A 72089-nucleotide genomic window follows, 5' to 3' on the forward strand; every position below is an offset into this window, starting at 1 on the left:
CCATAGCAGCTATACCATTTTATGCTATGAACAGTGCACAGGGTTCCATTTTCTCCACATCCTTGCCAACACTTGCTATTTTCTGTTTTTGTTTTTTGTTTTTGATAGTAGCCATCCTAATGGGTATGAGGTGACATCTCATTGCGGGTTTGGTTTGCATTTCCCTAGTGAGTGGTGATGTCGAGCATCTGTTCATGTGCTTATTGGTCATCTGTATACCTTCTTGGAGAAATGTCCAGTCAAGTCCTTTGTCTAGTTTTTAAATTGGGTTCTTTGCTTTTTTGTTTTTGAGTTGTGTTGAGTTTTGTTTTGCTTGGAGCATATAGGAGTTCTCTATATCCATATCCCTATTAATCCTTTATCAGATATATTATTTGCAAATATTTTCTCCCATTCTGTGGTTTCAATCTGTCAGCAGTGTCTTTTGATGCACAAAGAGTTTAATTTTCATTAAATCTAATTTGTCAGTTTTTCTTGTGTTGCCCGTGCCTTTGGTGTCATATCCAAGAAATTGTTGCCAAATCCTATGTTTCCTTCTGAGAGTTTTATAGTTTTAGATTGCACATTTGGGGTCATAGATCAATTTTGAGTTAATTTTTGTATATCGTATTAAGTAAGAGTTCAACTTTATTCTTTTGTATGTGAAGAGCCAGTTTTCCCAGCACCATTTGTTGAAAAGATGGTCTTTTCCCCATAGAATAGTCTTAGCATTCTTGTTGAAAATCATTTGACCATAGATTTGAAGGTTTATTTCTGGATTTTTTCTTCTCTTCCATTGATCTATCTGTCTGTCTTTGTGTAAGTACCACACCATTTTAATGATTGTAGCTTTATAGTTAGTTTTAAAATCAGGAAGTGAGTCCTCTAGCTTTGTTATTTTTGGGAATTATTTGGGGTTCCTTGAAATTCATATGTATTTTAGGACAGGTTTTTCTCTATTTCTGCAAAAAGACCCCCTCATTGGGATTTTGATTGGGATTACATTAAATCTCTAGATCACTTTGGGTAGTACTGACATCTTAACAATGTTGTCTTCTACTCCACAAACATGGGAAATATTTTCATTCATGTCTTCTTTATTTTTCTCTCAAAAACATTTTTTTTTCAGTCTTCATTGTACAACTCTTTCACCTGCTTGGTTAAGTCAATTCCTAAGTGTTTTATTCTTTTTTTTATGCTATTTTAAATGGAATTATGTTCTTAATTTCCTTTTCAGATTGCTCTTTGTTAGTGTATAGAAATGCAGCTATGTTTTGTGTGTTGACTTGGTATGCTGCCATGTTGCTGAATGTGCTTATTAGTTCCAAGAGATTTTTATGGAATCTTTAGGATTTTTTACATACGAGATAATATCATCTGTGAATGGAGATAATTTTACTTCTTCCTTTATGACTTGCATGCTTTTTGTTTCTTTTTTGTTTCCTATTTGCCCTGGCTAGGACTTCTAGTACTATGTTGAAGAGAAGTGGTGAAAGTGGGCATCCTTGTCTTGTTCTTGATCTTAGGTGAAAAGCTTACAGTCCCTCACCATTGAGTGTGATGTTCACTATGGGTTTTCCAAATACGGATTTTATTATGTTGAGGTAATTTTCTTCTATTCCTAGGTTACTGAGTATTTTTATCATAAAAGGGGTCAGTTTTATCAAATGCTTTTTCTGCATTGATTGAGAGGGTAATGTTTTTTCCCCTTCATTCTTTTGATGCGGGATATTACATCGATCAATTTACATATGTTGAAGCATCCTTGTGGTCCAGGAATAAATCCTACTTGGTCATGGTGTGTAATCTTAATATGCTGCTGAATTTGGTTTCCTGGTATTTTATGGAGGATCAATGTACTTAAGGGATATTGACCTGTAGTTATTGTTACCATATTTTTAATGTGTCATTATTTTCTGACTTCTTTCACAATTGTCTCTATACCTTTGATTTTAGCAGTTTAACTATGATGTGTCTTGACCCTATTTTATTCATATTTGTGTGCTTGGGGTTTTCTGAGCGTTTGATTTGTAAACTTATGTATTCCACCAAATTTAGTAAGTTTTCAGTCATGATATCCTAAACTATTTTTTCTGCCCATTCTCTCTCTCATCTCCTTCCATGACTGAAGTTATACATATGCTAGAGTGCTTGAGATGACTCCATATGTCCTTGAGGGCCTTTCATCCTTTTTTTTCAATTTTTCCTCTTCTTTTTTCAGATTGAATAATTTCTATTGACATATCTTCAAGCCCACTGATTTTTTCCCTCCATTTTCTCTATTCTAATATTAAACAAATCCAATTATTTTGAAATTTTCTGTATTGTATATTTCAGTACTAAATGTTTTGTTAAGTCCTGTTTTATAGTTCTCATTTCTGCTGATATTCAGTCATTATCAGATGCTTATTTTCCTTTTCCCCTATAAGCATTGCTATAATAGCAGTTTTAAGGCATTTTCTGTTGATTCCAAATTGTATCTTGTATTGGTGAGGTTCCTTGTTCATTTATTTATTCATTTGATAATAGGTTAGTCGCACCATACAGATTCTTTGTATTTTGGTTAATTTGGGGTTGTGTTCTAGACATTGTGAACAGTATATTGTGGAGCCTCTGGATTCTGTTATGTTGCTCTGAAGGGTGTTGATGTTGTGTTTAGCTTAGACTCAAACTGCAGTCTCTGTCTTGATTGTGGTGGGTGGCAGCTCGGGTCTCGGTTTGCTTTCAGCATGTCCTGAACATACGTAATTCAGGGGCTAGGCAGAAATTTGAGCAGTCTGTACACAGAATTTGGGGTACCACTTTGCTTGTCTTCTTTTTCAGCAATTCCTCCCTCACTCTGATGGCTATGAGCTCCTTCTCCCGTCCCCTAATTCCAGAAATACGTTAAGCTTTTTATCAGAATTTTTGTCATACTCCACACTGCCACAGCTACAACTGCCTTCAGAGCAAAACCACAAAAATGGGAAACTCACCCTATGCCAGCTACTTTCTCTGAGTTTCCACTTTCCCTCAGAATCTGCCTGCTTTTGTTCATTTTCTTGTTACTTATAACATTGTTTTTGTATTTCTTTCAGAGGGCATTGATGTGTTGTGGGATGATCTACTTCTTAGTTGCATCCAAATAATAACATTTTAAATTGAGAAGTTATTACTTTCTGGAAGTTTGCTACATAGTGAAGGAAAATATAGAGTAAGTTTCGTGTGTGTGTGTGTGTGTGTGTGTGTGTGTAATGAAGTGTGATAAAGGTGGGAGGAGAGAATTAAGTTCGAGGTGTAAATTGCTTGCTCACACATGGATGTTGTTACTTTTATTTTAATGTTTCTTTAATTTAGAGAGAGAGAGAGAGAGAGAGAGAGAGAGCAAGCAGGGGAGGGACAGAGAGAGACAGAGAGGAAGACACAGAATCCAAAGCAGGCTTCAGGCTCTGAGCTGTCATGTTAGCACAGAGCCTGACATGGGGCCTGAACCCATGAACTGTGAGATTACCTGAGCTGAAGTTGGATGTTTAGCTGACTGAGTCACTCAGGCACCCCGGTAGTTTTATTTTATCATGGAACTCTCTGCTGTAGAAGTAGAAGCAAGTCTAATAAGGAAAACATTTACTTACTACATGGGAGTCAGTGCATTTAAACAAAACTAAAAACAGATGAATAAACAAAAGACTACACTTCTTAAAAAGTCCTAAAAATGGGTGCCTGCATGGCTCAGTGGGCTAAGCGTCTGACTTAGGCTTGGGTCACTATCTCACGGTTGGTGGGTTCGAGCCCCGCGTCAGGCTCTGTGCTGACAGCGTGGAGCCTGAAGCCTGCTTCCGATTCTGTGTCTCCTCTCTCTGCCCCTCCCCTGCTCGCACTCTCTCTCTCTCTCAAATAAATAAACATTAAAAACATTTTTTTAAGTTCTTTTTTTTTTTTTTTAATTTTTTTTTCAACGTTTTTTATTTATTTTTGGGACAGAGAGAGACAGAGCATGAACAGGGGAGGTGCAGAGAGAGGGACAGAATCGGAAACAGGCTCCAGGCTCCGAGCCATCAGCCCAGAGCCTGACGCAGGGCTCAAACTCACGGACCGCGAGATCGTGACCTGGCTGAAGTCGGACGCTTAACTGACTGCGCCACCCAGGCGCCCCAAATTTTTTTAAGTTCTAAAAAAGACTACACTTCCTAATACATTTTTCAATACACTATGAGAGCTTATTTGAATTCAGAAGAAAACTAGATCTTATAGCTCCCTTTTCCCGAATGTTTATAATATTATCACAATCTGCTCTTCTCTCTGATTGAAACCAATGAATGTGATGTCATAATAAAGTTCTTTGATTTTGTTCACTTAACTATGTGTTTTAGAGAATTTTCCATCTTAGTATGTTTAGATCGGCTATATAAGGCAGCATAGCATTCCATAATCTATGCGCACTCTAACTGATCTGAGTATTATCCTTTTGATAGATATTCGAGTTGTTTCCAAAATTTTACAGTTAAACTATCTTTGTGCATAATTCTGTACATTTATGTGTTTATTTTGGATACATAAATTGCTTCTGAGAGTATGTGTATTTAAGTTTTTGATAGATGCTCTTAAATCTCCTGCTTCTAATAGGTTGTCAAATTTATGGTTTTGCCAACAGTCAATGGGAGTGTCCATTTCTCTTTATTCACCATACCAGTGGATATTGTTAATTTTTTAAGGTTTCCAATATGATAGATAATGGAGATTTATCTGTATTTTTGTATTTACTGGACGGGCTGCCCATCTTTTTACATTTTATAGGTCACTTTTTTTTTTCCTGTGTGAAGAGTCTATTCATGGCCCATAATAACTTTTCTAGTAGGTTATTTGTATTTTTCTAATCGATTTTTGGAAATTGTTATACATTATAACCCTTTATGTTATATAGGTTGCGGATATTTTCTCCTGGTCTATGACATGTCTTTAAATATTTTAACAGGTTTTTTACACAGAATTTAAAAATATTTATGTAGGCAAAACTCTCAGTTTTAAGATGGATTATGTTGTTGCTTAAATACATATTACTTGCATGTATAACATAAAATTATTATATTGAAGACTCAGTTCCGTCTTGAATTTACTTTTGAGGATGGTAAAAGTAAGGAATTTAGTTTTTTGTTAAAACAGGTCTATTGAGGCATAACTGGTGCATAAATAATTGCACATATTTAATGTGTACAATTTGATGAGTTTGGAAGTATGACTTCCCCGTGACACCGTTTCTGGTACCGCGGACATGGTGCTACAGAGATCGCAAAGGTTTCTTGTATTCTCCCAAGTTTTTTGTGTCTGATAAAAACCCTTAGCATGAGATCCTCCTTCTTAACAAATTTTAAGTGACAACACCATATTGTTAACTCTGGGTGCTATGTTGTAGAGCAGATCTCTAGAATTTACTAATCTAGCATAACTGAATCTATACTCATTGATCAACTCCCCAACTCCCCCGTCCCCCAGCCTTTGGCAACTACTATTGTATTCTCGATTGCTATGAGTTTGACTATCTTGGATGCCTTAAAAGAGTGGCATCATGCAGTATTTGTCCTTCTGTAACTGGCTTATTTCACTTTGCATAATGTGTTCCAAGCATACGCATTTTGTTCCAAATGGCAGGGTTTCCTTCTCTTTAAAGGCTGAATAATAATCCAGTGACTGCGTATGCCACATTTTCTCTATTCACGCGTCTGTTGATGGACACTTGGGTCGCTTCCACATGTTGGCTATTGTGAATAATAATGCAATGAACATGGGAGTGCAAATATCAGGGATTTAGTTTTATTTTTTCCCAGATAGATAATGGTCCCAATTCTATCCCATGTCTTCCCCCCTGACTTGAACAGACACTTTTATCATATTCTAAATTCTGACATATAGATATGCCTCTCTTAGAATTCCCTTTTTTATTCCATGGATCTACATGTCTTTCTAAAGGCAAACACAAACATTCAGTTATCATGAGTTTATATCATGTTTCAGTTCTAGTAGGTATCTTCATTGCTTTTTCAATTTTTAAAAATTTACATGCATGTTTTTCTCTTCCAGTTGATGTTTAGAACTAATTTATCAAGTTCCATAAAAATGAATTGCTTTGGGAATTTCATCAAATTTGGGATAAATTATTTTGATAGGAAGAACATTTTTTATAAGATTGAATCTTTCTAAGAACATGATACATTTCTCCACTTATTCAGGTTGCCTAAAAGAACTTTAAGAAATTTTAGTTTCCTTCATGTAATTTTGTATGTTTCTTATTTAGTCTCTTAGATATTTTGAAAGTTTTTTGATGCTGTTGAATATGGCTATTTTGATCCATTACAATTATTGCTTAGTTCTTCTCGGTATATAGGAAAACTATCACCTTTTATATTTTTATCTTATTATCTAGTAATGATTCTAAACGATCTTACTAGCCCCAAGAGCTTTTCAGTTGATTATCTTGGATTTTCTATGTGGACAGTCACATAGATTAAAAATAATGAGTTTCTCATTAACTTTCTAGCTTCTTATTTTCCTGTTTTATTTAACTGGCTAGGTCCACCAGTAAAATGTTGATTGGGTAACAAAGAAAGCAGTTACCCTTGTCTTCCTCCAGATTTTAAAGGAATGCTCTTGCTATTTCAACATTGAGGATTTTGGTGTCCTCTCTTTATCAGGATAACAAAGTTTCTCTGCAATTTTAGCTTTCCGAGAGCTTATTTTTTATATCATGAATGTTTTTAAACTTCATTATTTCCCTCAAATCTGTTGAGACAACCAGATGGTTTTCTCTTTAACAAACCATTAATATGGTGAATTACCTTAACAGATACTCCAATGGTGAAATAGCTTGAGCTCATATATTAGCCCTTTTAATTCAAACGATGGTTTTTATTTTGTTTAGGGTTGTTGCATCGACATTCAAGAGTGAAATTGGCCTCGGGCACCTAGGTGGCTCTGTAGTTTGAGTGTTAGACTCTTGATTTGGCTCAGGTGGTGATCTAGTGGTTTGTGGGATCGAGCCCCCATGTCCAGCTCTGCACTGACAGTGCAGAGCCTGCTTGGGATTCTCTCTCTCTCACACTCTCAAAATAAAAAATTAAACATTAAAAAAAAAAAAAGTGAAACTGGCCTGTGGTTTGTCTGTCTCCTTGTCCTGCCTGTATCTGGTGTGTTTATTTTAGTCTCAGAAGCTAGTTAGGGAATTTTTTTTTTTTCTATTACCTGAAAGGTTTTCTTTATGTGGCTAATCATTTGTTTCTTACCTGTTTGGTAGATCTCCTCTCTTTGACCCCAGGGTTTTCTTTGTGAGCAGATTTTTAATCACTCAATTTGGAAACAATGAGTTACATAGTATTTCTTATTTGAAAGGAAAATGCCTGATGAGCTTTCCTTCAAGTTGAAATTTAAAAGGAATTCCCCTCTTGGGATTTACAGGGGACACTGAGAACACATATCCAGCAAGCTATAACCTTAACATTTTTACAACAATGCAGCTCTGAATTTCATGTGCTTTTTTCCCCCTTGAAATGATCTTCTATAAATGTCAAGGGCATGGTATAAAAATGCACCTCTTGAAGGTATTGCTAAGGGAACCCATGTTAAAAAAGATTTGTGGGTGTATTTAGACTTACCAGAGTCTAACAACTCAAACTGTGGAATGTATGGGATTTTTAAGGAAGTGGATAGATTCTATATCCTTCAAATAATCTTCTGTAAATTAGTTTTCTCTAATTTAAGCTTTTGACAGGAGTTAGATAAGGAGAAGTTTGAGATTCTGTTTTATGGTGGGATCCCAGAAAGCTAGTATTCTGAAATAAATGTTAGGAAGACTTCCAGGGGATGGAAATTTTGCAACTAGCCTCAGTAAATCCAAGTAGAGAAAAAAAAAAGAAAGTGGAACATATTTATAATAAGAGTGATGGGGTTTCTAATTCATGACTGACCAATACTTGGCCTCCCAGGAATGTTACTGTGGTTTTATTTTTTTTAGTCTAAATAGTCATCACTTGGAAACATTATCATTAAACTGACCTTCCTCCCCGTCCCTCAACCATGGCCTTTCAGAATAACTGAACTCTTGCAAGAGATTAAGAAATGATTAGTCTACTTTTAACTCTTGCGTTTTAAATCTGAGCTATGATCTAAGTTAAACCATAAGCATGACTGTACCAATTTAGGAGATTATTCATTGCTGGTATTTATCTTGTTTCATTCATGAGCTACATTATTAAACAGTAACAGTTGAGTAACTACAGAGGGATGGAAGGATTCGCAATCTCATGGACAGAAGCAAGAAATATAAAGAGAATACAATATTGAAGGGGAAAGTATTACATTCATTCTCCAAGTAAGTGATTCTGTGCTTCTGGGGGTCATTGATAGGTCATAGGCTAGGGAAGATGTTTGAAGTAAGGCAAGAAGCAGCATGCCTTGAATTTAGGGGACAGCAGAGACAAAGTGTTAGCCATGGCAGGCTATGGGGGGAAATCACTCAGACTCCATTGCTGATGGATCACTGGGATGATAAAGAGAGCTAAGACAAGCCTTTGTGTAAAGGGTAGGAGCTCTAGGGAATCAAGAAAATTCCTGCCCTCAGGACACTCAAAGTCTAGAGTGGTGCTGTCCAATAGACGTATAATGTGAGCCTCCTATGTAATTTTAATGCTTTAGTAATGACATTAAAATATGCAAAGAAATGGGTGAAATATATTTTAGTGATATATTCTATTTAACCTAAGCAGATATTCCAATTATCATGTAAATATGTAGTCAGTGTAAAAATCAGTCATGAAATATTTTATATTAAAAAACACTGTCTTTGAAATTCAGCATGTAACTTACATTAATAGCGCATCTCCATTCATATTAGCTACAGCGTAATGCTCAAGAGCCACAGGTGGTCAGTGGCTGCTGCATTAGCCCGCCTAGCTCTGGAATCAGAGAAGGATTTGGAAACACAGGAATCCGGTACGATGGGAGACGACAGAAGAACAGAGACAAGGTGGGAACACAGCGCTCACTGCAAGACCCAGGGGAGTGCACCCATCCACTGCGGGTGGATCGCAAGGTGACTTGGGGGCAGCGCCTATTAAATTCCATTGTGAACAATGAACAGTGCTGGCCAGGCCAGGGTTTTGCAGCCTGCTTCACCAAGGCTCCATTAGTTAAACCATTCGTGACCCCCGTCCTCAGCAAATGTTTCCGGAACCCTGAAGAGCTGGGACAGGTCCAGCGCTGCATGAGAGGCGCGTGCCCATCGCAGCCCAGGCTCCCCCTGAGCCCAGCCCGACGCTCCTGTCCTGCTCTTGAGCCCTCCCCGCGACCTTCGGCAGCTGCCCCCAGGGGCTGATTCTTGCAGGTGCGCAGAAGAGCAGGGGCAGTGCCATTCAGTCCCACAGGAGCCCTGAAGAGGTGCTCCTTTCTGAACTTTACAAAGGCAGAGAGCAAGCTGGGAGAAGGTGACGTCCCCCAGGTCACACGAGTCCACGGAGGAGGATTCGACAAGGCGCCTCCGTTGTCATTCGCTGCTGTTCTGGGGATGCAGCACAATCTTTTCAGCAGGTTACAGAAAAGCTGTAAAATCACTGATTTATGACGCCTTCTTAAATAACTTCTCACAACACTTCCCCGCTTAGAGTAGTCAGTGGTCTCCCATTTTCTGTTAAACTGCCAGGATTTCAAGATGCTCCATGATTTACCCCCACGCCGTTCCCTAGATCACCTGCTAATGCCCACATCTGCTGTCGGTTCCCATCAGGGGCCTCTTCCCAGTGGGGCTTTCTTTCTTCTGTGTCCTGCCTCCTGTCCCGTCGCCTATAAAAGGTTAAGGCAGTAACGAAGTAGAAAATCCAAGTATGTTAACAACAAAAATATTATTCCTTCTTGTAGCATAAGAGGGCGCTGTTGTCTAAACCAGGATGTTTAATCGGAGCTTTTCACACAGGGAGGCTGAGAGGATATTATCATGAGCGCATCTGTTTTTTGTGGCGTTCCGGATGTCCTTACTATGCATCATTTTGTAACTCAAACTTGGCAGCTTAGACATCTGTAAGTTATTTGTTGAGAACTGTTTTGTTCTCTGCACTCTCTGAATAAATACAAAGTAACAGTTAAATTCTTCGAAAACAAAGAATTATACAGGTGTTTCAGCACATTTTGTTTAACATCTTATATACATGTAAGGATATTTTATACATGATTTGGGTTGTCTACCTAGAAATGCGTCTAATTAAATGACAGTCCTGTTTTTCACTTGGTATTTTATAGGACCATTAAAAAGTGACCATAAGTGTTGCCTGGGTGGGTTAGTTGGTTGAGTGTCAGACTTTGGCTCAGGTCATAATCTCAGGCCTCTTGTGAGTTCGAGCCCAGTGCTTGCTGCTGTCAGGGCAGAGCCCCCTTGGGATCTCCTGTCCCCCTGCCCTCTCTGCCCCTCCCCCACTCTCTCTTTCTCTCTCTCTCTAAAAAATAAACATTAAAAAAAAGTAACCAATTGTGGGAAAGCTGTTTTTATGTGATATTGGCCCCAGGGACTTTTTTCTGCAGAGAGTGGAGACTCTGTTGCCAGGCTGAGATTTGCCCTTCCAGGGTGGTCATTGTACTCAGATTGGGGGGGTGGGGGGAGGGAAGCGCCAAGGACAGCCTGGGGACACAAGGCAGAAATTACAACTAGTTTATACTAAGGTGTCCAAGGATGCAACACGGAGTCGGTCCCTGCGGTTGAATAGGGATGGAACACGCAGCAGGGGGTCCCGGGGAAACAAGAAGCATCATGAGGGACCCATCACACCACCCAGGAGGGGAGCGGAGGTAGCGGATGTGGTGGGGATCTGTGGGCACAGTTGGGCCTCGGGGTCCACCCTCCTGACGCTCCAGCACAGCCTGGGCCCTTTCTCTGCCCACCAGCCCCATCATGGGGGCATGACGGCCACAGGCGCGACCCTTTGCGGAAGCACCTCCAGGAGGATGGTTGGCTGGCTTCCCCGCCCTCCCGGTCCTGTCCCCGCGTCTCACTTTGTTCTGCTTCCCCACACCTTCATGTCTGTCTTCTCCTTGGATTTGGCGTTTCTCCCTGAGGGCATTCTTCCATTTGTCCTCTCCCCTTTCTCCTGATCCGGTCCCGGTCTCTCTGAGTGGAGTGAGGGCTTGTGGTCAGGGAGTGTGTGCTATGGTAGCCAGTAAGCCTGTGATACGGGAGTTGAGTGTGTGTTCCAGGAACGCTCCTTCTCCTCTGGCTTCTTTTCAATCCATGGCAGGAGCGTTGGACTATCTATGGTTATTGTGGCCCATGGTCATGGGCACCTTTCACCAGCCTAGGAGAGAGTTGTCTTTTTATAATTTTTTTTAATGTTTATTTATTTATTTTTGAGAGAGAGAGAGAGAGAGAGAGAGAGAGAGAGAGAGAGAACAAGCAGGGGAGGGGCAGAGAGAGTGAGGGAGAGAAAATCCCAAGCAGGCTCCGCGCTGTCAGTGCAGAGACCAATGTGGGGCTCGATCTCCCGACTGTGAGATCAAGACTTGAGCCAATATCAAGAATCGGATGCTTAAGCGACTGAGCCACTCAGGCGCCCTGAGAGAGCTGTGTTTGGTTCTACTCCACCCTCCCTTGGAGCCCCCCGGCTGTCTGTCTGCTCTGCTCCATCCAGGGTAAGGGTCCACAGCAGCCTTGTGCCCAGAGAGGGTCCGGGGGCCTCAGTGTTCCTACAACCTTTCCTAACTCTTTGTCTTTGTCTCTTCCACACTCTGATCTCTGGTAGGAGCCAGAAGGTAGACGAGACTCACTAACTAAATGAGTGGGTTCTTGCTAATATGTTAGCCGGTTAGTCTGCTCTTTCTCCCATAATGCCAGGACTTGGCCAGAGGCATATCTTCTAACTCAAGTCCGGGGTAAGTACTCCAGCCTCTAGGTGGCTAGATGGTGAGACATTGTGGGCACGTTGGCCTTTCTGAACCCTTCAGATGATAACCACGAGGGTCGTCACCTAGTCTATATTCGCATGCATCAATCAAGCCTTGTCCATTCATAAGCTTTTTTTTTTTTTTTTGTTCCTTTGAACTGTGAGTCGTGAATTAAGACCCATGTTGTTGTTCTGTACCCTGGTTTTGGAACTTTCTTTTCTGGTACTTCTCACAAACATTAGCTGTCAGCAGGGGTAAGATAGGAAGGAGTGAGCCACCAGGGTTTCTCTGAGTAATTAGGCAATGGAGTCATTCTCCAAGGTTTTCAAAAAGATATATTATTTTAAAATCCAGGCCCCCATTTATTAACTTTGTAACACTAAATTCTGTAGTAAAGCATTAAATCCAGGGTTCTTGGAGACCATGAATGGACTAGACCCTACAGCAGGTATGCCCTGGCCCCTTGCTTATTACCCCATGATGATACACTTGAAGGTGGTCTTAGAAAAACTGAGTTTTTGGTTAGGCTTTTTAGCTCTGTCAGGTGAATTTTATTTGTTTTTGGTTTGTTTCTTTAATATGTTCACATTCCTTTTTTTTAAAAATTTTTAACGTTTTTTTAAATATATTTTTGACACAGAGACAGAGCATGAATGGGGGAGGGGCAGAGAGAGAGGAAGACACAGAATCGGAAGCAGGCTTCAGGCTCTGAGCCATCAGCCCAGAGCCCGACATGGGGCTCGAACTCATGGACTGCGAGATTGTGACCTGAGCTGAAGTTGGACGCTTAACCGACTGAGCCACCCAGGCACCCCTCCCTTTTTTTTAAGAGAAAAAGTGGGGCTCGAACTCACCAACCACGAGATCATGACCTGAGCCTAGGTTGGACGCTCAACCAATCGAGCCACCCAGGTGACCCTTTTACAGTTAATTTAATAAGGTGACAGATCCTATTCCCCCTTGAACTTTGGGTTCTGAGGGATTTCAGCCAACCTTGCCATACTTTGTGAGAAAGTAAACATTGGTGGACTTATAGAAGGAAGTGTGTGCTGTGACTTCTGCCGGGGCCTGTATTCAGTTAAAACCTATCGTTATAAGACGTGGACTGATTTTTCAAACACTACCAAAAATGCAGCCCTCCGGGCAAACAAAAGAGTGCCATGAAGGTGTTTAAGGATCAATAGATGTGCACATGAAACGTGTCTCAGTGCACATTCCCGAAGCATGTGCATGTTGGTTTCCAAATGATGAATCGGCTCAGAGTTGCATTTGGCTGCCAGTACCAAGCAATCCAAGAGCACAGAGTCTGAAACCAAATCGGGGATTTAATTTTTCTCATGTAATGCCCCTCTGAAGGAGGCTTGTCTAGACTGATGTGAAGATTCATAGTATCTTTAAGGATCCAAGGTTTTGTAGCTTTCCCTTCTGCTGACCTTTGTCCTCATGTCTTCAAGATGGCTCCTGAAGCACCAGCCGTCTTATTTTCTTTTCAGCAGGAAAGAAATAGAAGGTCAAAGGGCAAAAGTGATATGAATCATCTAAGTCATCTTATGAGTGATCTCCCTGTATATCTCCTTGGCCAGAGCCGTGTCAAATTTCCATCCCTAGCTGCAAAGGAGGCTGGCAGTGTGCCTTTTAGTTGGTTGCATGGCATCCCGTCCAAATATTGGGTCCCTGTTGGCATAGAAGGAGAGGAGAAGGGTTTTGGGTCGGCAAATATCTGCCACCAAGACCTCTCAGAATTTTGGATATGCTAACGTGCATTGTTACTTATCTATGCAGGGAGCTCAGTATGCAGCGTGTCTCCAGCTGTCTGAACTCTGCTGGGGCGTTGCACAGGAAAGGTCTTCTCTGGAATATATGTTAAAAAATTCTGCTTCAGTCAGTTCATTATAGAGAACCTCATAGAGAACTTCAGTCAGTTCATATGGGAACCTCTGTGTTCCCCACAGGGCATAGGTAAGCTACTCACAGTTCAACTCATATTTAAAATTTTTTTTTAAGTTTATTTATTTTTGAAAGAGAGAGACAGAGAGAGTGGGCAGGGGAGGGGCAGAGAGAGAGAGGGAGACGGAGAATCCCAAGCAGGCTGTGTGCCATCAGCACGGAGCCCTCCATGGATCTTGAACTCGCTAACCCCGAGATCATGACCTGAGCTAAAACCAGTACTCAGAAGCTTAACCGATTGTGCCCCTCAACTCATATTTAAATTTTATAGCAGAAGAACCGAAGCACCAAAAGTTGAAAGGTAACCTGGCAACCTAGTTTCTGAGACAAGACCCACAGTTTTGGGCTTAGACGATTACCCTAATATTCAGCTCACGTGAACTTTGATCAACCCAAATCTTATACTCTCCTTCTAGACCGTGCTGAATAAGTGCTGGTCCAGGTCTGGCTTTGTTCCCAGTGTCCAATCTGACCCCTCTCAGTCGCAGATGCAGATCATTCATGTGGGAGCAGGGGGACCTGCCACAGGAGGGCTCGTTGCTGATTCAGTGCCCCACAGGAGCTCAGTATCCTCCCGTGACCTTATTCCTGAAGGGCTTAACCCAGCCCGGCAATAAATCTTTACTCACACTTCATCACAAAATGGGCTGCTTTTAAATTACATTTGCTCATGCAGAGGAAGAGTGCCTTGTTTATTGTGAAATGTCACTCTAGGGTTGGCAGATGCCGGCCACGTAAACTACGGGAGTTCTCCATGAATGTTGACATTTGAGAGCCCAGGTTTTATCAGCCCTGTGTCTGGATGAATGGGAAACTCTCCATCACACTATGGTCCACGCATTGATGGTACCACCACAACAGGAGAGTAGGGAGACCATTCGGCTACTGAAAACAATTGGCAGAAACTGTGGTCGTGTGGCCAGGAGGGAGCGGCACCAGTCAGAGTTAATGGGTACAGCTGAAGTGTCTAAAATGGGGATTTTATGTGAATGAACCGTATTATACAGTAGTCTCAATTTAGCACGATGACAAATATTATAATCCTGAGAAAAGTGTTTGGCACTACATTTGTTAGAAAGTACATGTATCTCGAAGGTGTAAAGGTTTGAAATGGTAAGGGGGGAAAAGAGCCACTTCTAAAGGGGTTGTTTTTACTAAAGCTTCTGAAATTGATCACATTTTAGAGAACATGTTTATCTGTCCTGAAAACTCCCCTCTAAACCTGTTTTTGGAATTTGGTCTGGACAAAAAATAAATAGTATAACTGTGCAGTAGGTTAGAAATGGAATTTAATTTATTAACTGGTTTTGGCCAGTTAGGGTGGGAATGCTAATTTTATTTGCATATAAAGTAGCTCTAGTCGCTGAAATCAGAATCTAAAATTGCATTTTCCTATATTTAACAAGCTGAATTGCTTCTTAACGTCAGCAGAAATGGATGTTTCTCTCAAGCAGAACTATTTTGAGAGCAGTCCTTGGCACAATAAGCATAGTTACTGTCTGTAGAAGATCTCTTAGGGGTGTTTAGTACCAAAGTTTGTTTCTGAGGTCACGGTCAGTGCAAAACAATGGAAAGTCCACTTGGAAATTGTATTAAGTTCCTGTGGCTATTGTAGTACATTACCACAAACTTGGTGGCCTAAAACAACAGTTTTCACAATTCTGGAGGCTGGAAATCCAAAATCAATATTACTGGGCAAGGCCACACTTTGTCTGGAGGTTCTAGGCGGGGAATCCTTCCTGATGTCTTCCAGCTTCTGGTGGCCACCGGTGTTCCCTGGCTTGTGGCCACATCCCTCCAATCTCTGTTTCCATCTTCACATGGCCTCCTCTTCTGTCCGTATCAAAACTCCCTCTGCTTCTCTATCAGGACACTTGTGATGGTGCCGAGAGCCCACCCAAGTCATCAAAGATAATCTCCCCATTGGAAGATCCTTAACTTAATCATATCTGCAAAGTTCTTTTCTTAACCACTTAAGGTTCTAGAGATCATGGTGTGGATATCTTCTTGGGGGGCAATTTTCAGCCTTTTACAAAAATCAGAGCTGACTGTCTGGTAAAGTTTAACTGAAGCACATGGGAAGATGAAGAAGATCTGAAGCCTTGATATAGGAATCCCTGGAGAATGCAAACTCAGATTAGAGCAGACCCTCAGATAACCCACTGATACTCAGACTGGGATCCTTGTCCCGTGTTGGGAGTGAACGCATCATTGGAAAGGTTAGTTCTACTGTGAGGTATTTAATCAGTGTCACTGAAGTGTCTTGGGGAGTTCTTTTTTTTTTTTTTTTAAGGTTTTATTTATTTTTGAGACAGAGAGAGACAGAGCATGAACGAACGGGGGAGGGGCAGAGAGAGAGGGAGACACAGAATCGGAAGCAGGCTCCAGGCTCCAAGCCATCAGCCCAGAGCCCGATGCGGGGCTCGAACTCACGGACCGTGAGATCGTGACCGGAGCTGAAGTCGGACGCTTAACCGACTGAGCCACCCCGTGGCTCAGGGCGCCCCGTGTCTTGGGGAGTTCTGATACACCTTTTCTGGCAGCCCAAAGAGTCTAACCTTGGGTGAAGTTTCCTTGGGTGGTTTTATGTTAGATCAGATATTTTTAATGCAGAAATTGCTTGTAAGTTTTGGAGTCCTTGAGAGTCCCTGAGGCCATTTGGTAGGTCATCTGTAGGGTCTTGGGTGCCTCCCTGTGTTATGATGAGTCATTTGTCCAAAGATGAACATTAATATTGAACGAAAAGAAATAAAATGACTTTTAAGGAATTTAGAAAAAACAATAAGTTGAACATTTACAATTTGAGTTCAAAATGGAAAAAAAGAAAGTCTATCTCACTGATAAGAAAATGCTAATTCATTTTCAGTGGTATGAATACTTTTGGTTACGACAGATAATTTGTGTTCTTTAAAATATTATCACTGTCTTTTATAATTGCTATATAATCATTAAATGTGGTTTAAATTATTATTTTTCTCCATTTACTTTATTTGTTCTCTCTTTATTTGCCTCACCAGATAGTATCATTTGTTAAATATTTTATGGCATTATGGATATGTATTTAAGGATAAATTTTCTCTACATTTGATAAAAGTGTTACTTTATATCTGTAGGAAGGATGAAGAGTATAGGAAAGGGAAGTTTATATGCACACAAATCATTATTATATGATGATGCATTTATAACCAAAAATGTATTATTTGGCCTTTTCCCAATTTTTCTGGATGTCAAGAAATTGATATTATGGCAGATACCCAATCTTCAACTCTGCAGATGGCATAGCCTTTTCTATACCCATGGCTTAAGCAAATTTCAAAGGCAGAATTGGGCGTTCAGTAGGTAGCAGAAAAAAAAGTTATCCGACATATTATAAAATTGCTTTCCTTTCCAGAACTATTTGTCTACAGGGTGTGAGGGTACGTCATCCAGGGGACCCCTGTGAGACTTGTTTGAGAACCATGGAGCTTTAGAGCAGAAGACTCCTATGACTGCATATCTTTCAACTACTTCACTGATAGTGAGAAAATGAGGACTGACTTTCCAAAGTCATGCAGCTAATTAGTGGAAGAACTCGATTCTAGAAATCAGATTTCTTAGTAACCCATTCAGGACTCCCTGTTCTCACCTTACCTTTTTATTAGGGGTGGAATGGTGTTTCTCAACCGCTGTATCATGGCCCTGTGGTGGATCCAGACCCTTCATAAGATTATTGCCCAGTCTAGATAAGACATCAGTGGATTTCATGGCTCCAGTCAGAAAGATACTCTTGAGTAGTATCTGTCAGGTAGCCTGTGAACTGAGCCCATCGCCGTGAGTGGGGACAACTTTCGATGGGCAAGTGGTATTTCCAGCTGACACCAACGAAAACTTATGTGTTAGTTGGGATAAGCCGGGATGAAACAGAGCTGAATTCAACTCAAATTGAGGTGCAGTGCTGAAGGGCGACATCACCAAAATTGTTGCTAATTTGTTTGGTGGTGTTGTGAGTCGTTTGAGCCTTCTGAGGATGCCATCAAAAATTCTGGTGTTTAAGAATGTGAGGAGAAGGCAAGAACGCAGAGAGCTGCTGAGTCAATTGTACTGAGATGACCACTCAGGTACCTTCCAACTTTGAAGTCCGTGAGTCTATGATACTTAGGCATGGTGGTAATGAAATGCAAGTGAAAAGCACTTAATTCAGAGCCTGATTATTTAACTGGCTCTTTAATCTCTCAATACACTGAAGAGCAAAGTCTTACTTACTGTGCATATAATTTCAGTGGACAGAGAGAGAGGGAGAGAGAGAGAGCAAGCAGGGAAGGGGCATGACACAGAATCCAAAGCAGGCTCCAGGCTCTGCACTGTTAGCACAGAACCTGATGCACAGCTTGAACTCACAAGCCACGAGATCGGATGCTTAACCAACTGAGCCACCCAGGCGCCCCTAGATTACTGTTTCTTTTCTAAATGAATAAGTCGAAACCCAGATCGGTTAATGACTTGCAAAATGGTAAAATTGCATTGTAGATCCTCCAGACAGGCGTTGGCCCTTACCCACTGTTGTCTTGTATTTGATAAAGTGTCAGAACAGAACATTTGAAACAGTTTTTCCTGTTCACTTGGAATGTGACACTCCCTGATTTCAAATACCCTTAGGTACAAGCTACACATTGAAATCTATGTTAAATTGGCAAGAAAGCCGATTAACACAGTGTGTGTGTGTGTGTGTGTGTGTGTGTGTGTGTGTGTGTTATGTTTATTTTGGGAGAGAGAGAGAGAGAGAGAGAGCACAAGCAGGGGAAGGGCGGAGAGAGAGAGGGAGACACAGAATCTGAAGCAGGCTCCAGGCTCCCAGCTGTCAGCACAGAGCCTGACACGTGGCTCAAACCCTTGAATTGGCAGATCATGACCTGAGCTGAAGTCAGACGCCTAACCAACTAAGCCACCCAGGTGCCCCGTGTGTGTTTTTAATTTGTCCCCAAACAAAGCTTCATTCTGTGTAGAAGCTACTCCTTTCCTCTTTCCTAAACTAAAAGACTCACAGGTACTGTTTTACTTTCTTTATAGTAACAGCAATGAAATCAAATGTTGATAAAGGGCTCAACTACCCTGGTGGGGCTACTGTGAAGGGGGCTTCAAAACCTGAAAAACTCAAACGAAAGAGATGATCTCAGCCTCCAAATGCTGCTGTCGGGATACTCAGAGCTGCCTGGGAGGTCAGCTCGAGGAAACTGATGTCACTGAGGGAGAGTTCCCAGGCGGTCTGATAAGAAAGGGCAGGGGAGAGGAGCCCCAGTGGAGACAAACTTGAAAGGTATTTGGGTGTGAGAGCAACTGTGGCTGGCAGCGGCAGCCGGATGGAACAGTTATTTCTGTGGCATGGTTCTAAAGTTTCCAGAGTCCCTCTCTACCTCCAAAACCCTGTTTCTTTCTTCCTTCCTTCCTTCCTTCCTTCCTTCCTTCCTTCCTTCCTTTTTTCTTCCTTTCTTTCTTTAATGAATTTTTAATCAATTTTTAATGAATTTTATTTTATTTTTAAAGTTCATTTACTTTGAGAGAGAGAGAGAGAGAGAGAGAGAACAGGTTCTGCACTGTCAGCACAGAGCCTGATGTGGGGCTCGAACTCATGAACGGTGAGATCATGACCTGAGCAGAAACCAAGATTCAGACGCTTAACCGACTGAGCCACCCAGGCACCCCCGCCCTGTCTTGCTTTCTTGAAATGCCCACGCATGATCAGAGCTGTTCCTTTTTGGGCTGAGGCTTGGAAGGTCACCAGCATGGAGGGAGACAGTGCAGAAGGGAGGGGACACTGGCTTTCCAAAGGTCTTTTGGCGACAAGTGGCATGTTCACCATGTTCACGTGTTTCCTTGTAGTGGATGTCATTTAGGACACGTGTGCATGGGGGGGAGGCAGGGAGGGGTCTGGCCAGGAGTGCTGCGCCTGTCTGGTGACAGGAATGGGGGAAGGCAAGGACTCCAAGCAAGGTTGGTGGAAGCCACCGCTGTCGATTTCATGGATGGGTCCAGGCTGTGGGGAACAACAAAGGCCATGTGGTTGGGAAAATGTCACATTTGCATTTATGTGGAAGAAAATGAGGGAGTTTATGGAACACATATCATGTTTGGGGAGAAGATAAAGATGAAGAGTTATAGGGGAGGAAACGGAAGAAAAAAAAAACTTTAAAAAGCGTCCTCTGCCTAAGTAATCATTTTCTCTTTCTCATTCTGAACGTTGCACGTTAATATTTTCTCTCATTTCTCATAGGCCCACCTTTGACCACATTAGACCCTCCACTTTGACTTGATGGATTGATTTCTTTGAGTGAAAGATGTTCAAGCTTGGGGTTTCCTTCTTTTTGTCTTTGGAAGCCCCCGCTCATGAGAGTAACCCAAAACGTTTGACTTGAGTATTTATTACCTTGCCTATTCCCGTGTATGCTGAAGACCAGCTCAGGGTCTGTGTCCTGTACCGTGTAGACAGGGTGTCGGTAACGCGGTCACACAGGCAGGCCGTACGAGGCTCAGATGTTTAACCAGGTTCCAGATTCTGAGATGCCGGAGTCACCTGAGGCAGGATGTGAGAGCCATTTTGTTGTGATGGTCTGACCTCTAGGGGGTTAATCAGTGGGTCTCTTGGAGGCATGTCATCCCTTCAAGGTGACCATGTTAGCAACTTCCTGAAGGAACAATGGATTCATTGTAGCCGAGTTCTTAGGGAAGCACTTGAGAGAAAGGTGGATTTTGCCAACACACTGAATTTATTCTAAGAGGCTCCTCACTAATCAGCTAAGTGAATTTGGAAAAGCGCATCCAACTTTCCTCATTTGGGAAATAAGGCTTTTGGCAGAGTGATCCCCTAAGGTAACTTTTGGCTCTAACATTATGTTGTTCTAAGAGAAGACGGTGGTTTCATGAGAAACAGTTCCCCCAGCCCTAGCAGACAGTTCCTGAAAAGAAGAAAATTGAAAGGATCTGTTTTTCAATTTTAGCTCTTGAACAACCAATTCTTTCATTCTTCCAACCTTGGAAAAAAAGTTAAACAACACCTGTCATAGAATGTTTGTATATTAGCTAAAGTAGTATTTACTAGGTTCAGACTAGAAAATTCCTTCATACTAACAAAGGTATTAGCTTAACGTTGTACATTCAAAAAAGCATCTCTGCCTAAGCGGTCGTTTGTTCTTTCTCATTCTGAATGTTGCCTGTTTGTGTTTTCTCCTCACTTCTCCCAGGCCCACCTCTGACCACCTTAGACCTTCAGTCTGACTTACTGGGCTGGATTTCTTTGGCTGACCTTGATGCTGAGGCTCGTTGGTCTGGATATTTCTCATGCTGTTACTCTGCCATGGGGCTTGATGGTTAGGAGTCAGTTGTTTGCATATTAGTTAGGAATAAGCCCCCTAGTCTTTATTTGCACACCCTAACCCCAGTCCCATTGAAGGGTGATGTCAATATTCTACTGTGAGAGAAAAGAAGAAAAGCACAGGGGCTTTTTTTTTTTTTTTTTTTTTTTTTGAAGACCCTCTTTCACCTTGAGAGGCCTGGTGGGAATCTATGAAGAGAAAACCTCAGGATTCATAGTCTTGTTGCCCAGACTCTGCCTGTCACCCCCGTGGCACCAAGCAGGGAGAACCCAGAGCAATGGCGATGCTCTGGCCTCCCTAAGCCTCCTGAGCCCAGCTGCCACTGCAGGAGGGCCGGGTTTGGTGCTGGGAAGAAATGTACCTGAGTCCCTGCCCTGCCACCCCCTGGCTCTTGACCTCAGCAAGCCATTTAAGTTGTGTGAGTTTTAGTTTCCTTCCCTGTAAAATGGGGCTTAGTGATGCTGATCCAAGTCCCACTGTGTGGGGTGTTTTTCCACACCACTAAGCAAGCAGTCCTTGGATACCAGCTGCCTACTTGGAGACAGCATCAGATCCCACAGGGTAAAGGCTCAGTCCTCCCTCACTTCAGATGCTAGTCGAAGGTCCAGATTGTCACCAACCAGATCCGCGTCTCCATGACCCCTCCTCAGGTCCATTTATTTCCTCGAGCAGCTCACGGAACGCAGAAGCATTTTACTTCCCAGATTACTGGTTTATTTTAAAAAGATGTAACTTGGGGACAGCACGTTGTGAAAGATGCAGGAGACAGGATTTGGGGAAGGGGTGGAGCTCCCATGCTCTCTGGAGCACCGCTGTCACACATGAGACTGAAAGTTCCAGACCTCCAATCATAGGACTGGTTCCTCTTGCAAAGAGCCCCCATCCCTAGGGGTTTCCAAAGTCACCTCATTAACACAAATTGAGGTGTAATTGAAAAGGGTTTGTTATGAACAACAAAAGACATCTAGAGGGCTCTGTGATCCCTTAGGCAAATGCCAAGGGTTTTGAGAGGTCTGTGCCAGAAACTGGGATGAAGAACAAATATATATGTAGCGACTGTATTCCAGGGTAACATATCTTACAGAGCTGTTATGGGGATGAAATGAGATAATCTGTGTCGGATGCAGAGCCTGGGGCTGGGACACAGTAAGCACTCCACAAGGGTTAACTGTTGTTATTAGGGAACTTCTATGGTTGGGGTGGGGGGCGGGGGAATCATCCCTCCAGGTGAAATTAATTTGAATTCCCCAAAGTCTTCAGCACCAGTGCATGGCCATGGGTAACCAAAGGAAAAAACCCCAGCTATAAATCTGTCACATTTTCTGTTGATGTGATCATTTGTAGATATTTAAATATTCATGTGTTTGGCAAATGCATTAGGGCCAGAGTGATAAATCTGAAACATATAGATGGTTATCCAAGACATTAAAGGGAGACAGATGGTCTTCGGGGCATCAGAGATTGACCAAGTTTGCATTAGGAATTCAGGCTGTTACATGTCATTAAGTTTCAAGCCACTTTTCTTTCCTTTCCCTATAGGCTGAAACACTAGGTACCCTGTATCGACTAGAGTAAAGTACAATGTGGATCAATATGATCAGCTTTAAGGGGAGCTGCAAGTACAGAGAACGTACACCTTAAACAATCTGATTTTCTCCTTAACGGGAAATAGCTGTATTATTTTAGGTATAGGTCAGCAAAGATAGTTTCCATTTACTTAAAACACATTTAAAAATTAGACATTTATTAATAAATTAAAATTTTGTGTTGGGGGGAAATCTTTGCAATATAGAGAAGAGAAGAAAAACAACTTCCCACAATTTTCCACTCCAACAAACCTTTTTAAATATTTTGCTTCATTTTTCCCAACATAAAATTTCTCCCCCACGTAAGGTTTTTCTGTCTTTGTTATGATGATACTGTATGCATTATTTATTTTCCGATTCTCTTGTTTTTCACCATCAAGGAGATGAAACTGAAAAAGAACAAAGATCTTTATTTGGGGTTTCAGAATTGCAATTTAGGGAAAGCACAGATCTAGAGTAACCAGAAAAACGTCCTGCTTGTGCAGGGAAAGTGAGGGGTTTTTACGAGAAAAAAGGAAGGGTGATTACGTGATTTAGATAAAGAAGAGAAGAGGGAAAAACCCTGCTAATTTGGTGCTGACCAGTGGAGCTGCTTCTGATTACTATGTGATTATTTTAGTCGTATTATCAAATGAAATCGTCCTTGGTATGTACTAATTAACTTTGCTGTACCCATCTGATCCGAGTATCAGTCGGTCTATTGAAATTTTATGAGCAACTGCTTGTAAAACAATTGCCACTTCTGTCCCAGGTCAGGAGTTCATTTGTTAGATAGGAAAATGGAACTTTAAGATCTCTGTCATGCCCGGAGATCGTAGACAATTCCACGCTGTAACCGAACCTACGTGAATTCGTTCCTCGGTGAATCACAGATGCATGAGGTGGAGTTGTGGCACAAAGTAAACGTTATCTGTAGCAAACAAGAAGATCATGGGGAATAATTTCCAAAGCTGTGACTCCCCGAGAGACAGGGCAGATGGGTTCCTTTTGTTTAGGGTTAGGATGAATACTTAGACAGGGAAACCTTGTCATCTATGGAGAGGCAGACATGAGGTCGCGCATGCACCTTAAGGAAACATGTCTATGCATATATTTATGTTATGTAAATGAGGCTGAGGCTCCTCCTTGGGCAGAGATTTTAGTATTATAATGAGGTAATGGTGATCGTCGGTCATTCCAGAGGTCGCTGCCCGGTCTATCTGTGCAAGCACAGTGGAGGGTTTAGCTCAAACTGGTCGTGGGTGGTTTGGGCTGGAGGGTGGTCTGGGCTGGAGGGCAGTCTCCACTACCTGTGGGGAGTTTTTAGGTTTCATTTGCCTGAGTTAAGAGGTAAGCCAGAGAGAAGAGCTTAAGGAAAAATGTAAAACAAAGGTTGGTGAGTACAAGCAGATGGTCAGTAAACGTCAGGTCGTGGTGTCTAGCTGGTGACAACATCACCTATCATTATTATGTCATAAGTAGTATTTGAAATCCATTTTACGTGAGTGAATACGTTTGCTTCTTGAACATTCTTGGAAGGCAGATACTATTACTAGTCCTATGTTACAGGCAAAAAGAAAAAAAAACCCACACAAAAAAACCCCCAAAACCCCAAACCCAAAACCCAAAAAAAACAAAACAAGGCCCAGAGAGGATTCAATAAGTTGCCTCAATCCATTGACAAAAATGAACAGCAGAGCCAGGATTTGCACCCAGGTGGTCTAAAACTGCTCTAAGTCATTCTCAATCACATTATAATTAAGTTAGGAGGTGACATTTATTTTAAACAGAGGCAGTGACAGTTTTTACATGTCTAATCATGTCATATTAGTGTTTACATATCCATTACCTAGGAAAGGAACTCAGCACACTTTTTTTTTTTTTTTTGGAATGAATGAATGAATGTCTAATTTGGGTATGTTGGGGAGGAAAAGTTTTCCTTGACCCTTCAAAATTCTTCCAGCTGGCCTAAGAATTAAATTGACATAAGACAGATTAACAGGAGGGAAACACCCCCAAAGTTTAATTATGTGCATGTGGAGGCCCAATAATGAAAGAATTATGTGCATGTGGAGACCCAAAGGAAATGACCAAGGTAGGCAGTTTTTATACTGCCTGGAATTGATAAGACAAAGAAAACATATGTTCAGGAGCTTCAGTTAGTAAGAAATTCTAAACAGAGTTGGGGCTGAGGTCATAAATTAGTAAAAGTACAAGGTTTATTTATGCAGCCTTCTCAGCCCTGAATTCCCTATCTCTGGTGACAAGGATGTCTGTTTACCTCTTGGGGCAGGGAGGGGAACTTCCACCTGGGAGATTTATTTCCTGTTTTCTGGAGACAACCGAGGGGCATCAGAGTGTCTTCTTGTGCTGGCTGTTTCTTAAGTACATTTTAATTCAAAATAATCAACATGCCAAAGCGACAGATTTTGGGTTGGCCTGCCCTTGGCCCCTCCAGATACAAGGCATCGGCAAAAGTCCGTATTAGATACGTATGTTGCATGGACTCAATGAAATCCTGGGGTGGTAGATAGTATTTTCCAGAAATAGTTGCACACTTTGTTTCCCATCCTGCAGCATCTGACTACTCCTGCAATCAAAAGGAGGAGTCTATGGCAGCTTTCCCTGAGACTTGGTGGCCACCGATGACAGTCTCAGCTAGCTGAGCCTAGGAGAATAGATGCCATGTGATCCTGAGGCTGGGTCAGAAAAGCTGAATAGACTTCTATCTTGTTATCTTGGGGGTTGCTTGCTTTTGGAATTCAGCCACCATTCTGGGCAGAAGTCAAGGAGCAGCATGGAGGGGCTTTGGGGACAGCCGGTGTCAGCTTCCAGATGGTTGAAGCTGTGAAGACAGGGGGGTAGGCGTCTGGGGCTTCAAACAAGAGAAAGCCAATTCACAGGCAGGTGAGAAGAGCAAATGTTTGGTACACAAATATTTGCCCTTCCACACAGGTAAATCTTTCTGATAAAAAGTTATCTTTGGTATTGTCTCTCAGCTGGCATAGGCCCTCTATCTAAATTCTCTTAGGCAGTTTAGGGGAAGATAACAGCTCTTCCTGAGTCTGTCACACCTTGATTGTCCTCAGCTTGAAATAATCTACAATCTTCATTAACCACTCTTTTCTAATGTGTTCTCAGTGCAGAAAATTCACCAGACTCTCAGCTAATTACCCAAACCCTTAATCAACTGGATTTCTCCTCTCCACAAACATTTTTAAGGAAAGGAAATAATAAGAAATCAACTCAGTAACAGAATCGTTTAGTAAGTCAATTCTGGTGTCAGCCTTGAGTGCTATAAGCTGCCAGAGTATCAGGAAGGAGAATGCTCTCAGACCAAGGAGCCCAGGGGGAGTCCAGGGCCAGCCCGGCTACATCAGGGGCCAGAGATAATATGACCAGGACTACGTGGGCACCTAGGTGCCCAAGAGAACCCCAGAACAAAGCAATAGTCTAGACCTCAGACGTGAGGGATCTGGCAGTTCAAACAACAGCCAACCTTTCCCAGAGATCAAGGCAAAATGTGAATCAGGAGGTCAGAGAGAGGAGCTGGGTCAGGCCCCCTGAGTCATCGAGTGGTATTGCCAACAGCTCCTGGCCCATGTGGAATCTTCCATGTGGTTCCTATCAGAGAACCAGTTCAAACAACCCATCAGCATCACCTGCCACATGCAAGGCACGGGTTCAGAGTCTGGGTGGTAAACAGAAGAATGAAATTGGACCCTGCTTGCCAAGCACACGGGGACCCCAGGTCCTCAGCAGGCCACAGCATGGAGCAGGCCCCCTGAGGATGGTTCCTGAGGTGGCAATCGGCACCATACTTCATCAACACGAGGCTGCTTTCTTTTGCCAGGACACAGCCTGCGCCTACCCTCCTATTCCTTCCACTGAGGGGGTCTTCTCCAACCCATCTCGATGCTTCTAAAACTCACATGCATCCTTCATGACACTGCTGCCCGCTCCTCGTCATTTTGCAGTTGTTCCAACCATTGCTCTGGTTGCCTTGTGTTGTGAGGTGGCTTATTTTTGATCTCTCCTGTCAGATGATGGGGTCCTCAAGATCTCTGATTTCCCCACAGCCTGGCTTTTATTAAGTGCCTCTATGGACCAGACTCAGGAAGAGGTGCTTCATGTACACTGTTGTTTCACAATTTCCTGCGATATCATCCAGATGACCAAAATATATTTCTTGTATATATTTGGCTTTGGCCATGGTTCCTGGCTCATAGCTCCCAAGCCCTTGGAGTTCCCTGAGTAATAAGAGCAGTGGGAACATTGTAACATAAGTTACAATATTTGCTCTCTGGTCCTCAGTTCTCAAAATCACTGCAGAATAAAGGTGGAATGGGATTCTTATTATTCACAACAAGCTCCTTTCCACCACAATTGGGTTTCTGTTAATGAGGTGACTCTCAGAAAGCATCTAAGGGTGGGCCTGGTTACCAGGGGAACCAACTAGGATTAGAGGGGTGGAACTTTCCATCTCAAGCCCCGATCTCCAGGGAGTGGAGAGGTACTCGAGGTGAGTCCATCACCAATGGCCAATGATTTCATCAATCATGCCTCTGTAATGAAACCTCTATGAAAACCCCAAAGGAGGGAGTTTGGAGAGTTTCCGGTCTGGGAAACCAAAACACACTCATGTACTACCATGTTGGGCCCCAAACTGCATGAGGACAGAGGCTCCTTTGTTCGAGACCTCAAACTATATATCTCTTTATTTGGCTGTTGATGCATACTCTTTAATTTTTTAAATTAAAGTTCTTAACTGTAATTGATAAGACATCTAGTGGTTTCCTGAGATCTGTGAGCTGCTCTAGCAAATTAAACCCAGGGAGGGGGTCATGGGCACCTCTGATTGATAGCCAGTTGGCCAGAAGTATAGTAATGACCTGGACTTGTGATTGGCATCTGAAGTGGAAGGTGATCAGGTTGGAATGGGCCCTTCACCTACAGCATCTGATACTACCTCCGGGTAGATAGTGTCACAATTGAGTTGGATTATAAGGCCAGCTTGTGTTGAAGAAAAGTCTTCCACAGGGAGGGTGGTGTGGGGAAAAACTCTTCTTTCCAAGGTGGAATGGGACCCAGAACCCTCTTTATTTCCCTCCTCCACAGATGAGGAAACCAAGACTCTACATGTTAAGTAACTTGACTGAGGGCACACAGCTACTGAGTCTGTCCGACCTTTTCCACTAAATGGTTCCAACTCGTGTATAATGAACAACAAGTGTTTGTTGAAAGATTGAATGAGTGACAGCAATGAATAGCTGGATCTGACCGGCAAGGGGAACCATATCGTGGCTGTTAAATGCAGTCCTATAAAGTGCTCACAGGCGGTGGAAATTTATGTTCCAGCTCTCCCTGGAACAGCAAAATCTACTTTTGAACAGAGTCAGTTTTCATTTCTCCAAGCCCATCCCCAATTTACAAATGCTCTCTTCTGTTTGTTCTTGCCTCTTGCTATTTCTTTTTCCTTTTCGTTCATTCATTCAGTCACTCACTCACTCATTCAGAAGATATTGACTGTCTCCGGTGTACCAGATACTGTCCTAAATGCTGGGAATTTGGCAACTCTACACATGTATACTTTGTCCATTCCCTGGGAAGGCAGCTGCTTCTGATCCTCATTTCTACAGAATGGAAAAATAATACATTTACCATATGTCAGGATTAACTTTGTTTTTGTAGAGGACAGCCTGGTGAAGAAAATTAAGACATAATGGGGATCACTATCCCTGCAATTTTAGGGTGTTGAGGGTGGCCCTGATTACTTCCATTCCCTCTGGAATGTGACAGCTTTGATTCACTGTGTGGCAGTATGTTTGCTGGGGTGTTTGCATGTGTGTGTGTGTGTGTGTGTGCGCGCGTGTGCATGCACATGTGGTGGGTTTAATGGCTTCCACTTTGATTTCTCCACTTGGCATAGGCCAACAAACTAATAACAACCTATAAATGTTTATTTATTTTTGAGAAAGAGAGAGAGAGAGAGAGAGAGAGAGATAGATCATGAGTAGGGGAGGGGCAGAAAGAGGGCAAGAGAGAGAGAATCCCAAGCAGGCTCCACACTGTCAGCATAGAGCCTGACATAGGGCTTGAACTCACAAACCGTGAGATCATAACCTGAGCTGAAATCAAGAATCGGATGCTTAACCAACTGAGACACCCAGATGCTCCTGAAGTATGTTCATTCTAATCACATTTGAGGTCCAGTGAAATGATTAGGAACGCAGTAGACCTGTTTAAAATTGGCTCTGGACCAGGACACTATCACCTGGATTCATATACCGCATTCTAATGGGTGATGTAATGATGTTTTGGGCTCCTAGACTTCAAAGTCAATTCAAATCTCGTGTCTAATGGACCTTGAAGTGTGTGGGTATTCTCTTTTCCCTGGTGCACAATTACCTTGATAAATAGCCGTGGGCCCCTTTAAGGAAGAACTGGAGGCATCATCACCATATGCACACAGGCTAGGGTATTCTTGTAACTCTTCCTCATGGGAAAATGACCTCCCGTTCAAACAAAGGTCTCTTGGTAGGAAAACTGGCTCACATTTGGAAACTGGACAAGGCATTGTGACTTTTTACTAGGGCAGTTACTTCTTAACGCCCTAATCATTCATCCTTGGTTTCAAAAAATTGCATATTTTGAATAATGCTTGTGTTGGACGCCCATCCATCTTCCCCTGAGAACACTGTGTTCTGTTAACTATCTGGATAGTTCTTTACAGGCCGGGAGTCTTGGATGACATTCCAGTCTTGCTCCTCATTTTGGTAATTGCTTCTACCTTGCTTCTGATGGTTAAGTGCTGACACCTGGCTTCTATTATGTTTGGATCCTGTCGTCTCCATTACTGTGAGTTCTGTAACAGCATCTCCTGAGATCACCCTGGCCTCCAGCCACCTCAGAGCCTCTCAGTGAGGCTGGTGTTCCTCTCAGCAGCACAATGCTTATCTCTGGCGACAGCGCGTCCTCCGGGTCCTCTCTTGGTGGTGGTAAGTGACGGTTTGTGGCCTTACGTGGAATATGTAGCCTAGTATGTCCACCTCTGCAGCCTTCTGACGGGTCCTTTATTCTCTGCTGCAGCAGATCGGACATTTTGGCTCACTTAGTGGCGCCATTGTTACCCCAGCTTCTACGAACCACCCTACCAAGTTTCTTGCTGGATGTTTCATTCTGTGCAACAGGAAAGTTTTCTCATTTTAATGGGCATTCTCGTTTCTAACTTCACGTTCTACCACTCCTGATCCAGCACCCTCAGTATCCAGTCCCGGACATGCTCTCCTGGCTCTTGCTGGTACACATTATCTATGTCTTACAGCACATAGTCCTCGAACTTAGTGGCTTAAGACAACAACTCTTTTATTATGTATCACCATTTCCTGGGTTAGGAATACACATAGGGCTCAGCCCGGTGGCTCTTTCATTCTACGGGTTTCAGCGGTATGTAGCTACATAATGGGTTGGTCTTGAGGGTCTGAGACAGCTTGACTCATGTGGCTGACGTCTTGACAGTGTTGGCTGCAAGGCCCACGATGTCTCCCCAGCATGGTGTCACTGGCTAGCAGACTTCTCACACGTACCGCATGGCTTCCAGACAGTGTGTTATAAGAGACTGGAAGCTACAAGGCTTCTTATGACCTACCCTCCGAAATTTAGAATGGTGTCTGTTTTTCCACATTGTATTGATCAAGAAAGTCACTGAATCCAGCTCAGATTCAAGGAGAAGAGATTAGGCATAATTTTTAATGGGGAGAATAGCAAAGAATTTGCTGCCTTCTTTAATCTCCCATACTTCCTCACAAGAGCATTGTGGCACTTAATTAAGTTACGTTGTGACTTGACCCTCCTAACCAACCTGTTGGTTGAGATGACATCTGGGGGTAAATTCTGTGGATGGTGCATATTGTCTTGCAAGCCAGAGGCCCTGCGTCAACTTTAAGCAATTGGGAGCACAGTCATCTGATAGGGAGAAGCAATCATTTCTGTGGGCCCCACGGGCTCAGGGACATGTGAGGATTCAGTTTTCCCAGACGATCCCATCTCAATCTCAGGATCCCTTTCCATTTAAGGCCTTGACTTTGATATTTCAGGGCCAGGTCTGAGCATTTGGTCTTTGATTATTTTAAATTAAGTCATGCACTTGATCTTTTGCCTGTCCTGCCCTCTGGCCGGAGGGCATGAAAGTCTTTCTGTGTTGCTCTAGTGGCCCAGAAGTTTTCAGATTTCACTTAAAAAAATTTTTTTTTAATGTTTATTTATTTATTTGAGAGAGAGGCAGAGTGTGAGCAGGGGAGAGGCAGAGAGAGGGAGGCACAGAATCTGAAGCAGGCCCCAGGCTCTGAGCTGTCAGCAGAGAGCCTGATGTGGGGCTTGAACCCGCGAATTGCAAGATCATGTCCTGAGCCGAAGTTGGATGCTTAAACAACTGAGCCACCCAGGTGGCCCCAGATTTTACTTTGGATAAAAGGTCACTTTAAAGCAACCTTTGTTGTCTTTCTGCATTGGTGGTGGCTCCCAGACGAGCCCTCTCATTCCATAGACCTCATAATCTATTTCAGCAGAACCTCTGGAATGCCTGTGCATTAGCACCTACTACTATATTCCTCCTCATAAGGATCAGCTCCACTGGAACCTTGGCCCAGCTACAACCTATGTGGGATCATCAAGGCTCCACCTATTACCACGTGGAAGCCTCAGTGCCAGCCAGCCAGCCAGCGGATGAGTGAGCTCCAGTGACTTTCCCTAGGACTCTTCCCAGCTACAAATATCCAAATGCCTTAGTCTGAGCTCTCCTGGGAAGGTATTCTGAAGCACATTATTTGTATGCTGGGTTTTATCTTCTTGTTCTGGAGGGTGGGCAGTGCTCTCTGGAACAGTACCTGTGAGGCTTGAGGGAAGCAGGTTTGGGTAAAAGGAGAAGTTGAACTGTCCTCAGGGAGGACAACTCTTTTTTTTTTTTTCAATATATGAAGTTTATTGTCAAACTGGTTTCCATACAACACCCAGTACTCCTCCCAAAAGGTGCCCTCCTCAATACCCATCACCTACCCTCCCCTCCTTCCCACCCCCCATCAACCCTCAGTTTGTTCTCAGTTTTTAAGAGTCTCTTATGCTTTGGCTCTCTTCCACTCTAACCTCTTTTTTTTTTTTCTTCCCCTCCCCCGTGGGTTTCTGTTAAGTTTCTCAGGATCCACCTAAGAGTGAAACCATATGGTATCTGTCTTTCTCTGTATGGCTTATTTCACTTAGCATCACACTCTCCAGTTCCATCCATGTTGCTACAAAGGGCCACATTTCATTCTTTCTCCTTGCCACGTAGTACTCCATTGTGTATATAAACCACAATTTCTTATCCATTCATCAGCTGATGGACATTTAGGCTCTTTCCATAATTTGGCTATTGTTGAGAGTGCTGCTATAAACATTGGGGTACAAGTGCCCCTATGCATCAGTACTCCTGTATCCCTTGGGTAAATTCCTAGCAGTGCTATTGCTGGGTCATAGGGTAGGTCTATTTTTAATTTTTTGAGGAACCTCCACACTGTTTTCCAGAGTGGCTGCACCAGTTTGCATTCCCATCAACAGTGCAAGAGGGTTCCCGTTTCAGGGAGGACAACTCTTTAGGGATTTCCGGAACTGCCGTGTCCCACATTGGGTGATGGGCCCTGGGCCTTTGTGCTCCTGTGTTGGGCCAGCCCCTGAAAGCAGGCTGTGCCCGGCAAGCGGTCATGACCTTAGGCAAAGCTGCTCCCTTCAGCCACAGGCAATCACTGCAGAGGACTCGGCTATGACCCAGCAAGAAGCCAACAACATCCTGGCAGCAGTAGAAAGATCGCCTCAGCTCTGGAGGGAAAGCCGGTCGGCGTCCAACAGGATTTGCTGCACATCCCTCAGTTGGGTTAGTGGGATACAGGCTGGTGAGAAGAAGCAGCTGTCCACTGGGACAATGAACAGACCATAGTCTAGGAAGTCTGTGATCACAGCTCTGAAGCAGGCTTTTTACCCTCAGTGATCAGAGGGCAGGCAATGGCAACATTATGACTATGTAGTTAGTGCTAAGGATTTGTCGAATGGGGATTTTTGAGCCACTACAAGGTTGGAATAACAGAGAATCAGGACTCAGGGAGCCATCTGGCTTGACCGGCTTGGCCAAATTCCTCCCTCATGTCTGAACTGAGTTTAGTTCTTTTGGAGCCTCTCAATGAAATGAAGGGCAGGAGTGATTACAAGTTCTTCCTGAGAGGAGGCCCCGGGCGGACATCTTCCCTGTTATAGCACACTACCTCAGGCGCGTTAGGACAAAACGATCGCTGGGAAACTAACCTGCAAAAGCAACGCTTTCTGTGTTGCTGTGCTTCTATGGGATAATGTGATTGAAGTTCTAAATAATCTGTTAAAAATGAACGTTTGGAATACTGCTTGTGCTCTAGTTGAGGTAGGGAAGTAGAGTAATTCCGGAAAGATCTCCAGCAGCAAGGACAGAAATGGTAAGAGTCTTCTGGTTTTCTAGGTGGCTCAGCCAAATAGCCACAGCAAATACAACTAGGGACAGAAAATCACAGGCCATGTGTTGGGAAAACGTGTTTATTTGCTCCTTGTCAGGGATGATATTTGGAGAAAGTCCCAGTAGACCAAGTATTAAAAACACAGAGATTTGGGCATGTGCTCCACAACGGGCGAGTTAGGAAAGCCGTAAGTAAGAAATATTGACACAATGGCATACACAGTCTAACGATGGGGCTCTGAACTTGGGTACAGAGCAAGCTGACATGTCTGTCACTCAGGCTGCAGGGGCACATGAGGGACGCCTCCCGGACCAGCAACACATCTTTCATAGGCAGCTGTGGCTGCTTCCTCCTAACGTTTTCAGTAAGACAATCTAAATTTTTACAAGAAGTCTCTTGAAAGATGCTATTTTCTCTTGAATTCCATCTTTTATTTTATTTGATTTGTTGAAAATCGGCTAAAGAAATACGGCCAAAGTTCATAGGACATTTTAAAAAGCATCCTGGATTTTTAAGCAACAGACTGGTTTTTTTTAAATTTTTTATTTAAAAACTTTTTTAAATGTTTGTTTATTTTTCAGAGAGACAGAGCATGAGTAGGGGAAGGGCAGAGAGAGAAGGAGACACAGAATCCAAAGCAGGCTCCAGGCTCTGAGCTGTCAGCACAGAACCTGACGTGGGGCTCAAACCCACAGACCGCGAGATCATGACCTGAGCTGAAGCGGGACGCTGACAGCCTGAGCCACCGCCATGATAGGAACATTTTAATATATATTAAAAAAAATGTCTAGCCCTACTCAGTATGCCAACAAAATGAACATTCCAAAGGTGTTTCAGCTACAGACATGAATAAATATATTCTTTGAATTGGTCTCTTTGTACCTGGTCCCATACTGAGAATAAATTGCCATGTTAGCCGTTTGGAAAGCAGAGAAAAAAGAATAACTTCTGTGTAGAATTTTGGATAAGTTGAAAAGAGTTATAAAAATGTAGTGATTGAGCCCAGGAAGCGAATTTCCTAGAAACATGTATAGTCCCAGGGTTGTTATAAGTCCTGGGGTCTGGCAGGGAATGAACGCAAGGTACAGGCAGTGGGGGGCAGCCCTCCCACCCCCCTGCCCTGGGTGATACTATCAAGTTTTTTGGGAGAGGCAATGGGTCTATGTAAATTGTTTTTCTGGGGTTCAGGAAGGACTCTTGTCCTCTTCTCACGGTAGATTCTTGAGGAAACCACAAATTAGGACAGAATATTTTGGATCACCCAAATCAGCCTTCGGGGGAGTCCGGTTAGCAGTGGGAGCTACACATGTCTATAATTTGCCACAGTTCGGGGCAACGGTTGCAATGGAGCGAGTGCTGGAAGTCGTCACACAATCTGATTAAGGGGGCCACGTGGGCTTTGCCACTTAACCGGCTGCATGAGCTTCCGCCGCCCAGAAGTTCTGAACTTCCTTGTCATCACGAGAGGGCTCGTATCCCAGAGAGCTGTGGTGCTGATCTGTGATGACACAGGTGAACGTGATCGGTGCCCCCGATCGGTGCCCCCAAATGCTGGTATGTCCTGAACTTATTCAATAAGGTAGTCCACGCTTGTAGCAGAATGCACATGATGCTTGGCATTACGAGCAATCAGTACTGTCTCTTGAAAATTAAATGAAGTTTTCTCTTTGGTCTGTATGTTGGGTGTATGGTGAAGTTATAGTAGAAGCCAAGAACACTCTCTCCTTATTCTGCACTCATTAGCAGCGCGGTTGTTTGTTTCGTGAACTCTACACCTGGCTCATGCAAAAGTACATTTTTGAACAAATATTAATCATACAGCACTTATGAGCTGGACTTGGTATTACATGGTAGGCCTCCAGCGGTGAGCAAGAGGAACGTGGTCCCTCCTCAGAGGACCTACAGCCAAATAGAACGGAAGCACAACAGTTGAACAGTCAGATAGGTCAGTTTCTCGTTTTGCATTTACCTGCTGTGACAACCCCATGGCGGAGAAGCAGCCAGGTGCTGCGAGAGTCTGAGGGGCTCACGGGAAGGGTATTGATAGGGAATATTCTTGCACTGGGGTCTGATGGATGAGTAGCAGCTGACAAGTGGGAAGAGGAAGGATCTGGAGGGGAAGGAGAGGAGGGCAGGGGGCAGTGACGGCTGTGTGGGTTGGAAGCAAGGAGAGAATGAATCACGTGAGGCCATGCAAGGGATCCAGGTCACGTGAAGATTTCACCCTAAAAGCAGAGGGCTGCAGGTGAGGGCAAGAGGATGTGCTGGTTTGTCATCAACGACAGGTTTTGGGAGGGGGAGTGGACTTGGGCAGACTTTGGGGGTCTTCTGTAGGCCCAAGCATCTCATGATCGTAGCCTGGACTAGGGACTTAGCGGTAGAGAGGGAGGGAATCAGGGATTCCTCATGTGCTTAGGACTAAATTTACAGGATGTGGTGATGAGCTGCCATTGTCAGGTGGGGAAAGGGGCTTTCTAGTGATTACCCCCACACTTCTGGAAGGATGATGGTGCCATTCACCAGGGCAGAGACATGTGTGAGCCTGGGGAGCCTCGTGGAGCTGGCTTTTGAGACACCCAAATGGCAGATGTTCTGGAACTCTGCATGAAGGTCAGGTCTAGAGAAGGGAATTTGGGAGTGATGGCTGAGAAGTGAGGAGGGAAGAGCGCCTGGGACTGGGCCTCTTGCTTGTGGTCTATCTGAGCACAGTCCTGGGAACCTGGTCAGGAACGTCGTGGAGAAATGATCTATTGATTTTCTTTGGATAAGAAATTTCTATGTGGCTGGACACAGAGGTGGGAATTCTCCCTGTCACACTCCTCAGGGGTAGGCTATGGCGTGGGTGTGGGTGGGTGTGGAGGGTGGTATGTGGGCACGAGCCATGCTTCTTGGAATGGAAAGGCAGAATCACAATGAAATACAAATGTAAACGTATGTCTTGTGTTCCTGGTCTTGGATGCTGGTAGTGAAGTGCGATGCCTAAGGAAACCATTTCCATGCAGCCTTTTGTTGCGTGCAGAATTGAAGGAAGGGAAGGGCACTGGTTTAAGCCTGTTATCAGTTTCTCTTCCAGAAGTATTCTTGATTAAAATTGCAAGTACATGCACACAATTATATACACACACGTGCACCTGGAAGACGCCTGGTTTAGTTTATGTGTTTTGAAAGGTAGCTCGGGAAAATGAAGGAAAACAATTCTAATAGTTTTCCTGTCAGGGGCCAAGATATAAGGATGCCATGCTGCTTGCTTATGAGTCTGCTCATTTAGTTAATGAAGAAAAACAGAGCAAACGTTCTCACTCGGGACTTGCTGATTCGTGTGTATAGCAATTGCTAGAAATGCCGGCAACCTCATAATGTCTGTTGGAAAAGAAGCAGAGGTAAAGAGTGATGACTGGGAACAGAGCAGTAGGCAGGCAGGCGGGCACATCCTGACCTTACCTCAAGGGATGGCTTTTGATTTGTTTTTTAATATGAAATTTATTGTCAAGATTGGTTTCCATACAACACCCAGCGCTCCTCCCAGCAGGTGCCCTCCTCAATGGCCATCACCCACCCCCCCTCCCTCCCACCCCCCATCAACCCTCAGTTTGTTCTCAGTTTTTAAGAGTCTCTTATGCTTTGGCTCTCTTCCACTCTAACCTCTTTTTTTTTTTTTTTTCCTTCCCCTCCCCCACGGGTTTCTGTTAAGTTTCTCAGGATCCACATAAGAGTGAACACATATGGTATCTCTCTTTCTCTGTATGGCTTATTTCACTTAGCATCACACTCTCCAGTTCCATCCATGTTGCTACAAAGGGCCATATTTCATTCTTTCTCATTGCCACGTAGTATTCCATTGTGTATATATACCTCAGTTTCTTTATCCATTCATCAGGTGATGGACATTTAGGCTCTTTCCATAATTTGGCTGTTGTTGAGAGTGCTGCTATAAACATTGGGGTACAAGTGCCCCTATGCATCAGCACTCCTGTATCCCTTGGGTAAATTCCTAGCAGTGCTATTGCTGGGTCATAGGGTAGGTCTATTTTTAATTTTTTGAGGAACCTCCACACTGTTTTCCAGAGTGGCTGCACCAGTTTGCATTCCCACCAACAGTGCCAGAGGGTTCCCGTTTCTCCACATCCTCTCCAGCATCTATAGTCTCCTGATTTGTTCATTTTAGCCACTCTGACTGGCGTGTGGTGGTATCTGAGTGTGGTTTTGATTTGCATTTCCCTGATGAGGAGCGACGTCGAGCATCTTTTCATGTGCCTGTTGAACATCCGGATGTCTTCTTTAGAGAAGTGTCTATTCGTGTCTTCTGCCCATTTCTTCACTGGATTATTTGTTTTTCAGGTGTGGAGTTTGGTGAGCTCTTTATAGATTTTGGATACTAGCCCTTTGTCCGATATGTCATTTGCAAATAACTTTTCCCATTCCGTTCGTTCCCTTTGAGTTTTGTTGATTGTTTCCTTTGCAGTGCAGAAGCATTTTATCTTCATGAGGTCCCGATAGTTCATTTTTGCTTTTAATTCCCTTGCCTTTGGAGATGTGTCAAGTAAGAAATTGCTGCGGCTGAGGTCAGAGAGGTTTTTTTCCTGCTTTCTCCTCTAGGGTTTGGATGGTTTCCTGTCTTACATCCAGGTCCTTCATCCATTTTGAGTTTGTTTTTGTGAATGGTGTAAGAAATTGCTCTAGTTTCATTCTTCTCATGTTGCCGTGCAGTTCTCCCAGCACCATTTGTTAAAGAGACTGTCTTTTTTCCATTGGATATTCCTTCTTGCTTTGTCAAAGATTAGTTGGCCATACTTTTGTGGGTCCAATTCCGGGTTCTCTATTCTATTCCGTTGGTCTATGTGTCTGTTTTTGTGCCAATACCATACTGTCTTGATGATTACAGCTTTGTAGTAGAGGCTAAAGTCTGGGATTGTGATGCCTCCCACTTTGGTTTTCTTCTTCAAAATTACTTTGGCTATTCAGGGTCTTTTGTGGTTCCATACAAATTTTAGGATTGCTTGTTCTAGCTTTGAGAAGAATGCTGGTGCAATTTTGATTGGGATTGCACTGAATGTATAGATAGCTTTGGGTAGTATTGACATTTTGACAATATTTGTTCTTCCAATCCATGAGCACGGAATGTTTTTCCATTTCTTTGTATCTTTTTCAATTTCCTTCATAAGCTTTCTATAGTTGTCAGCATACAGATCTTTTACATCTTTGGTTAGGTTTATTCCTAGGTATTTTATGCTTCTTGGTGCAATTGTGAATGGGATCAGTTTCTTTATTTGTCTTTCTGTTGCTTCCTTATTAGCGTATAAGAATGCAACTGATTTCTGTACATTGATTTTGTATCCTGTGACTTTGCTGAATTCATGTATCAGTTCTAGCAGACTTTTGGTGGAGTCTGTCGGATTTTCCATGTATAGTATCATGTCATCTGCAAAAAGTGAAAGCTTGACTTCATCTTTGCCAATTTGGATGCCTTTGATTTCCTTTTTGTTGTCTGATTGCTGATGCTAGAACTTCCAACACGATGTTAAACAACAGCAGTGAGAGTGGACATCCCTGTCGTTTTCCCGATCTCAGGGGAAAGCTCTGTTTTTCCCCATTGAGGATTTGTTTTTAATGTTTATTTTTGTGAGACAGAGAGACAGACCATGAGCAGGGGAGGGTCAGAGAGAAAAGGAGACACAGAATCCGAAGCAGGCTCCAGGCTCTGAGCTGTCAGCACAGAGCCCAACACGGGGCTCGAACCCACAAACCATGAGACCATGACCTGAGCTGAAGTCAGACGCTCAACCGATTGAGCCACCCAGGGACCCTTTGATTTTTTTTTTAAAGAAAGTCACTTAAAGAAATAAAAAAATAATAAGAAAAAATAATTATTATGATAATCATGAAGTATAGGAATACTAATTGGAATATACATATATAATACACTGCAGTATTCCTAAGTGAAGAGGAATTGTGCAAGAAGCAATGTTAAATGGTATGAAAAGGTAGGAAACCTCATATTTAGCGTATAGACAACTGGAAAAGGAGAGGTTTGCTCGGAGTAGCTCTCCATGGAGCAGTAGAAAAGCCCTGAAATGAGGATTTTCCCAGTTACATTATCTTTGTGCTGAGGACTGCAAACGTCATCCTACAGTTACCATATCACCAATGAATCCCTCCAGAAGTGACAGATAAGGAGGACATGCATGATTTTGACCTCAAGTTCTGATGGGAAAGGTTATGTTAGAAAATAATGATAGCTTCTTCTCTCATATGTGTTTTTATTTCCTGGAAATTGTACAGTTTAAAACCCTTTCTCCTAGTTTATCTCTCTTTTCTGTCTTAGCCTGTGGAATTTGAGGAGGCAAATTGCCTACAGGTTTAAATGGGTGTTTTAGAATTTTTGAATGGTTTGAAAATCATCATTTTTTAAGGAAAAAATGCATTGCTGCCTGGTGGTTTTAAAAGCTCTGTTTGTTTAATAAAAATTACGTGAGTATTTAAACATAGGTTTAAACTTTAAATAAATAGCTTAAAGCAAACTGAATACAGGAGTCTGAAAGGGAGATCTAAAATTATTTTTATGTGTAAAAAATGGAATTTTCTTTTATGAAAAAAAAAAAAACATTTCTAGGGCTGTTTCACGGTAAAGTAGTTTCAGAACTGGTAGGAAGGAAATAAGGTATTTGCTAAAATGAAAGGCATTTTTTGTTCCTGAAAACACACTCTGTAGCTACCGAAATATAAGGTGATTTCAGCTCCCTTAAGTTTTGGTTTTATTGGGGCGCCTGGGTGGCTCAGTCGGTTAAGCGTCCAACTTCGGCTCAGGTCATGATCTCCCTCCCTGTTCCTGAGCCCAAGCCCCGTGTTGGGCTCTGTGCTGATAGCTCACAGCCTGGGTCCTGCTTCAGATTCTGTGTCTCCCTCTCTCTGGGACCCTCCCCGGCTCACACTCTGTCCCTCACTCTAAAAAATAAACATTATTATTTTTTTTAATTTTGGTTTTATTATTTCCACAAGCAGTGACACTTTTATAATCCTCAAATTAAGTGTTATTTAAATTCTTCGGTTGGCCAATGACCAGATTACTTGCTCTGGTCCTCTTCCATGAGGATTAGGGAAGGGTTTGAATTCACTCAATGTGTGTGTGTGTGTGTGTGTGTGTGTGTGTGTGTGTACGTGCGTGTGTGTGTCTCACGACTTACCTGTGGATTTATACCTTCATTGATCTACTACTCACTTACACATTTTCAGTAACAGTGTGTGCGCATTTTGCAGTAGCGTAGTTTTGCGGGACAGCGATTCAAGGCTTTCCTGTTAATGGGGTGCAGAATTAGCCCCAAATGTTAAGGACTGAAGAGCTTTCATAAAATGCCCCCTAGAGGGCGCTCGTCAGCCAGCAGCGAGAGCAGGAAGCCCCGAGTCTCGCAGCCTGAGCAGCCTGTTCTCTCCAGGGGCAGAGCACAACAAGCCCTTGGAAGGGTTAATATAGACACAGTATAAGATTTTTTCTCTATTTTTCACCTAGCCTTCTCCCCGGTATTAACAAGAATAGTTTTTAACAGTGGCAGAGTCCAGTTATTTGATCCTTTGTACTGAAGCTTGCAATCTTTACAATTATGAACTGGGAAGTATTAATTGGGGGGAATAAAGAAAAATTGCACCTAAATATTCTGCTGGATTTTAGACATTACATTTCTGGATTTTCTTCATGTTTTGATTTTACAGCATATTTTTTAAAAATGTTTATTTATTTTTGAGAGAGAGAGAGAGAGAGAGAGAGAGAGAGCGTGAGTAGGGGAGGGGCAGAGAGAGAGAGAGAGAGGGAGGCACAGAATTCAAAGCAGGCTCCAGGCTCTGAGCTGTCAGCACACAGCCCGATGCAGGGCTCGAACTCACAAGCTGCAAGATCACGACCTGAGCCAAAGTCGGAGGCTTAAGCGACTGAGACACCCAGGTGCCCTGACAGCATCTTTTTTGAATCAGTGTGATTTAATGGGAAATGTACTTTGTAGTACATCTATGACCTTGGGCAAATTTAATGAGATTGCATTTTCTCACCTGCAAAACAAGTGCATGGTGCCTATTTTACAAAGGTTGTATGATGATTAAGTGAGGGTATTTGTGAAGGAATCAGGTCCATAAGAATTGCTAAAGAAGATATTAAATCAGATTTAAACAGTAATGTTTTAATATTTTTTTCTCTCTAGGTATTTCATATTATGCATGTCTTAATTATTTATGTAAGAAACTTCTAAACAGAAAAGAATTTCTCTCTCTGAAAAGTTTTACAATTTTTCTGCTCATCAAGAACCAAGATGTTCTTATTGAATCTTCTATCTTCAATGAAATTACATGTAAGACAGAAAGCAGAATGTATTTTTTTTTCTTCTTTTTAAAATTTTTTTCAGAGAGAGCGCGAGTGTAGGAGAGGGGCGGGGGGGGGAGAGAGAGAGAGAGAGAGAATCATTCCTTAAAAAATGTTTATATATTTTGTTTTGAGAGAGAGAGAGAGAGAGAATGCACAGGCCAACAGTAGAGGGGCAGAGAGAGAGAGGAGAGAGAAATCCCAAGCAAGCTCTGTGGGGCTTGAACTCATGAACTGTGAGATCATGACCTGATCTGAAATCACGAGTTGGGCGCTCAACCGACCAAGCCACCCAGGCATCCTGAGAGAGAGAGAGAAAGAACCTTCGGTAGGCTCCACACTCAGCATGGGGCCCATCATGGGGCTTGATCCCATGACCCTTGGATTGTGACCTGAGCCAAAATCAAGGGTCAGACACTCAACTGACTGAGCCACGAAGGTGCCCCAGAACGTGTTTTCTGATGTAAGGTGTTTGTAGTTTTGATTCTAAGGCCAGTAATTTATTGAAGTGTTTTTAACATCTTCCATTATAAACTATACATGCCTGTCCAGTGCATCAACTTCACGGGTTCAAGAAAAAAACACTGATCATCTTAAATATTAAATATACTCTTTTATTAACAAAAAACCAAAAGCTTTGTAAATCTTATGTCACTCTTTGTTCTCATGAAAGTTGTGATTTTTCTAGGAAACCAAGTGTTCACCCTTAGCTATTAAGTGAAGGCTAAAGATGCCATCAGGTACCTAGCACTGACTTGAATATTCACTTTGGAAACATTGAGCTCCTTTTATGAGAGTGTGAGCTAAACCCATGTTTCCGTCAGGCTTTGATTTGATTGATTGGCAATTAGGAGATTTATATCTCGCTGAAGGAAAGAAACCTAAGCTGCCAGATCTCAGCGTGCCTACCATCCAAAGTTACAATTATGCAGGTGCGCCTTTTAATACTAAACAATTAGGACAAGTCGTGTCAGTGGCTGGCAGAGGGGAGCCGTGTGCGGAGGAAACTCTTCCTGGCTTCTGTGTCCCTTCCCGGGAAGTGGTCACCCTCTTTAGTTCTGGGGAAAATTCTTTTTTGGGCCAGACAAACCCGGTGCTCCAGGCTGAGCCCAAGCCAATACCAACAGTCAGCTCACGGCCCGTGAAAAGTTCTTGAGCGCTGGCTCTGAGGCACTTTGTCTGGGACAGCCAGGACAGTGGCCCCTTCTCCTCCAGACTTCTCATTTCAAGTGACTGACTCTGTCCAGACTCCCACCCAGCTACAGCCACCATTGTCCATTGGTGAATCTGACCCCCCCCCCCCACCCCAGTCTTGCCTGGAGAAAATAAATTAAGAGCTTGTTTCTTTCGCCTTTCTCATTGCAGCAAGGGCACCCCACGACCCTGCGGTATCTGCTTACGTGAGCCTGGCCGTGTGAATCAGTCCCCCGAGAACTCCCACATTTATACCTCCAAAAGCCAAAAGCACCTTTGTTGTATTCTCTTTTCTTTTTTTTCTCTTTTTAAAAAAAAATTTTTTTTTAACGTTTATTTATTTTTGAGACAGAGAGAGACAGAGCATGAACGGGGGAGGGGCAGAGAGAGAGGGGGACACAGAATCGGAAGCAGGCTCCAGGCTCTGAGCTGTCAGCCCAGAGGCCGACGCGGGGCTCGAACTCACAGACCGCGAGATCGTGACCCGGGCTGAAGTCGGACGCTTAACCCACTGAGCCACCCAGGCACCCCTGTATTCTCTTTTCTATCAAACCATGGGGTTTGAGCCGGTCTCCACCAGCAAAGTACAGCCTTGTCCATGTGGACGGGGCAGAGGGAACCGGCCACCTTCTAAATGACATGATCACAATTTGGACTTCTTCCCAATACGCTGGTCCTGGACTCTTTTGCCCCCCAGAGGGAGAGCCACCTCCATCCTACGAAACATGAGGGAGAGGTGACAGGTGGGGTGGGATCTGATGAAGTAGAAACCTACCAGTTCTGCTACCAGCCTCTGAGCCAGAGGTTGGCAGACTTTTTCTGTAAAGGGACAGATAGGGACTATCTAAAGCTTGGCAGGTCATACGGTCCTGTCAGAATTCAGCTCGGTCACTGTATTGTGAAAGCAGCCATGGACAATATGTAAATGAAGAGGAATGCCTGTGTCCCCAGTGGAAGTTTATTTATACAAATAAGCAGCAGGCGCTGTGGGCTACAGTTTGCTGCTCCTGCTCAAAACCATCCCACCCCCATTAGCTCCCCAGAAAAATGGCCAATAAAAGCACCCTTCTGACAATAAGGATCAAGACCCAGGAATAAAAGAGAACAGACATCTGTTTAACTTTCTCAACTCCTTATTAGGGCTATTGTTGCCTCTAGAAGCCTCTGAAGTCCTGATAGATAGCAGGAGTGGATGTCTTGTGCAGACAGCGCTCTCACAGCGGCAGGGGAGACAGCCACCATCTGGAACGGATTAGGAGCCCACTCCTCATGTACATTTGTAGACTGACATTTTGTCCATTTTGGTCAAATGTGGGCAGTGGGCTTCTTCATAGAATAGGCATTTTCCCCATAGAATATTTGCAAGAGACACATTTTTTTTTCTTCCCTCCTTAACTGAACTGCAAAATGTATGCTCAGTGGAAAATTCTCCAACTAACACTTCATCAAGTGGCCCAACAGGCCACTTTTCCTCTCAGCTGGACACAAGCTTTGAAGATAATCACTGGCATCCAGCTGGGCAGTCCTGGAGCTCAGGCGTGGGCTGGGGACTCTCCTGTAATGCCCCAGCAACAGCCTGGGGAAATTGTGGGTCATCTGTTTGACTATCAACGTCACCCTGTTGTATACCCAATGATTTAGCTTGGATGTGGCTCTTTAGAATGGTGGGCCAAATACTGTGAACAAATGAGGGTTTGCCTTCTTGAATGTTCACGTGTGGTCACGTGATAAGATCCTTGTTGCGATGTTTTTGCTGAGACCAGCATGCCTCAGCGAGGTCAGCCTTAATGGAAACTTAAGAGGATGTTAGTATTTGCCGTGGGATTGACAAGACAGACCTGTACTTGGTGGTCTGCTGAATCATTCTACATGTTATCATTAAATGAATCCTTCCAGAATTGTTCAGATGGATGGAGGATTGTGTTTGAGAATGATAATTGCTGCTTAAAATCCTGAATGATAACTTGTATGTGCATATATTTTCTTCTAAGAAGGAAAATATGCCTTGCAGATGTTATTTCCATAATCTCCATTTTTCTTCTTTTGAATTCTAAATAATGTGGCCTACGAAACTGAAAAGGCAGCAAAAATAAAATTTCTTTTGGTAATGATTTCAATATCATTGTTTCTCCCTTTTTTTCTGTGAGCGACCACTAATGTAAGACTGGGGTTGTTTCTTCTATATCAAAATAAGAGAACTTGTTTCCTTTCAATCTTTCTACTCAACCTGAATTTTGCTTTCTTTTCCTCTTCCATCACATTTCTTTCATCCATTTCTAGAGCTTTCTGATCCAGCCTGCTAGTTGATTTACCGATCTGCAACATTTGTGATGAAGTAGAGAAGGAAGGTTAGCAACTCACTGCTTCAAGTCTAGACTCCTTTGCTGAGGGCTCACCTCTACCCTCTATCCTCCCTTGTTCCTTTTCTCCCTTTCTCTGCCCCCAACCCATTCCTTTAAATAGTGATAAAATGCACACGTTTAAAAATTAGTCTCGGGGAGCCTAGGTGGCTCAGTCGGTTAAGCGCTGACTTCGGCTCAGATCATGATCTCGCGGTTCATAGGTTCAAGCCCCGCGTTGGGCTCTGTGGTGACAGCTCAGAGCCTGGAGCCTGCTTCGGATTCCGTGTCTCCATCTCTCTCTGCTCCTTCCCCACTTGTGCTCTGTCTCTCAAAAATAAATAAACATTAAAAAATTAAAAAAAAAAAGTCTCCTGCTCCTGGCACCCCTCCTCTGAGGCAACCACAATGAATAGTTTGCTTGGGTGGTTCCGAAACTCCCCTGCGGGTGCAAGCACATGGTCCCCTGTCACTGGTTAAAGCAGTGGGATGGGGTATCCAGTCAACATTTTGCATTTTGTGTTCTTCTTTCAAACCTACCTCTTGAAGACTGTTCTATATCGGCACATGTGGGTTGACTCCAAACCTTTTCACGGCTCCTGGGTGGTTTCTAGAGTCCTGTGTGCTCAGCTCCACCTTTTTCTTGTGACCATCAATCCTCACTGGTCCCCAGTATCCTTGGGTGTAATTGGGATGGCTTTCTCACTCAATCCCTCAAGAGGTGTGTCCATCTCCGTCCCGAGGCCATGTGTTTCTTCCCCGCGTGCTTGATGCTTTAGTCTGGCTCATCCTTCAGAGCCCAGTTCATCCCATCCTCTACGGAAGTCTCTCGAGACTGTGCCAGTCAGGCTAGCACTTAGTTGTTCCCTTTGCCTTGTCTTGTTTCCCTCTGACAGAGCCCAAATGCCCTCCAGGCAACTGCTTCAGCCATCTTGTTCTCTCAACGTGTCTAGCACAGTCCCAAGAACTAATTTCATTGGATTCTTCCCCAAAGACATGGTCGCATCCATCACTTTCCCTTTTTGATTGTGAGCGCTTTTAGGGAAGGGGTCTCCAGGCTGCTTCTGAGATTGCCCACAGCCCCCAGCGAGTAATCCTGAGGCTCACCCCAAACAGTAAAGGCTAGGGTTAAGTTTTGTTGATCTCTCTCTCTTTACTGTCATTCTAAGGCGCAGCCTGAAGCCATGACTTGATATTATTCTCTCTGTTATGATTTTCCCAGTTTGCTTAGAAAACTCTAACATTGGCATGAGCAAACATCGCAAGAGGTGTGGGCATTTTCATATCCGCTGAAAGATATACCAAGAGCAGACTCTAATGTAATTCAAGTTGACATGATTTTAGAGAAAGAAGAGGCCTCAGTGAACCAGTGAGCTGCCTGGAATCACCCAGACTTAAGGGAGGTTAGAACTCAGGCCTTGGTCTCCAGGCGATGGGCTGTGTTTGGTGCACTCTGTCGCTGTGCCCTGCTCAGCCGTATCCTCCACCCCTGCCCTCGTGTACTAGGGCTTTCTGTTGTATAGTTGCAGTTTCTCTCACCTTTTCTTCCTCAGGAGGCAGAAACATTCATAATTCGCATATAACCCATCGCCTATGTTTGGTTATGGCGAATTGAATCCCTTGGTTAGGCATTGGAGGCTTCCTCAATGTTGTTCGGTAACGCTGAGGCAGACCAAAGCCCAGAACATCACTTGGAAGTCCTTCAGTTGTTCTTTCAAAGTTCTGATCTTGAGACAGTTTTCTTGATGTCATTTTTCTTTAGGGAGCCTTTTTAGACCCTGGCCGACCTCTTAGCCAAGTGATAAATTGCTGTTACATTTTGAAAAAATGAATTTGCTGTCTCCGCCGGGCCCCTCCTTAGGTCAGGTAAGCTCCGTGACCTTCTCCCTGGGTGCCGAAGAATGCGTAGTCACTTTCATATTAAGAAAGAACTCTTCTTCCCTGCCATTTTATTTTCCAGCATCTAAAGACAAAAAAACAATAATACAAAACAAAAACAAAACCCTGCAAAAAAGCAGTGGTGCAACATTTTGCAGCAGAAAAGTCTCCACTGAAGTGGCAATCTGAGTGTTGGGATTAAGAAAAGATTAAGGATACAAATTAGGCGATCGTGACAGAAAGTACCTGGTAGACGGGATGTAGGGACAAAGAATGAAAAAAAAAATGAAGAGTATATCTGGAAAGGCAGAGGTCATAAGCGTATCTTTTTATTTGCTCATCAATGTTCTGTGTTCACAAAATGGTTTCGAGGAAATGTAGTACAACAAATACAATGAAATGGTTTCAGAACTGTTCCTTAAGGACAACAACAGTTAATTTGTACCCTCAAGGTACATAGTAGGAATTCAGTAAGTGTGTGCTGATTCCGTTACGGATGTAGTGCAACAAACTTTTTACATATAAAATATCAGTTGTCTCATTGTCAAAATCCCTATGGTTTTATCCATCTTTTAATGCTAACCCTTTTTATAATATGATCTCTTATGCACTATAAAATGCACGGGCAAGCAAACCTTATAGATACAATTAATAATATCATGGTATCAGTTGTTGTTGTTTTTTAATAGCTTGAAAGATTACTTGAATGTTCTATTTAAAGATCCAATGAATTACACAAAGGAGCCATCTGAAGATATTAAGGTAGGTGTAGTCTATAGAGGATTGGAGAAATAATGCTAATTTATTTTCTTGTTTAGAAATGTAGATTTCAAGCAGTTGTGTTCAAATTGTATGCTGATACTTAAGGTGCCTTAAATCAACATCAGTGGTATGAAATTTTGGAGAGGCTGTATAACTACAGAAGATGTGGATTCTATTGATGAATCCATTTGCTTTGGTCCCTTGATAAACTCTGATTTATTAACAAAGGCCTAATATTCAAAATGTCCTTGCTCATGCTGAATTCAGAGGAAGGATTCAGCGGGAGTTAGTGTTATATCTTATGGCTGCCCTTGAAAATGTAATGTCTGAAAATTGGATTATCTCGCTATCTAGTCTGGGGTCGATCTTGGATGAACATTGATAGCCACCAGTGGGTCATTAAAAATGGGCAATCCTTGGCTTCCAGATTAAAGATCTGGACCTTTCTTCTCATTTCCAGTAACTCTCTTTCTGTTTTTCCCCATCCCCATCTTGTCCATCTCGCAGGATCAGGGAACTTATCTTTCCTGCAGAGTAAGCACACTTTAGGGGACATGTTAAATGGAATTCACTGGTGAGCTTGGCACAGACTTGAACTATTAAGTAAACCTTTTGGATTAGTGCCTTTATACCTGCACACACTGTTTCCACCTGGCGACAGCTGCAGCTGAGAACAGGTGAAAACTGAACACCCATGAACAGGAAAGGAGGCAGGTGAACTTGAAATTTAGAAGCTGGTATTGTAGTCACGTAACTCAGTCCAGCACAGGCCTGTGGTGAAAGGGGGTTTTGTTGCCCTACATTTTTCATGGTGGACTTGTCTGGAATTATAGGGGTGTGATATATTATCTTCTGATTTTCTTTAGACAAAACGATCAGCTAGAAAGGGTGGGTGCATCATGCCAAGGATTATCTAAGTGAAACCAAATGCAACAGCCTGAAACGCTTGGACTGGGTTGTTTCCAAAACCTGTTCTTCCTCTGTGAAATGAAGTCAGCCCAAACTGCTGTCTGGAATGCAATAACCATTGCGAGGGTGCTCTGCTTTTAACAACGCGTTAGGAGAAAGTGTTTCTATGCCAGCCCCTGGAAGGTTATGTGATATATTAAGTTTTACAAGCCTGGTCCCTTTCTTGGTAGGGAAAAACCGATAAAGGAAAACTATATTGCCAGGGACTTGCCCCAGTGTGCATCTGAAACATCTCCACGACCGCAGCCTGGCTTTGGACTCGCTACGATAGCCTTAGGCTTTTGGTGATTCCATCGTCCAGTCTTCTCCTCTGTTAGCTACAATGTGATATGCAGGCTGAGAAAATAGTGACAAGAGCCTTGCATTCTGAAATCTGGAGAGGTCTTTGTAATAGAAGTGGAGACTTGAGGTTGGGAGCAATAAAAAATAATTTTTTTTATTATTTACAAAATAGAAAATAGAAAATTTACCAAAAAAAACCCCTCAAAAATGCAAAAACGTAGATTTACTATAATGCCTCCCTTCTCTTGGTTTGAAGTGTAAGGATTAAGAAGTGAAGATTTCCCTTTCTTTCCCCTTGACCCCCAAAGGAACCACAGCTAATGGTTTAGCAGCCATCACACCAGCCTCTTCCCTGTGCCTCTCTCTCTGATTACGCACATCTGCACACACATAGTTCGATGGTATTTTTACCATATTGGACTGTACTGTACGTATTGTTTAACAGCATCTCTTTCTACTTAATCTTTGACATGGGTATTTTTTCCAAATCAGTTCACATAAATCTGTTTCACTTTTAAAGGTTGCTACAAAGTATTCGAATACCTGTATGTATTATAACTAAGTTGTCCCAATTTTAATGCACCTGTAGGTTATTCTTTTTTACATCTTTTTTTAAGTTTATTTATTTATTGTGTGTGTGAGGCAGAAAGAACATGAGCAGGGGAGGGGCAGAGAGAGAGGAGAGAGAGAATCCCGAGCTCTGACAGTGCAGAGCCCTACGTGGGGCTCGATCCCATGAACCATGAGATCATGGCCTTGAGCCAAGATCAAGAGTCAGACACTTAACTGACTGGGCCACCCAGGCACCCCTGGACCTGTAGGGTATTCTTGAGAGAAGTACGTTACAAATAGCAAACATTTAGATCTTAGAGATCATCTGAGTAAAATTTCTCTTTTCGTAAATGAGGAAATTGAAACCGAGAAAGGCCTAATGACTAGCACAATTAATGGAGAGCCATGAGTAGTCATCTTATGGTTTTTAGGCATGAGGACTCATTCTACACCAAAAAAGAACCCGAGGGTGCTTGTGGGAGGGCAGAGAGACAAAGAAGCCTTCCTTCTTTCCTTCACTCACTCATTCACGTTCTTTCTCTTCTAGTTGTTAGGGACACATCACTAAAGAAAACAGAGAATAATTTCTGCCTTCAGGAAGCCAGCAGTTTAGTGGGATGGGTGGGGAGAGACAGAGGATAAACATAATAAATAAGTAAATTATGTTGTGTTAGAAAGTGAGAAAATCTGCGGAGAAAAATTGAGGAGAGAGGTAGGGTCTGGGGGGAGTGTCAAATTACAGTTTTAAGCAAGAGGGTCAAATCAGAGAGGACCTCACTGGCTTTTTATAAGAGCAAGAGCTTTAGTGAGATGTAATTGACATACAATAAACCACACATATTTAACGGACATCTGAGAAGTTTTGACGTACGCAGTATACACTCAGGAAGCAATCACCACAGTCAAGATAATGAACATCCATCACTCTCAAAAGTTTCCTCCTGTCCTTTGTAATCCATCCTTCTTGTCCCTTCCTGCTGCCCCACCAGCAATTATTACTATGCTTCTTGTCACTATGCACATCAGCTGGAATTTTCTACATACTGATATAAATGGAATCATATTGGCATGTACTTTTTTTGGAGGGTTGTATTGCTTCTTTCAGCTTAATTATTTTGTGATTCATCTTGTTGAGTGTACCAATAGTCCATTCTTTTTAATTGCTGAGTACTATTTCATTGTTTAACCATTGACCATTTGATGGATATGTAAATTGCAGTTTTGGCCATTATAAATAACGTTGTTTTGAACACTCATGTACACATTTTGTATGGACATGTTTCATTTCTTAAAACAATTTTTTAAAGTTTATTTTATTTTAGAGAGAGAGAGAGAGAGAGAGAGCACAAGCAGGGAAGAGGAGCACAGGGAGAGGGAGAGAGAGAATCTTAAGCATGGAGAATCAGTGTGGAGCCTGATGCGGGGCTCCATCCCACAACCCTGGGATCGTGACCTGAGTGAAAATCAATAGTTGGACGCTCAACTGACTGAGCCGTCCAGGTGCCCCTTATGCTTCGTTTCTATCAGATAAATACTTGGGAATGAAATGGCTGTGTGATAGGGTAGGTACATAAATTTAGCAATGTGGATGGAACTGGAGACTGTTATGCTAAGTGAAATAAGTCATACAGAGAAAGACAGATACCATACGTTTTCAATCTTCTATGGATCCTGAGAAACTTAACAGAAGACCATGGGGGAGGGGAAGGAAAAAAAAAGTTAGAGAGGGAGGGAGGCAAACCATAAGAGACTCTTAAAAACTGAGAATAAACTGAGGGTTGATGGGGGGTGGGAGGGAGGAGAGGGTGGGTGATGGGCATTGAGGAGGGCACCTCCTCAGGATGAACACTGGGTGTTGTATGGAAACCAACTTGACAATAAATTTCACATTAAATAAATAAATAAAATGCCAAGCCCTTTTCTAAAGTGACTGCAACATTGTAGATTCTCCTGTAGGCTGTATGCATCCCGATTGCTTCAAATCCTCACCCATACTTGTTAGGGTCAGTCTTTTTTAATTTGAGACATTCTCAAAGGTGTGTTGTGCTATTTTGTTAGGTTTTGAATTGCAATGCCCTGATGAGTATTGATGTTGGTCATCTTTTCATACACTCCTTTGCCTCCTATATTATTTCTTTGGCGAACTTTCTGTTAAAACCTTTTGCCATTAAAAAAAACTTTTTTTTATAGAGAATTTTGAGAGTCCTTTAAATATTCTGAGCATAGCTCTTTTGTCAGATATATAATTTGCAAGCATTTCCTTCTCATTTTCTTAACAGCTTCTTCTGAAGAGCAGAAGTTCCTTAATTTTGCTGAAGACCAGTTAATCATTTTTTTAAAATGCCTTTATTTATCTATTTTTGAGACAGAGAGAGACAGAGCATGAGCAGGGGAGGGACAGAGAGAGAGGGAGACACAGAATCTGAAGCAGGCTCCAGGCTCCGAGCTGTCAGCCCAGAGCCTGATGCGGGGCTCGAACTCACAGACTGTGAGATCATGACCTGAGCTGAAGTCGGACGCTTAACCAACTGAGCCACCCAGGCACCCCAATCATTTCTTTCTTGTAGGCATTCGGCATGGTGTCTAAGAAATCTTTGTCTAATGCCAAATCACAAAGGTTTATCTTAAGTTTCCTTTTGGAAGCCTTAGAGTTTTATGTTTTACATTTTAATTTATGATCCATTTTGAGTTAATTGTTCTGACTTTAAAAAATTCAGAGTAATGTTCCATCATTTGTTGAAAACACCATTTTTTATTCTTCTTTTTATTCTTTCTCCATTAATTTCACTTTGTAGCTTTGTGCAATATAAACTGATATGAATGGGCTTATTCTGGGACTCTCTTTTCTTTTCCATTTACCTATATGACTATCTACACACCAATGCAAGACTCTCTTGATCATTATAACTTTCTAATAAGTCTTGATGTCAGATAATACAAGCCCTCCAAATGCAAGCCTTGGTTTTCCTTTTTCTGAGTCATCTTTAGGATTGGCTCTTCTGGGTTCTTTGTGTTGCCATATGAATTTTTGAATTAGCTTGCCAATTTCTAAGAAATGTCTATTGGAATTGTAATTTGGATTGTGTGGAGTCTATAGACCAGTTTGCAGAGAATTGCTCCCTTGACAGTGTTGAATCTTTGGGGCACCTGGATGGCTTAGTCGGTTAAGCGTCTGACTATTGACTTCAGCCAGGTCATAATCTCTGCGTTCGTGAGATTGAGCCCTGTGTCAGGCTCTGTGCTGAGAGTGCAGAGCCTGCTTGGGATTCTCTCTCTCCGGCTTGGGATTCTGTCTCTGCCACTCTCCTCACTTGTGGTCTCTCTCTCTCTTTCAAAATAAATAAACTTAAAAAATAAACAGTATTGAGTCTCTTGATATATGAAGATGGCCTGTGTCTTCGTTTATTGGGGTCTTTAATTTCTTCTCAGCAATGTTTCCTAGTCTTCTGTGTAAAGATCTTTCACACCTTTTGTCAGACTTATTCTTAAGTATTGTGTTTTCTGGTGCTATTGTAAATGGAATTAATTTTTAATTCAAATTTCTAAGTGTTCATTGCTAACACACAGAAATGCAACTGATTCTATATGCCTTATATTCAACAACATTGCTAAACTCCCCTGTTAGTTCTCATAGGTATTTTTTTTTTTTGAAATTCCATAGGATTTCTACATAGACACTCATGTTGTCTGCGAATGAAGAATGCTCTTTTTCTTTTCAGTCGACATGAATTGTACTTCTTTGTCTTGCCTCATAGGTTGGAAATTCCAGTACAAAGTTGGGTAGAAGTAAGAATGGACATTCTTGCCTTTTCCTGATCTTAGTGAGCAACCATAAAGTCTTTTACCATTAAATATCACGTGTAAAGTTACGTTTACACATATGTTTACCATATGTTTATGGTAGGTTTTATTTAAAGAGTTTTTAAAATTTTGTTTATTTTTTATTTTTGAGAGACAGAGAGACCAAGCACAAGTAGGGGAGGGGCAGAAAGAGAAGGAGACGCAGAATCCGAAGCAGGCTCCAGGCCCTGGACAAATACTTTAAAATACAACCACAGACCAATATTCCTCGTGAATAAAGACACAAAAATTATAAACAAAATTTCAGCAAATCACATCCAACAGTATATATGAGGAGGATAATATACCATGACCAAGTAGGATCGATCCCAGGAATGCAAGCAGTTTGCTCTAATATTCAAAATCAATCACTGTAATTCACCACATTAACAGACTGAAATAGAAAAACTGTACAATTATGTCAATAGATACAGAAAAGGCATTTGAAAAAATCCCAGATCTATCATGGACAAAACTTTTTATCAAATAAGAAGTAGAAGGGAACCTTCTTAACCTGATAAAGAGCATGTGTAAAAAACATACAGCTTAGGGCAATTAAAGTACTCCATATGATACTCTTAACGATGGATACATGTCATTATACATTTGTCCAAACCCATAAAATATACAACACCAAGAGTGAGCCATAATGTAAAGTATGGACTTTGGGTGATTGTCAATGGAGGTTCATCAGTTATAATAAGCGTAGCACTCTGGTAGAGGACGTTGGCAATGTGGAAGGCTGTACATGTGTGGAGCAAGGGGATATATGGAAGATTTCTAAACTTTCCTCTTAATTTTTCTGTGAACCTAAAATGGCTCTTAAAAAAAAAGCCTTTAGGGGTGCCTGGGTGGCTCAGTCGGTTAAGCGTCTGACTTCGGCTCAGGTCATGATCTCACAGTTTGTGAGTTCGAGCCCCGCGTCGGGCTCTGTGCGGACAACTCAGGGCCTGGAGCCTGCTTCGGATTCTGTGTCTCCCTCTCTCTCTCTGCTCCTCCCCCACTTGTGCTCTGTCTCTCTCTGTCTCTCAAACATTAAAAAAAATTAGTATCTGTGGAATCTTACTTAAGTCCTGGCATTCTCAATATGGGTTATTTGTTTTGTTTTTCTTTATTTCTCATATCAGTAGTGCTAGAGATTAGTTAATATTCCTGAGCTTCTTGGAGAACCAGGTTTTTGTTGCATCTCTTATTTCACTGTTTACTATTTCAATGATTGTAACTCTGATCTTTATTATTTCCTTCATCCTGATTACTTTGGATTTAATTTTCTCTTCTTTATAAAAATTTCTTAAGCTGGAAGTTGAGATAATTTATTTGAAATCTTTCTTCTTTTCTAATATATGTGTTTAGTGCTACAAAGTTCCCTCTGCATACTTCTTTAGCTGTATCCCTCAAATTTTGACTTGTGGTACTCTCAATTTCTTTTAGTCTAAAATATTTTCTAATTTACTTAAAACATTTTTTTAAATGTTTATTTATTTTTGAGAGAGAGAGTGAGAGACAGAGCATGAGCGGGGGAGGGGCAGAGAGAGAGGGAGACACAGAATCCGAAGCAGGCTCTAGGCTCCGAGCTGTCAGCACAGAGCCCGATGCAGGGCTCAAACTCACAAACTGTGAGATCGTGACCTGAGTGGAATTAAGACGCCCAACCGACTGAGCCACCCAGGCGCCCCATCTAATTTACTTTTTTGATTTCTTTTTCTAGTCCATGATTTATTTAAATGTGTGTTATTTAGTTTCTAAGTATTTGGAAAATTTCCAGATATCTTTCTATTATTAATTTCTGGCTTATATTGTGGTCAGAGAATATATTTTGTATGACTTGAAAACTTTTAAACTAATTAGGACATTTTCTCTTATGGCCCAGGATGTGGTCTATCCTGGTAAATATTCTATGTTTACTTGACAAGAATGTGGTTTCTGCTATCTTGTTGGGTGGAATGTTCTATAAATGTTGATAGTCTTTTTAAGTCTTCTATATTCTTTACGGCTATTTTGTTGGTTTTTAAAATTACCTATTGAGGGGCGCCTGGGTGGCGCAGTCGGTTAAGCGTCCAACTTCAGCCAGGTCACGATCTCGCGGTCCGTGAGTTCGAGCCCCGCGTCAGGCTCTGGGCTGATGGCTCGGAGCCTGGAGCCTGTTTCCGATTCTGTGTCTCCCTCTCTCTCTGCCCCTCTCCCGCCCGTTCATGCTCTGTCTCTCTCTGTCCCAAAAATAAATAAAAAACATTAAAAAAAAATTTAAAAAAAAAATAAAATTACCTATTGAGAAGAGGTGATGAAATCTCAGACTATAGTTGTGAAATTTTCTATTTTTCCTTATAAGTTCTCTCGATTTTTGCTTCTTGTCTTTTAAAACTCTGTTCTTGTTTGAATCAATATTTAAGACTATTATGTCTTCTTTAAGATTTGACCCCTTTATCACTATGAAATAGCTATTTGTATCTTTGGTAATATTTTTTTGTTCTAAAAGCCTTCTTGATATTGATAGAGGTACTCCAGCTTTTTTTTTTTTTTTTGATAAGTGCTAGCATGATATATCTTTTTTGATTCTTTCACTGTTACTATATTTTTGTCTTACAGTGAATTTCTTATAGCCATTGTATAGATAAGGTTTGATTTTTAAAATCCAATCTGTCTTTTAATTGAGATTTCAGACCATTTACATTTAATGTAGTTATTAATATTGTTGATTTTATGCCCACTATCTTGCTACTTTAAAAAAAATTGTCCTATTTATTCTTTGTTTCTTTTTCTCTCTGTTTTCTGTCTTCTCTTGAATTGATTATATTTTATAGTTCCATTTTATGTATTTTCTTGATATGTTTTATATATTTCCTTCTTGTGTTATTTTAGTTGTTGCTTTAGGATTTATACTATACATCTTTAACTTATCACTGTACTTCAAATGAGAATACAGCTTTTTATGTATCATATAGGAACTTTTTAACAGTGTACTTTTATTTTTCCCATCTGGTTTCATGTTACTCTTTCCACACATTTCACTTTTACATATATTATACATTTCACAATAGAATGCTGTTATTTTGCTTTTAAATAACTAAGTATATTTTTAGGGTATGTAAATAATAAAGTCTTTTAAATTTAGCTACATAGTTACAATTTCTGACGCTCTCCATTTCATCTGGTTTCACTTTCTATGTAAAGAAGTAAAAAAAATAATTTCATGTAATGCAGATGAGTTCAGTGATGAGTTCCTTCAGCATTTACGCATCTGAAAAGTTTTTATTTTGCCTTTGTTTTTGGAAGATATTTTCACTGATTTTAGAATTTTATACTGAAATTTCTGTCTTTCAGGATTTAGAGATCTTGCTCCACTGTTTTCTGGTTTTTGTTGTTTCTAATAACAAGTGGGCTATCATTTCTTTGTTCCTTTGTCTACACTGTGTCCTTTCATTCTATGGGTGCTTCTAAGATTTTGCTTTCACTAGTTTTAGTCAATTTTATTATGATATGCCTTAGGGTACTTTTCTTTCTTTTTAATTTTTTAATGTGTATTTATTTTTGAGAGAGAGAGAGAGAGAGAACACAAGTGGGGATGGGGAAGAGAGAGAGGGAGACACAGAATCCGAAGCAGGCTTCGTGTTCTGAGTTGTCAGCACAGAGCCTGACACGGAGCTCGAACTCGCGAACTGTGAGATCATGGCCCGAGCCGAAGTTGGACGCTTAACCGACAGAGCCACCCAGGTGCCCCTAGGGTACTTTTCTTTATGTTTATTTGATTTAGGTCTCCTCCTCCTCCTTCTTTTTAATATATCTTCCATGTCACTACTTGACATGTTTAATCTCTCCCCTAACTAACTTCTAGAACATGCAGAATGCCATTTAAAAACTCTCTCAGCATCTGTTACCTGATGCTCAGTGTCTTAAGAATTGTTGCTTCATATATTTTTGTTGTTGTTTCAGGAAGGAGGGTAAGTACAGTTCCTATTACTCTATATTTTCATGGGAAATTCCTTCTTATTATACTTCTTCAGAGAGATCTCTGTTGTTAGTATTTGGGGGCTTTTATACAGTCACTTTTAAGAAAATGTTGCAGGCAGAAGAAATAGCTAGTGACAGGCCCTGGGGCAAGACTGTGTTCAGCCATGCTTGAAGACCATTCAGGAAGCCAGACTGGCTGCAGTGGAGTCAACACGAGGAGAAAAACAGATGAGATGAATCCAGAGGAGTAGTGGGGGATTAGGTTGTGTATAACTTGGTAGACATTGGAAAGGACTTTGCGTCCTTCCAAAGGACGTGTTTTGAGGATGGGCTTGGAGAGTTTGAGCAGAGAAGCGACATGATAAGACATGTTATCTGACATCAGGATGGAAAACAGTTACTCTGACTGTTGCACGGAGAATTGAGTCTGGAGGTAAGACAAGTGTGGAAACCAGGAGAAGGGTGAGGCGACCATTTCAATCCTCTATCCATCATCCATCCATCCATCCATCCATCCATCCATCCATCCACAATGGATCCATCCATCCATCTATCTATGAATTACTTATGGAATTTCCACTGTTTTCTAGACATTTTAAGTTTCATTTATTTACCCATTTATCAAATAACCTTTGAGTACCTACTGGCTATTAGCATTCCAACAGTGAAGAGACAGTGAAAATATAGCTCTGCCTTCTTAGAATTTTCATTCTTATGGAGTAAACTCACAATTAATTACTTAACCACAGTTGTGAAGAGTGATCCAGAGGTTACAGGTGCTCTGAGAACATACAATGGGAGATCTGATCTAGCTGGTGGAGGGTTAATGTCCAAGGACAGCAAAGACTTTCTGGGAGGGAGGCACCTCACTTGAGCTTGAAGGGTGAACTGGAGTTATCTACTGCAAGAAGGAGACTTGGAAGAACATTTGAAACATGAGATATACATGTATTTTTAATATATGAAATTTATTGTCAAATTGGTTTCCATACAATACCCAGTGCTTATCCCAAAAGATGCCCTCTTCAATGCCCATCACCTACCCTCCTCTCCCTCCTACCCCCCATCAGCCCTCAGTTTGTTCTCAGTTTTTAAGAGTCTCTTATGCTTTGGCTCTCTCCCACTCTAACCTCTTTTTTTTTCCTTCCCCTCCCCCATGGGTTTCTGTTAAGTTTCTCAGGATCCACATAAGAGTGAACACATATGGTATCTCTCTTTCTCTGTATGGCTTATTTCACTTAGCATCACACTCTCCAGTTCCATCCATGTTGCTACAAAGGGCCATATTTCATTCTTTCTCATTGCCACGTAGTACTCCGTTGTGTATATAAACCACAATTTCTTTATCCATTCATCAGGTGATGGACATTTAGGCTCTTCCCATAATTTGGCTATTGTTGAAAGTACTGCTGTAAACATTGGGGTACAAGTGCCCTGATGCATCAGCACTCCTGTATCCCTTGGGTAAATTCCTAGCAGTGCTATTGCTGGGTCATAGGGTAGGTCTATTTTTAATTTTTTGAGGAACCTCCACACTGTTTTCCAGAGCGGCTGCACCAGTTTGCATTCCCACCAACAGTGCAAGAGGGTTCCCGTTTCTCCACATCCTCTCCAGCATCTATAGTCTCCTGATTTGTTCATTTTGGCCACTCTGACTGGCGTGAGGTGATATCTGAGTGTGGTTTTGATTTGTATTTCCCTGATGAGGAGTGATGTTGAGCATCTTTTCATGTGCCTGTTGGCCATCTGGATGTCTTCTTTAGAGAAGTGTCTATTCATGTTTTCTGCCCATTTCTTCACTGGATTATTTGTTTTTCAGGTGTGGAGTTTGGTGAGTTCTTTGTAGATTTTGGATACTAGCCCTTTGTCCAATATGTCATTTGCAAATATCTTTTCCCATTCCGTCGGTTGCCTTTTAGTTTTGTTGATTGTTTCCTTTGCTGTGCAGAAGCTTTTTATCTTCATGAGGTCCCAATAGTTCATTTTTGCTTTTAATTCCCTTGCCTTTGGGGATGGAAACACGTATGTTTTTTAGAAGCACCTGAAGTCAGTGTAGCATAAAAACAAGGGAATGGGATGGTCACCAAGTCTGAGATTATGCAGGGCTTTACAATATATCCTCAGTGTTCCTATATCACAAGGGCAATGAAAAACCACTGAAGGGAGTTTTTCAACTGAGCAGCTGTGATCAGGTTTTAATTTTAAGAAGACCACTGTGATGAGAGTGTGGACAGTGGATTAGAGGAAGCAAGAAAACAAATGGAGTGTTCTTTGAAGAGATTATTGCACAACTCAGGGAAGACAGTATTAGTTTGGACCAGAGCCATCCCAGGGGATATGCAGGGAACATAGAGGCTGCAGAAGGGGAAGGTTTTGCTCTTACAGAGCGGTACAGCCCAGAGGAGGAAATGGGCACACACAAGCAGCAGTTCCTCTACAGCATGGCCAGGATGACATGAAAACAAAGAAGAAAAGGACTCAACTCGGACAGGAGTTCAGAGAAGGCTTTCTGGAGAAGCGGACGCAGGAAGCTGGAGGATGACTAAGTCAGCTGAAGACGTGGCCAGAGTATCCCAGGGGAAAGAATCTTCATTGTTTGGGTGAATAAATCAGCCCTGCCTCCCTTTTAGTTGCAGATGGTGAGGCACACATCCCCACTGGCATGTGGCACTTTTTCTAATGGGAATGAAATACGTGAAGTTTTAGTTTTCATAACAAGTCTGGAGATGAGGTGGGACATACAGTATGATGAAAGTCACAGAGGAGGGCATTGGGATTCAGGGAGGTTAACTGATTTGCGCAGCCCCACACACACTGTAGGGTGCTGTGACCATCCACAGCACCTTCCACCTCTTTTTTCAATGTCCCAAGGTTCGCTGCATTGTCTTGTGCCATCTGGGCCAGATCAAACTGCTCTTCCAGACTCACGGATTGTTTGCTATGGTGTCTCTAAAAGTAGTTCTTTCTGCTCAGCGTGGGATAAACTGCCACAGCGCTCATTTCTATGGTAACGCATCTGAAATTTTGCCTGATTAGGAGCTGTGGGTCAAAGAGTATAAAGACGAATCGGTTCTAAGGATCTAATGCACAGCATTGTGATTACAGCTAACAATACCGTATTATATACTTAGGAGTTGCCGAGAGAGCTCTTAAATGTTCTCACCACAAAAAAAAAAAAAAAAAAACATGGTAATTATGTGACATATTGTAATGTATAAGTGTATCAAATAAACACATCATAAACCTTATACTTACGCAATGTCACATGTCAATCAGGTCCCAGTAAAGCTGGAAAAAAAAATCCAGAAGTCACTTACTATCTTGCAGGTCAGTCTTGCTGGAGACGACATGAATGAAAACATGTTTTTCACGAATGACAAATGAACGATCACACCCACATCACCGCTTGACTTTCCTTGAGTATAACCATGGTGTAATTAACAGCCTATTATGGCATTTAATCTCATCAACTCTCTATCATTTGTGTGCACTGTTTTCTTTCTGAAAATTCTCCATGGTGAACGTTTAGTCCAAATTGTCCCCCTCGCCTCCGGCCAGCATGCATGAGGTCCGTTTCAATCTGTTGATAGTGTCCCAGGGCCAGCTCCAGGAAAAATTGTAAAGTGATTTCCCACCCCACGTTTTCCTTTTCTGATGAGGCTATCCCATCTGGCTCCTAGTACTCTCAAGTTACCCAGGTTCTTCCAGTCAGGAGGAAAATAGCTGAAAAAATAACTATAATCTTGGTGTGAGTTACTTAATGTGTTTAGCCTCACAGGAATGTTTTAAAAGAGAACCACAGAGAGTGAGAGCGAGGCACCAGGAGAAAGGAAAGTCAGAGAAAGGTACTGTGTGGCATGGGGGGTGGGGGGAGGAGGTGTTTTCAATGGTGTTGGCCAGGACTGGGCTCACACACAGGCATTCGTGGAGTTGGCCCTGGGTACACGTTCAGGAATGCAAATGCATTTTAAAATGAGCATTTAGCAAGGCAAAGGGGAACCAGCTGCCGAACGTTCATTTACTACATCATAAGGTGAAGTAGAAATAAATGGTTTTCCTCTTAGTATGTTTTTTCTTTGTCTAAGCCCTAGTGTCTCACCAACAGAACTGCTTCTATTACTGCAAACACGTGTCTCGGGGACAGTAAAGTCCCATTACTGTGGCCACACGGTTAGGTCTCTCTGTCACCAGTGCGTTTGTGTGGAGGTAAACTTTCACTCTTCTCCTCAGACTTGGATTTGCCCTTTGTGAGTGAGGGGAGAGGGGGCTCTTTGGCGTGGTGAGGGGAGCAGCCCCTGGGGGGAGTTCGGGTTGAGTTTTAGCTCCTTTGGGTTAAGCTGGGTTAAGAACTTAACGGCCTCACGTTTAGGTTGAGGCTTAGCTCCTTTGGGTTAAGTTGGGTTCCTTTTCTTAATCTCTGAAACAATGAGTTGAATAAAGAGATGGAGGGGCGCCTGGGTGGCTCAGTCGGTTAAGTGTCCGACTTCAGCTCAGGTCATGATCTCGCGGTCTGTGAGTTGGAGCCCCGCGTCGGGCTCTGTGCTGACAGCTCAGAGCCTGGAGCCTGTTTCCGATTCTGTGTCTCCCTCTCTCTGACCCTCCCCCATTCATGCTCTGTCTCTCTCTGTCTCAAAAATAAATAAACGTTAAAAAAAATTAAAAAAAAAAAAGATGGAGAAGAACTCCTTTCTTCTAATGTCCTTCCATCTTAGGGATGAAATGCCCGCTTTCACCGACCTGCTGAACACTACCCGCTCAAACCCGGTGGCTTGAAGTGGTCTCCCGCCTCTTCTAAACTGGACGAGAGACTGAGAACACAGGCGGGAGCCGGGTGTCCCCTGATGGAGACGCACAGCTCCTGGTCTCGGAGCCCTGTGGTCACGATGTCCGTGGGACCTGACGCGAGCTGGCTGACACTGGTTCTGAATAGCAGGCTGTACTGGTTGACAGTGGAGCCAAAGCTCTCTTGTAAAAAATGTTTTAGGTTTAAAAATGACACCTCTTAACTTATGCCAGATGTAACGTGTTTTTTTTTTTAATTTAAAAAATGTTTCTTGATGTTTATTCTTAAGAGAGACATAGCGTGTGGGGGAGGGGCAGAGAGCGGGGGAGACGCGGAATCCGAAGCAGGCTCCAGACTTTGAGCTGTCGGCACACAGTTCCTCCTGGGGCTCAAACTAGTAACCCACAGATCGTGACCTGAGCTAAAGTCGGGGGCTTAACCGACAGAGCCACTCAGGAGCCCCTGAAGTGTGTGTGTGTGTTTTTTTAAAGAATAGTAAAATGTCAAAGCAGGTGTTCTTGTAACTGTTTTTCTACCCAGGCAACTGCAAATATTTACCAGTGATGTTAATTTTCCAATGGGGGGGGGAGGGGATTGGTCCTGCCTCTGTCCCTGTCCTCCTCACTGCCAAACATTTGGATGGATCTCATTTTGACTACTTTAGGTGAATGCTTTGTCTACCCAGTGAAGCTGAAACCCTCTCAGTGGATGCCTGTGATTACTTGGGCAAACTGGAGGTTGACCCAGCCAGTGCTGGACCTCACTGTGATATCACCATTTGGTGTCACAGAGTGGACCCTGCTGTCCTTCTCTTTGTCCCTTTTCTTCTGCGGAGATGCCGCCTCCCACCTTTAGGCATAGCATGTCAAGACAGGCTCGCGCGGGAGGGGTTCTGGTAATCCGCGACTTTGCTACCCTTGGTTCCGCCTCCAATTGTGGAGTAAGGCTTTCCCTGCAAATTGCTTCCGGCATGAGTAAATGGGGTGAAAGAGAGTGAAGTGACAAAGTCTTTCATACTGACTTCCCCAAAATAATGTAAGTGGGGCTGTAAGAATACAGACAGTTCCCATTTTACGGAGGGGTTGACTTGAGATTTTGTGTCTTTATGATGGTATGAAAGCGATACCATTCAGTAGCAGCTGAACTTCAAATTTTCAATTCCTGTATGATATGAGTATTTCCTGAGGCTGGGCAGTGGCAGCGAGCTGCGCCTCCCAGGCAGCCTGGTGATCTGAAGGGTGAACAAGGACAGCACTTAACAGCCATTCTGTCACTCTCAGGCCAGTATTCAGTTACCTGAGATACTCAGCACTTGACTCTGAAATAGGCTTTGTATTAGATGATTGTGCCTAACTGTAGGCTCATGTAAGTGTGGTGAAAACATTTCAGGCAGGCGAGGCTAAGCTATGATGTTCAGTAGGTGAAGGCGTGTTCAGTGCGTTTTCCACTGACGATGTTCTAAATTTATGATGAGTTCATTCAGACACAAGTCCCGGAAGGTCTGCACCTGTGTTAGGGTTGTTGTGCAGATTGAAAATGCAGACGTCTGTCCAGCAACTCAGAGCAGGGCAGGTGCACATTTAGTGGGGGTTACCTGTTGTTGCCACTGCTGAGGCTTTACTATTTCAGGTTCTTTAGAGAAGGGCTCCTAGTAACTTTCAACAGACGGATTGGCTCAACAGTATAGCTCCGAGAACCAGAGAGGCCTGGGTAAAGACTTTTCCCTGTTTTCTCGTCTCTTAATGTTGCTAATAGTGCCTAATTCATAAGTGAAAATTAAATGCTCTTTGTAAACCATTTAGCAAGGCAAGGTGTAAGTATTTAACTAGTGCAGAACTAGTTAGTAAAAGTGACAGCCAGACTGAGAAGCTAGGATTTCTTGGTTGTTTTTTTATTTCCCTCTCTCTTGTTCCCAAAGACCTTGGAAGCCCAGCTTCCTGGACTGTTCGCATTGTTTCCAGTTAACCCAGAGGCAGAAATTCCATTGTTTGTAGATTTGAGGTCTGGATCATAAAATTGCAAGCAGATGATCTTTTATCACTGCATAGACTTTCTGTGCAAAAAAGACATTATTTTGAAAACTGGTCTTGTGCCTGGAAAGGGCAAGTTGAGATCCCTCCACGCCCATTTTCTCTTTTGCGTGCCTGCATCATCCATCCATTCAGGCAGATGGGTTCACCTAACAGTTCCTGATTAACATTAGTTGAATAAACGGTCTGAATCTTCTTGCCAAAGGTCTTCATTCTGAAGTGTCCTCTGCATTTCTAAAGTCCCAGTTATGGTACTTAGTGTTGCAGAAATTACTGTTAGCTACAGATGGAAAATTCTGGAAAAAGAAGAGATATCAGCCACCGAAGGGAAAAGGGTTAAGGAGGTACCAGCACGGGATGGATTGGAATCTCTAAAGATTTGGGAAATACTCCGTCAAGGATTGATTTGAGGGACGCCTGCGTGGCTCAGTCAGTTATACACCCGGCTCTTCATTTTGGCTCAGGTCACAATCTCATGGTTCGTGAGAACCAGCCCCCCATCGGGATCCGCGCTGATTGCACAGGACCTGCTTAGGATTCTCTCTCCCCCTCACTCTCTGCCCCTCCCCCACTTGCTCACACACCCTCTCTCAAAAATAATAAACATTTAAAGAAAAAAAGAATTGTTTCGACAGGATTCCAAGTTGGCGGACCAGCGAATCAAATTTGCTGTGATGTAGGAATAGTTTCAGCGAGCCTCGGATGTTGGTGGGAGATGGGGGCGTGTTATGTCTCCAGCTCCCGGTTTTTGGATACGCAGGCACCGCTCAGCCACACGCTTACCTGAGGTGTGCTTTGTGCACTGTGGTTCCGAGGCAAGCAACCAGGAGGTATCACTTACCAGTCTCCATGATCTTCCTGATAGCATCCTTCCCTAGGGAGCATCTACATTTTGGCCAAACATTAGGCACTTAATATTTAATGTTAAAAGAGAAACTGTTTAGAAAGTCTAGGAACCTCTCATGTGCCTCGTGGCAATTATGAGATCCCTGGGCCCCCCTTAAACAAAGAGCTTTGTTCTTTTAAAGCAATTACCAGAAGTAAAAAAGCAATAATGCCAGGAAGACTTTTTAAAAGGCACGTCTGCAGGAAGATTTGAGTTCAGGCTGTCTGTGGGTAGCTGGAGAGCTAGCTGTGACCCTGGAAGAACCTGTCATCGAGAGTGTCTGAAAAGTCCGTGTCCCTACAGCCATCATTCTTTGAGAGCCCATCTGTGGTTGGTGGAGATGTATGTCAGCACTTAGCACTCTGACATCCCCCTGGGTGGGCTGGAAGACACTGTATCAGCAATGTATCCATAGTACAGCAAGGGAATCACTGCATCTTGAAATTATTTGTTGACTATTTTGCCAGCATCTTTGGTAGCAAGTCATAATTAGATTAGATTAGATTAATAATTAGATTCGATTCGTGGTTGAATGGACTAAAAATGGCCAAGCAGGATGAAATAATTTTGCTCAGGAACGGCCCTTTGTTTATTGGGAAAGAAAACCCAGGTCCTGGCATTCACAGGCTCTGTGTCATCTGGACTCATGCTGCCTGTTCAGTTTCGACGACACCAAGTACTTCTTCAAAGTTTTTTCCCCTCCCCTTTTTTCCTCTCCCCTAAGACAGGTTCAAGGTTAGGTGCACCGTCTTTGCCAAGAATCTCTTTTGGATGAGAGTAGGACGTCTCTCCTTCTATCTTTAATTTTTATTGACATGATCCGATCTATGTATGCGTGTGGGAGGGAGCGGTTTTAAAAAGTATGAAAGTCGTACAAGCCCTCTGCAAATGCACGATTCATTTACCTTAGTTAGGAAGTGAGATAACACCCTACTTATATTTCTGTACTTTGCTGTCTTCAGTTAATATCATAAAGATCTCTCCATGTTGGTACCTACAGGTTAACTTAATGTTTTTCAAATTTTGTGCATAATGGTTTACTGTCAATTTATTGCTATGTGTAACCATTTCCCTACAGGTGGAAATATTGGGGCTGAAGTGTATATTCTATCAAAATACTTTAATCGTTTAAAAACACTTCTTGCAGTTAGATAAAAAGTAGTTTCTGTAGAAGGCCAAAATCTTATGTTTTTTTTTTTAATTTTTTTTTTTTAACGTTTATTTATTTTTGGGACAGAGAGAGACAGAACATGAACGGGGGAGGGGCAGAGAGAGAGGGAGACACAGAATCAGAAGTAGGCTCCAGGCTCTGAGCCATCAGCCCAGAGCCCGATGCGGGGCTTGAACTCACGGGCCGTGAGATTGTGACCTGAGCTGAAGTCGGACGCTCAACCGACTGAGCCACCCAGGCGCCCCAACAAAATCTTATGTTTTAAAAAAGACTCTACCATCTGAAGGGGACCAGCCCCAGGAAGACATTCAGTTTCAACTGAATACGAAGTGTGTGCCAAGCACTGCCAGGCACTGGAGACACACAGCCATGAATGAGTCCCTGCCCTGGGAGCACTGTGCAACATAGACCACCGGTTAATACAAGGCCGGGGCGAAAAGTACTATCGTTTTCTAAAAAAGGAATGATTGCTTTTGGCTAGAGGACCAGTCACAGGGACAGACCTCAGACTGGAAGAGTGACACTGGGACCTGGGGAGATCCAGTCCCAACGCCAGAGCCCTGCCTTGGCTGGAGAAGGCTTCCTCTTCCTGAAGCAATGTTCTCTCATCTGTGGTAGGCACGTTTAAAGAGGAGAGAGAGAGAGAGAGAGAGTGAGCGGTAGGTTCTCAGTACTGCCAAAGGCTTTGACAAAAGTTAGACATTTAAAATCGCCTTTAAAAGGTATGAAAAGGGGCGCCTGGGTGTCTCAGTGGCATGGCCGACCTAGGCTCAAGTCATGGTCTCGTGGTTAATGAGTTCGAGCCCTGTGTCAGGCTCTGTGCTGACAGCTCAGAGCCTGGAGCCTGCTTCAGGTTCTGTGTCTCCCTCTCTCTCTGCCCTTCCCCTGCTCGTGCTCTGTCTCTCAAAAATAAATAAAACATTAAAAAAATCCCTTCACTTTATATGTCAATTAAGTATTTCTATATTTCTGTGAGTCTCTTCTTTATTGAATTTTAAAATTAAATTCCCTTTTAAAACCTTCAAGAATAGCACATGCCTAAAAGGAGACAAACCATTCATAAGATCAGCCTGACGACCCCCCCATGTCCCCACCCACATCAAGATAACCACCACATATATGTTCTTCTACTCTTCCTTTCCATCTCAGAGGTAATTTTTAATTGTTTTCACAAAAATGGAATACACACACACACACACACACACACACACACACTTAGTTAACCTTAAAAATAAAGCAGTCTGTTATTTTACTAGTAAAAAATAAGCTTATTTGGGAATAACAAAGAATTGCAATTCAGGACAAGCAAGCTACAGAAAAAACTGTAGGCTAATCCAACAAAGCAGAGGGACATTATTTTGTGGAGATGAAGGGGGAAGTTAGGAGGGGTTGTTTCTGAATGAAAGACCACTGGAGAGAAGCAGGAGTTGAGGATGATGAGGGTTTCTCACTGACTGAGCTGCAGGGGCAGTTGATTTCGTGTAGGAAATGCAGTGTCCATCTTTCCCTGTTGCTGCCTGAAATTGACAATTCCTTCCTGTTGATGAATCTTCTGTTGGGGCCTGTAATTGACAATTCTTTCTGTAATTGACATCAGATTTTTCTTTGTAACTTGCCTTCACAATACTGTAATAAACAGTTCTGATTTATGTGTACATAGTAGTGTTTTGTTTCCATTGGACAGATTTCTAAAAATGGACTGAAGTCAAATGTCCATCAACTGATGAATGGATAAAGAAATTGTGGTTTATATACACAATGGAATACTACGTGGCAATGAGAAAAAATAAAATATGGCCTTTTGTAGCAACGTGGATGGAACTGGAGAGTGTGATGCTAAGTGAAATAAGCCATACAGAGAAAGACAGATACCATATGGTTTCACTCTTATGTGGATCCTGAGAAACGTAACAGAAACCCATGGGGGAGGGGAAGGGAAAAAAAAAAAAAAAGAGGTTAGAGTGGGAGAGAGCCAAAGCATAAGAGACTGTTAAAAACTGAGAACAAACTGAGGGTTGATGGGGGGTGGGAGGGAGGGCAGGGTGGGTGATGGGTATTGAGGAGGGCACCTTTTGGGATGAGCACTGGGTGTTGTATGGAAACCAATCTGACAGTAAATTTCATATATTAAAAAATAAATAAATAAATAAATAAATATTTAAAAAAAAAAAAATGGACTGAAGTCTACACACATATATTTTTTTGTTGCAAATCATACTCTGGCAAATGGCTTAGCAGAACAAGTTATGGTCTCTTATGATAGTAACTGTGCGGCTACATGGTTTTAAACATTGTTTTTGTTAACGACTATATCCATTTTCCTATTCCACTATTTTTTACCTCACATTACCTTGTGTACCTTGCTTATATCTTCCCAACCTTCACATTTATGACTTTTTTAAAAATCTGAAGTTTATTTATTTATTTAGAGAGAGATTGGGAGAGAGAGAGAGAGAGAGAGAGAGAGATAGTGAGCATAGGGAAGGGACAGAGAGAGAAGGAGAGAGAGAATCCCAAGCAGGCTCAGCGCTATTAGTGAGAAGCCCCATGTGGGGCTCAAACTCATGAAACATGAGATTATGACCTGAGCCAAAATCAAGAGTCAGATGCTTAACCATCAAGAGTCAGATGTTTAACTGACTGAGCCACCCAGGCACTCCCATACTTATGACTTTTTAAATAAAATTTTTAATGTTTATTTATTATTTTGAGAGAGAGAGAGACAGAACGTGAGAGGGGGAGGGGCAGAGAAAGAGAGGGAGACAGAATCCGAAGCAGGCTGCAGGCTCTGAGCTGTCAGCACAGAGCCCGATGCAGGGCTCGAACTCACAGACATGGAGCTCATGACCTGAGCCGAAGTCAGACACTTACCTGACTGAGCCACCCAGGCGCCCCCCTATTTATGACTTTTTAATGACTTCATATCCTTTCTTTTAGGATAGTAAAGACTGATGATCCCTCAGCTATTGGGCAGAATGGATAAGGAGGGTAATGGACCCTTTGTGAAGAATACAGAATAGAACAGAATGATTGGATTTGCTGAAGAGATATAGAAAATAAACCCCGCGGTGCTATTTTGATAGCACAAAGTACTTGAACATGTTCTATCTTTTTTGAGCAGGATTCGGTGAACACTTTGGGGCATGTTTTATTGGTAGAAAAGAGTACTGTTCTTCCAATATGTAGACAGAACTGAAATTAGCAAAAAGATTAATAAATTTTTATTTTTCGGTTGTCAGATCTGCAGCACATTAGAGAATTGGTTCCCATTCTGACAACATTCAGGTGTTTCTATGTCTCCAAACTGAACCACTGAAGGCTTCAAAAGGCCCATTCAAAGTGAATATCTACTCACAATATGGACCAATGCTATTTTCTTCGGTTGTCAGATCATGTAGTCATTAAAAAAACTGCATACGCAAATACTGCAAAAAAATGTTCGTTTGCTTGGTAAACAAAGCTTTTGTTTGCTTCTTAGAATGTCCATATTACTCTGAATTCATCATTCTTGAGGGCAACTAAAACCCAACCAAAGGTGACTTCACTGCCCAGATCTCGGAAGGCAATGTGGGATTGGAATGTTGAGAGTTTGCCTTTGGTTTGAGGTCCATTTTCCAAAAACAGTATGGTGAAAATAAAGTTGTACACTATTTTTTCCAGAAAGCACTGGGTATGCATTACATAAAATATAGTCTCAGTATAAGATTCTCATGTTTCAGCAGGCAGCTTGGTCATCTCCTTGTAATGACATCAGGAATGTCACAAGCCAGCTGTTTGACATGTGGGGCTTACAGTTGCTCCTCAGGGTTCTTGAGCCTTCTCTGGTTGCATGGGGGACAGGGTTCTAGTCTATAGAGGACAAGAGTCAAGTCCTTGATACACATGAATAAAGGTCCTGATGACCCAGTCATGAAGGGGTTCATGAGACATTGAAAGTTAAGATCAGCATTGGGGAAACTACTGTGTCTTAGAAGAGCTTCTATAAGGCAAAAAAGCAAAATTCTTTTAAGTTAATGTAGATGAAATGTAATAATTAGGAAGGTGCTAGATTGAAGTAACACGTGGCACCTCTGGAAAATCATATGAATACCAGTCAAAAATGGGGAACTGAAGAATTTCTTCCTGGTGAGGCCACATGGACCTTGGAATTACGTGTATTTGGCCACACTAACAGTGATTCTCTAAGTCACCTGCAGTACTTATGAAAATGCAGATTCCTGGGTTTTTGCCCAGACCTAGTGAATCGGGATCTCTGGAGGAGGATCCCAGACGACATAATTTTTAAAAAGCTGTCCAGGTGATTTTTGAACATAAACAAATCTTCTGAAAACCTACTATGTGGCAGATACTGTTTTAAGGCTTTGCATTCATTATCTCATTCATTACAATGCAACAGGACTCTACAAGCTTTGGATTATTATCATTATCCTTACTTTCTAGCCAAGGAAGCTGAGGCTTAGAGGCAACATTGATTGAACCTGGCCATGGCCACACAGTGAGTGATGGATTAGGGATGTGACACGTGTAATCCGGCTTTTGAATCCATGCTCCTAAGCACCACTGAGCTTTTATGTCCTTTATACTTTGAAAATCACTAAACAAACAAATTCTCTGCATGTCAGTTTCCTCGTCTATAAGGAGAATATGAAGATATCTAAAGAGTAAAGTCTATAATATTAAATCCTGATGATGAAGAGAAGTCAAGCTTTTATAGACAAACTTCAAACATGGGAATGATAGTGGTAATGGAGACAATTATTATTTTATTTTTTGTACAGTGTGCCTTCTTTTCTCAGAGCTTTATTGAAGTATAATAGAAAAAAATGGTAAATTTGAGGTGTAAAACACAATGACTTGATATGGATGTAAACTGCGAAACAATGGCCACAATGAAGTTAGTTCATATACTCATCATCTTACAGAGGTCTCACTTCTGTGTGTGTGTGTGTGTGTGTGTGTGTGTGTGTGTCTGTGTGTGTAGTGAGAACATTTAGGATCTACTCTCTTAGCAAATTTCAAGTATGTAGCAATATATTGTTAACTGTAGTCACCATGCTGTACATGAGGTGCCCAGAACTTATTCATCTTGCACAGCTGAAAGTGTGTACCCTTTGACCAACATGCCCCTTCCGCCTCCCCCTTGGTCCCCTCACCCCAGCCTCTGGCAACCACCACTCTACTCTCTGTTTATGAGTTTGACTTTTTAAGATTAATAGAGTATTTATTTTTCTCTGTCTGACTTATTTCATTCAACGTAATGCCCTCATGTTTTACCCCTGTCGTTGCAGGGTTTTCCATTCATTGCTGCATTACTCACAACAGCCAAGACCTGGAAACAACCTAAGTGTTCACTGATGCATGAATAGACAAAGAAGATGTGGTCTATATACTCAGTGGAATATTACTCAGCCATAAAAAGAAGGAAATGTTGCCATTTGCAACACCATAGGCGGAACTTAAGGGCATTAAGCTCAGTGAGTAAGTCAGACAGAGAAGACACTGGATAGCATGCTTTCTGATCTAGCTCCCGGGCTGAGTGATTTCACTGTGGCTAAAAGATCTGGATCCCTTCCAATCTGTGAGTCTCTATTCTCTTTCCCTTTTATAAAATTTTTTTTTCTCCTGTAGAAATTTTTTTTTAACCTTTATTTTATTTTTGAGACAGAGAGAGACAGAGCATGAATGGGGGAGGGTCAGAGAGAGGGAGACACAGAATCTGAAACAGGCTCCAGGCTCCGAGCTGTCAGCACAGAGCCCGACGCGGGGCTCGAACTCACGGACGGTGAGATGGTGACCTGAGCTGAAGTCGGACACTTAACCGACTGAGCCACCCAGGTGCCCCTTTTAATGTAGAAATTTTTTAGCCTGATAAAG

Source organism: Neofelis nebulosa, chromosome 11 (genome assembly GCF_028018385.1).
Source record: "Neofelis nebulosa isolate mNeoNeb1 chromosome 11, mNeoNeb1.pri, whole genome shotgun sequence".
Lineage (NCBI taxonomy): Eukaryota > Metazoa > Chordata > Mammalia > Carnivora > Felidae > Neofelis > Neofelis nebulosa.